Here is a 71,749-nt window from a genome sequence, read left to right on the forward strand (position 1 = left end):
CAGAGAACATTTTTTTTCTTATAAATCAAGTGATGTCAAAGTTATACTGATTTGTAATTTACTTCTATTGAAAAATCTCCAGTCTTCCAGGACTTATCAGCTGCTGTATGTCCTGCATGAATTGGAGTTTCATTTCTGCTCTCACACAGTCCTCTCTGCTGCCACCTCTGTTCATGACAGGAACTGTCCAGAGGTTTTCTATTTGCTACTGATCTGGACAGTTCCTGACACGGACAGAGGTGGCAGTAGAGGAATGTTTTAGACTGGAAAGAATACACCACCTCCTGCAGAACATACAGCAGCTGATAAGACTTGAGATTTTTAAAAAGAAGTAATGTACAAATCTGTATAACTTTCAGACCAGTTGATTTAAAGCAACTCTGTACCCACAATCTGACCCTCCCCCCCCCCCCCAAACCACTTGTACCTTCGGATAGCTGCTTTTAATCCAAGATCTGTCCTGGGGTCTGTTCGGCAGGTGATGCAGTTATTGTCCTAGAAGACAACTTTTAAACTTGCAGCCCTGTGTCCAACGGCCATGGCCTAGATTGTGTATGCATTAGGCTGCCACAACCTCTCTGTCCCTCCTCCCACCCTCTTCATCATTAGGAATGATCCAGGCAGATTGTTTCCTATTCCTCAGCTGTGTCAGCTCAGCACATGGGCTGAATCATTAAGGCACCTGTGCAATGTTCAGACAGGAGAAAATGTTCTAGGGGCTTTCCTAATGATGAAAAGGTTGGGGAGGAGGGACGGAAAGGGTGTGCCAGCCTAATGCATACACAATCTAAGCGGTTGGAAAATGGGGCAGATTGTGGGTACAGAGTCGCTTTAAAGGGGTTATCCAGGCTTAGAGAAGGAAGACTACTTTCTTCTGGAAACATCACCCCTCCTGTCCTCAGTTTGGGTGAAAGTTTTGCAGCTCAATTCCATTGAAGTAAATGAAGTTGAATTGTAATACCGCACATAGCCTGAGGATAGGGGTGGTGCTTTTGTTTACAAGAAAGTCTCTGTGCTTTCTCTAATCCAGGATAACAGCGCCATACATTGCATAGTGGCCGTGCTGGGTTACTGCAGTTCAACTTCTGTTAAATATTTCTATTTTTTAAAAGATTGCTGGGGTTAACAGCCTATTCTCTCCTACCACGCTTCCCTGGGGCCATCCTGCCTGGCTTTTGGGTCCCCCACTTAAAGAGGTTGTTCAGTAAAAAAAGATTCTTTCAAATCAACTGTTGCCAGAAAGTGCAAGAGATTTGTAATTTACTTCTATTAAAATTCTCAAGTCTTGCAGTACTTACCAGATGTGGTGTGCCCTGCAGGAAGTGGTGTATTCTTTTCCAGGGATTTGCTGCTGCTCTGGACAGTTCCTGACATGGACAGAGGTGGCAGCAGAGAGCACTGTGTGAGTCTGGAAAGAATACACCACTTCCTGTAGGACATACAGCAGCTGATAAGTACTGGAAGACTGGAGATTTTTTAATAGAAGTAAATTACAAATCTCTGACACTTTCTAGCACCAGTTGATTTGAAATAATTTTTTTCCCTGAACTACTGTTCCGGACGATAATGTTCCAGACGCTACTTTGAGGACAAACTCGTCTCTATATATGAATATTCTACGTGTATATATGTAGTTTGCCAGCATATAAACTCAAGCATACTATGTTCTTTCTGTATCTGTTCTTCCTGTGAATAAAATAAAAAAATCCAGAAAGCATAAAAATAATAGTTTTACAATTAATTTAGTTTATAATTAATTCCAAATTTGTTCAACAAACAATTCCAGCAGGTCCAGGTTGTGATTTACATGTGATTTACAGAAAGTTTTATTATCATGGGAACACCGCCCCCTGGGTGCTAATAATGGAAACACATCTTCAAATCTAACAATGGTATTGAGATACTGTACATGCCAATAACGCTTATATCATAGTAAAGCAGTTTGTAAAGCTGAAAAGCAACATAAGAGACTATGATATCATATGATATATATAAAATGAGAGCCATCATGATGATCAGCTGATACAAATAGACAAAAGAGGTAGTTCAGCAAAAAAAAAAAAAAAAAAAAAAAAAAAAAAAAAAAATATATATATATATATATATATATATATATACTTTCAAATCAACTGGTGCCATAAATTCATATAGATTTGTAATTTACTTCTATTTAACAGTCCTCCAGTACTTATCAGCTGCTGTATGTCCTTCAGAAAGTGGCAAATTATTAGTCTGGAGATCAGGAGAGGTTTTTTTTTATATATATAGGGATTTGCTACTGCTCTGGACAGTTCCTGACATGGACAGAGGTGGCAGCAGAGAGCACTGTGTCAAATTGAGAAGAATACACCACTTCCTGCAGGACATACAGCAACTGATAAGTACTGGAAGATATTATTATTTTTTTTTTTTAGAAACACTTTATGGTTCAAATAATGTCACATGATTGGGCGCCTACAATGCGAAACTGCAATACACCTACAATATTGTGACAGTTTTCCTAGAAATATTTTTTATGCAATTATGTGTATAGTCCCCCCCTTCCATGATTCCATCATATGCCCAAAGTGTGTCCCTATATGCTGAGCTTCTATCTGTCAGTATACTTCCTTTTCTTTACAGAAACACACAGGAAAAACATTTATACAGAGCAGAATATTTTATTTACAATGGCAGCCAATGGACAATGCTTAAGGCCCTATTCCACGGAACGATTATCGTTCGTATTCGGCCGATATCGGCCACTACGGACGATAATCGTCCGGTGGAATAGAGTGCAACGATCAGCCGACATCGTTCATGTCGGCTGATCGTTGCAGTCGCTTGTTTTTCAACATGTTGAAAAACAAGCGACTGATATAGCAGCGATCTGCTGCCGTCGCTCCGTTGAATAGGAGCGTCGGCAGCAGACGCTGCTATATCCTATGGGCTGCCCGGACGATCAGCGATCACCCGGGCAGCCCCCCCGCAGCTCCCCGCCGCCCCCTACCGTTCTCACCCGCTCGCTGCCGCCGCGTTGAATAGCGGCGGCAGCGAGCGGGGAACGAGGAGCAAACGAGCGCTGAGAGCGCTCGTTTGCTCCTCTAAACGACCCGTGGAATAGGGGCATTATACAGTACCATATAACAGGCATCTGTCGGAGGTATACCCCAATGTCATACAGTAAGGATTCATAGACTGCCCACAAAATATTATAACCCCCATTATCCTTTGTTGTAGGTGCCCGTCCACTATTGACTCACCTACTGGCTAAATAAAGGGACAGGCGCTGTTTTCCTCTTTATAGGGGGACGCAATGGTCGACCACAGCTTTATTATAGGAGAAACAAACAACCATATTTAAACATTAATAAGTAAGCTTCAAACCTTCTTCAACCGAAAGACCAAAGGTAGCTTCGTAACACCTGAATGAGTTGTATGGGCCCTTAGGTTATGCACTAATGGGCCCTGAATTTACCTTTATCAGCTCCTAATCCTGAATCCTAGATTTAGAGAATGATAGCACAGGTCAAGGGCTTAGCACAACAATGTAGGGTGATATATTGGGAAGGGTTACTAACCACTACGTAAGGGGATCGCCCCAAAAAGAAAACCTCTCCTGCTCTGGACAGTTCCTGTCTCAGAAAGAAATGTCAGCAGAGAGCACTGTGTCAGACTGAAAAAAATACAGCACTCCCTGCAGGATGTACAGCAGCTGATAAGTACTGGAAGAGTCTGACCCTCTGAGAAGAGTGCTGATAATACTGATCAATGCTATGCAATTGCATCGCATTGATCAGTATATGCAATCTAATGAAAAAAAAAAATTGTTTTGTTATTGTTTGTTTGTTTTAAAAAAAACCTTCCCCGAATAAAAGTTTAAATCAACAATTAAGTTACCATTACTACAAATAAAATATGTAAAACAAAAGAAACAAAAACAAAAAAATTGTTATTGTGGTTTGGTAACATGTGGAAGTGGCTGATCTATTAAAATATAACAATATTGTTCCTACATAGTGACCAGCTTAATCGAACACAGGAAAAGGAACACCAGGATTGCTGATTATTTTTTATTATATATATCAGGAAAACAAAATTAACCAAAAGGGATCTAAAATTTCCATTAACACCAATATTGGAACCAATAAAAACTATAGATCATGGCCCAAAAAAATTAGTCCCCAACCAGTCCTGTAGGTGGAAAAATAAAAGTGTTGTGACTTTTAGAAGGCGAGGAGGAGAACACTGCTTCATTGTGACCCAGACATCCAAGTATCAATGACCTTTGGTCATGAAGCTCCTCCTACTCTGCACTTTGAACCTGTATTAATTGTACCTCTCTGTACTTGTTACCTTTATAAAAGCACCTGTCCCCATGCTCAATTAATCACACTCCAACCTCTACACAATGGCCAAGACAATAGAGCTGTCTAAAGACACCAGGGACAAATTGTAGACCTGGACAAGACTTGGATGGGCTACAGCACAATAGACAAGCAGCTAGGTGAGAAGGCAGCAACTGTTGCTGCAATTATTAGAAGATGGAAGAAGCACAAGATGACCGTCAATTTTCCTCCTTCTGGAGATCCATGCATGATCTCGCCTTGTGGGGTAAGGATAAGAAGTTAAAGGAGACCTGTCACCCCCCGCGCTGGGGTGACAGGCTCCCGACCCCCAGATAGATGTCTTTATAGTTACCGCATGTCGCTGAGTCCCGCTGCCGGAGCCGGTCCCGGGACGGAGATATCCCGGTGAGAAGCCGGCGCGCGCGCTGTGGAGATGGGTCCGGCGTCCATAGAGAATGAATGGAGCCGTGCGCGCGCAGCAGAGATGAGTCCGGCTCCATTCATTCTCTATGGGCGCTGGACCCATCTCCACAGCGCGCGTGCCGGCTTCTCACCAGGATATCTCCGTCCCGGGACCGGCTCCGGCAGCGGGACTCGGCGACATGAGGTAACTATAAGGGGATCTAGCTGGGGGTCGAAAGCCTGTCACCCCGGCGAGGGGGGTGACAGGTCCTCTTTAAGAATCAACCAAGAACTACAAGGGCGGACCTGATCAATGACCTGAAGAGAGATGGGACCACATACTTAAAGATTACCATTAGTAACACACTGCGCCGTCATGGATTAAAATCCTGCAGGGCACACAGTGTGCTGTAGATAGATAGATAGATAGATAGATAGATAGATAAATAGATAATAGATAGGAGATAGATAGATAGATAGATAGATAGATAGATAGATAGATAGAAGATAGATAGATAGGAGATAGATAGATAGATAGATATATAGACAGATAGATAGATAGGAGATAGGAGATAGATAGATAGATAGATAGATAGGAGATAGATAGATAGATAGATAGATAGATAGGAGATAGATAGATAGATAGATAGATAGATAGATAGATAGATAGAAGATAGATAGATAGATAGATAGATAGATAGGAGATAGATAGATAGATAGATAGATAGATAGATAGATAGATAGATAGATAGGAGATAGATAGATAGATAGATAGATAGATAGATAGATAGATAAATAGATAGGAGATAGATAGATAGATAGATAGATAGATAGATAGATAGATAGATAGATAGATAGATACTGTAGATAGATAGAATAATGAAATATTTCAGCACTCCAGTGAATTCTAAAAAACCTGTGTGTTTATTCCATCCAATAAAGCAGGTGAGCTGTAATAAATATACAAGTTTTTTCAAAAGTCACTGGAGTGCTGCAGTTTTCTATTATTATATGGACTTATATATTTTAATAGATAGATAGGAGATAGATAGATAGATAGATAGATAGATAGATAGATAGATAGATAGATAGAAGATAGATAGATAGATAGATAGATAGATAGATAGATAGATAGATAGAAAGATAGATAGATAGGAGATTGATAGAGAGATAGATAGATAGATAGATAGATAGGAGATTGATAGAGAGATAGATAGAAGATAGATAGATAGATAATATATAGTAGATAGATAATAGATAGATAGATAAATAGATAATATATAGTAGACAGATAGATAGATAGATAGATAGATAGATAGATAGATAGATAGATAGACAGACAGACAGACAGACAGATAGATAGATAGATAGATAGATAGATAGATAGGAGATAAATAGATAGATAATATATAGTAGATAGATAATAGATAGATAGGAGATAGATAGATAATAGATAGAAGATAGATAGATAGATAGATAGACAGATAGATAATAGACAGATAGATAATAGATAGATAGATAGATAGGAGATAGATAAGATAGGAGATAAATAATATATAATAGATAGATAGATAATAGATAGTTATATAGATAATTCAGAATCATCAGCACTGACTATATACACTATGACTGTATAGTGGGTTACTATGTCTTTACCTCTATAATGTAACTAAAGCCTGGCAGCCGGCGATAACATTTGTGTCAGCGTGTTTTCAAACGTCTCAAAGATGCTGAGATACTGAAATCCATCCGACTAACAGAAAGCCTCATTCTTGTGCGGCCTGGGACAAGGGCCAATGTCATGGGACATTCTCTGACAAATGCTGCGGAGTAAGGCTGAGGCTGCCAGTGTCAGCACTCCTTGTCTGCCACATAATACAACAAAATCTTAGGCTGTGTACAGGGGATGTAAGGATCTATGGAGGCCATAGTAAAGGGGTCAAAATGTAAGGGGTACCCATTTCTACATGGCCAAGTTGATAAAATTACAGCTATAAAATGATTTACATTTCAGTATCTCCTTTACCATCTTCAGATAGGCTTGCCATTAGCAATATATTTAATACCCCATAGCAGACACTAGGGGAAGCTTATTGTATATTCATATATCTCGATGCAGCAAGCTTCCTCTAGTTGTGTCTACATCTGGACGCAGCCAGCTTCCACATCTACATCTGGGGTTCCTCACTAGCGGTGGATGTGATGGGGCTACTCGGCCAATGGTCGATACCCTCCGGGTGGTTAGGGTCACTTGGGCACTTGTCAAGGTAGCCTGGAGTGGTAGTCGACCCACACCGGACTGTTGGTACCGCCACTCACAGAAAGAGAGGATAGCCCAAGTGTTCTTAGATGTGTAGGTGCAGGTGCTTATAAAGTAGACCAGAGTCCTGTGCGTTTTGGTAAAAATAAAATACTTTACTGAATGATAACTCAATAATAATTCCACAGAGCAAATCTTTAAACTTAGTTCTGTCAGTTGAGGTAAAACCAGTGCTTGTGGTGGTAGGTGCTTTTGTAGTAGAGAGAGAGAGGAGAGGAGTTGCCAGAGAAGCCCTGCATAATATAGTAAATGTGCTCTGCTGAAACAGGTGTAGAAATAGAAGTGATAAGAAAATACTCATACTCACGGATGCCTATAATGGCTCTGAACGGACTTATGCCCCCTAGTTGCGGGGTACCCGCCCTAAGTGTGTAATACAGTCTTCCTGTACTGCGCAGTAGGTTACGTAGACCTTTTCACTGTAGCTTTGTCCTACTGGGGTCAGTTCCCCTTTCTTCAGGTAGCTTGCACGTTTTAGAGAGGTTCCTGGCGTGGGCAAGGTGTTTCCTATTTGGCTTTTCTCCCCTTAGTAGAAATTATCACTGCATAGTTGTCTTAGTCACTTGCATAGAGAAGAAAGTCTGTAGTTGCTTGCTTTTGTCTCTGTCAGGGGTCCTGGCCAAAGCCTGGCCCTGACTAAACTTCTGCAGAGACTAGTTTGTTTTGCGTCTTCTCTCACTGAAAACTATATCTAGACTGCCCACTTCCTCCCACCAAGAACTAACTCCTCCTACAGGGGCCAAACTAAACCCTCCTTTGAGTGGTGGGGCTGTGTGTGTGGGGAGAAGAGAAAAGATAGGACAGAATAGAACTAGCAACTGAGACTAGTCACCACATAACATGTCGTACAAACAATTTAACCCTTCCACTCCTTCAGCTGTGCAATAACTTAACTAGAGAAAGTAGGGACATCTAGTGGGGAAAACACAATACTACATCTCCCACTTGTGTGAACCTGAAGGAGTAACTTACTAGAACCTTAGGCAGATGATGGCAGACGGTAAATGGCACAGTAAGAGTTAACCTGGTGGAATCTAGGTATCTTGTAGTGCAGTTCATGAGATTTCGATTCCCTGAAGTCCTTGGAAACTCTGTAGGTTGGCTCTCCTGCGGTCATCTGGCCTGACTGTAGGTCCACAAAGGTCCGATTTTGGTAAAGGGGCTCAGTCAATTTCTCCCATGATTCTAGCCAAAGGCTTTCTTTGATGGGCAGTAGCTCTAGAGGGTGTTATCAAGTAGGCCAGAGGATTTACTCCTCCTTTACTAGAAGGTTCTAGGAAATTCTAGCAAGTTTAAAGGGGTACTCTGAAAAAAAAAAGCTTTTAAATCAACTAATAACAGAAAGCCCCCTAGATGCAAGTCCCACCTTTAGGACCCACATCTCTTTTCAGATCGAGGACCTGCCTAACAAGCTATGCTGTTAGCGTAAAATCCTGGCGTTACATAAACAATGTAACTTACAGGCTACACAGTTTGCGCAACTCTCATTACAGTCAATGGGAGTTACAAACATTGTGTAACCTGACGGCTTTGGCTGTTTCGGCTTCCTGTCCACCTCTGACAGCTGTGAACCTGGAGAAGCCAGGAGCTCATGATCTAAAGATAGATGCAGCCCCCGGAGGTGGGACCCATATGTGTGGACACACATCATTTCCTGTGACTATTCCATAAGTGTCCTGGATGGGTATACTCCTTTATGCAACACGACCAATATGTATTTTCAACTCTCACAGCGAAAATGAGTATGTTCTCCCACTCCAAGGGGTTATTTCAAGATTAAAAATTATCCCCCCCCCCCTTCTATCTGAATGATGGATGGTTCGACTTCTGGGACACCCATCAAGAGAATATAGGTCCCTTGTCTCCTGATGAATGGAGCAGTGGTGCTCAAGCTTGGCTACCACTCCATTCACCGTCTATGGGGCTCCTGCACATGGTCAGTGCTTAGAGGATAAATGGAGCTGCGGTGGAGCATGTGTGCTGCGTTCACTCCATTCCCTCTGGGTACAAGTAACCTCCGTTCTTGTGATCAGTAGAGGTCCCAGTAGTCAGACCCCTCAATCAGCTAGTTATACCCTATCCTATATAGGATCTTGAAATAACCCCTTTAACAACTTTTTGCTGACCCATTTTCTTCCACATTCATTTGGTATATGCCAACTATGGAGTGATAATACAGAGCTCAGATCTTCTTTGTGTATGACTGGCGGACAGGGATCTTTTTTATGTGTGTATTACAAAGAATAATATAGCTCCTTACTGTAAATGATAAAGAATATGTTAATTCCAAAGTATCTCCCACAATGAGTCTCCTCCGAATATTAATTCTGGCCTTCACCCCAGCAGGCGGCACATCAGCTCTCTGTTACTTGTACAGGATTTGGAAAGTGTGGGAAAAGATTCTTTGTGGCCGGATCCCCTTGTTGGAGCTGATGGTGAGGGTGATTGAGGGCATCGGTAGGTGGGGATCAGGCTAAAAAGAAATTCTTTCTCAGAAAGTCTAATTATTTACATAGGTCTGCCCTTACTCTGCGCCCACCCTGCACCCCTCCTCTTCTCCATATACCATGCTTGCCGGCTTCTACGCTCCACAGAGTATTCCCATCCAGACACCTGATGCACAGTAAGTTTTACAGATTCTATTCCTCTATATTGTATTCTGTATTGTCTTGCTGTATGATCTATTTGTTGTCTATTTATTATCTACTCACTGGCTTGGTATCAAATAGTCTAGAAATCAATATTCATTGTCACCTATTATGGATTGTGCTGAATAATTCATGAATCCTGAGGGAATGGAGGCCGAAATGAAAGCACATGGGGGTCTAGAAAACATCAGGAATCTCCTTTGACAATGTATGCCCTTAGTCCTTCTTCTGGACTTATTTTTGTTCAAGGCGGCAGATACCAGGTGAATTTTTTGAAGTTTAAGAAAACTGAACCAAAACGAATTTAAGAATAGATGAACGCTGATACCTTTAGAGTTAGTGACATTATCCCTGGTGGTCTAGGGTGGAAGAGGAGGTTAATGTCTGCTTCAATTATGGTTTATGGTGGTGGTTAGTAAGTTAGTTTATTTTCGTCTGGTTTAAATTGTGTATCCCTGCTGGTCTAGAATTCTGGCATCCCTGGTGGTCTAGGGTAATAAAAGGGTTTATGTCAATTTCCCCAGTGGTCTAAGGTAGTGGTGGGGTTAATGCCTGCTTTCATGACGGTCTTTGGTAGTAAATGGATTAAAACCAGCTTTCAAGGCAATTGGAGAGGTAAAATTCTGCATCCTTCACCTGGGGGTCTAGGATTATAGAATTACAGTTTTCATGGTGGTCTAGAGTAGTGGAGGATTAATACCTGGTTCAGCCATGCTCCTGAGTAGTGCAGGGATCAATGCTAGCTTTCCTGACAGTATGGAGAAGTATAGGTGTTAAAATCAAGTTTCCTGGTGGTCTAGAGTAGTGGAAAGACTAATATTAATTTCCCTGGTGGTTTGATGTAGTGGAGGAGTTGCAGAATGCCTGTTTTAATAATGGTCTAAAGTAGTCTAAATGGTAGTAAAGGGATTAATGCCGGCTTCTTAGGAACTGAAGAGGTTAATTACGACATCCCTGGTGGTCTAGGTTTGTAGAATTCCAGTTTCTCTAGTGGGCTAGGTTAGTGGAGGATTAGTAACTGGTTTACTCATGGTCCAGAGTTGTATGGGGATCAATGCTGGTTTTCCTATTGGTCTAGGGTAGTGGAAGGGTTAATATCAATTTCCCTGGTGGTCCAAGGTAGTGGAGGGTTTAAAGCCTGCTTTCATGATGATCTTTGGTAGTAAAGGGATTAATACCTGCTTCACTTTCGATCCAGGCCACTGGAAGGGTTAAATTCTGTATCCCTGGTGATTTAGGTTTTTAGATTTCCATTTCCCCTGGTGGGCTAGGGTATTGAATGAAGAATTAATATCTGGTTGACCCATGGTCCAGAGTGGCACAGGGACAAATGTCAGCTTTCCTGATGTCCTGAAGTGGCTTATATGTTAATTCCAACTTCCCTGGTGGTCTAGGGTTGTGGAGGATTTATATATTTGTTGCTATAGGCAAATTACTCTACTTATTCATACAAAAAATGCATAAAAGCAGGTATTGTATTCGAGAGGACACCAAGAGCGCTGCAGTGACAGCTGTTTCCTGCCTATCTATAGGCAGGAAACAGCTGTCGCTGCAGCGCTCTTGGCGTCCTCTCGAAAACCTGCTTTTATGCATATTTTGTATGAATAAATAAAGATACCAAGAAGACTTCTAATGGTGAGTGCCATGTCTTTATTGCTTTCTACGACATATAATACGATACCAAATAGAGTGGATGCCAACAAGTAAAGCAGAAGATATCCAGTGTCAGGTTGTGTAAAGTTTGGTACACAGAGTGTTAATTCTGTAGTTCAGAGCTGCAGGGACTCTGCATGTGGTTTTACCCCTCTTATTAAAGGGGTACTCCAGCATAAACCTTTTGTAATCAAGGCAACTGGTGTCAGAAAGTTATACAGATTTGTAATTCACTTCTATTTAAAAATCTCAAGTTTTCCGGTACTTATCAGCTGCTGTATGTCCTGCAGGAAATGTTGTTTTCTTTTCAGTCTGACAGAGTGCTCTCTGTTGTCAAACTTTTTATAGTTGTTTCTTTAACTTTTCTTCCACCAAAGAAAATATTCTGCCCTCTTTTCAGGGCCGGTTTTAGACGGAGTTTGGCCCAGGACAAAAAGGAAAATGCGACACCAAATGTTAAGATATTGTAGTGATAGCTTAGTCACATTTAGTCAGTACAGAAACGTGGCGTGCCACAAAAGGTCGTTTTTTACCCTAGTGCTCTGGTGCACGAGTGACGTCATTCATTCGCTTGTAGAGCAGGGAGGGAGAGCAGATACCAGAAGACTGCAGCGCTGTAGCCGTGTAGCAGGTAAGGCTGATGCCTACATAAGGTAGGGGGCTAACTACTAAGGAGGACATACCCAAAAGAGCATGCTATCTACTGGGGTGGGATGAGGACGCTGACTAACTGAGATTACCTACAGGGGGGTGCCTATGGGGGGGCTAACTACCAGGGGGACGCCTACTGTAAAGGGATTACCAGGGGGATGCCTACTGTGAAGGGATTACCAGGGGGGATGCCTACACGGGAGATATTACCTACTGGGGTGGGATAACCAATAGGGGGATGACTACATACTGGGGGGTGGTAGCTACATAAAAGGATACTACCTCCTTAGGAGGATACCTTCACAGAGAGGCTTAAATACCATATTGATGCATGGGGGGCCTAACTACTATATGGAAACAGAGGGACATAGCTACTATACTGGGGCACAGAATGCCTAACTACTATATGGAGGCACGGGGAACATATCTATTATGTGAGGATACAGATTGGAGCCTTTCTACTATATAGAGGTGGGTCTGAGTACTGGGCATCCAGCCCAAATTCTACATAGGAGCACAAAGTAGGCACTATGGGTCATGCTGGAGCCAAGAGCCAAAAATGTTTGACTGGCAGTTACTGCGGGGACAAGGTATCACTGGGAGAAGTCTTCATAGTGGTCGGGCTAGATGGAGAAGAAAGGGAAAACTGAGCAACTCCAATCAGACAAGATGCCCCCTGTGAGTCACTGAATGTAACTGCACTGTTATTACTCAAAGAGGGTCATCCAGAATTAGCACAAAATTACCACTTTTCAAAAACAGCATCACACTGGTTGTGTGCAGTATTAAAATCCGGCTTCATTTACTTCAGTGAAGCTGCAGTACCACAAACAAACTAAGGACAGGAGTTGTGCTTTTTTTGGAAGAGAGCAGCCATGTTTTTCTAATCCTGGAAAATCCCTTTAATTTTTACATGGTTATATATATGAAACATAGAAAGCCATTTACACTGCTCTCAATCCTTATTCACTATGAGTAATGTAGCACAATATTGCCTTGTTAATTCGGAAAGCATTGTCATCTGCTGAGGTTCCATATGGGTAATGTAATGGTTTGGGGGCCCACTTAGACTCACTCGTTCCCCCCTAGGCTGAACCCCTAGCTACCTGTTTGAAAAAACACATACACATGTACTAATTCACCACCGAGTTTGCCCCCCTAATGCTTTCCCTGCCTCTCGTACCCGATGCCAACAAAAGGGACCAGGTCAACAATTTGCTGACTGTCGCTGCTTATTACAAGCGGAGGCGAGACCTGCAGCACATTCCCAAAGAAAGGAGATTATCAGATTTGAGAAATGCATAGCAAAGTTTGAATAGTTCTTTAGTATTTTGCAGGACTGGGCTGGCATCTTAAGAGGCTTTAACCCTTTCTTTCCTGCCCCTTCTTTCATTGGTTCCCAGCAGCTAGTTGGATATCATGCGGGGAGCGGGTACATTGGAAGCTTGTGTGTAGTATCATTGTAGTCGTGGCACGGTGGATTATGTAACGTTGTGCCACGATTCTTTGCTGGTGAAGGGTTAAAATATTAGAAAGGCTTAAACGGAGGGGGAACGGCTTTTTGGAATTAATTTAGTAATACTTTCCCAGAGGAACAGATCAGCAGCATTGGCACATGGTGCGAGTAGAACGCTAAGGTAAGTGTTTCTCCTTTGAATTTATCATGTAATGATGTAAATGGGAATAATAAACAATAACCAACCATGGGGCCCTATTACAAAAGTGGGGCCCCTTTAACATGGCTCCATTCACTTCTGCATTGCGGCCTGAGTTTATAGGAGAAGTCACAACCCTCTGCTGTATTACTTGTACTGTGGCTACCAATGGTACCAAATAGACTACATTGACTAACTATGGGTTCTGTTATTTTAAAAGGAAGACTAGTCCTGCATGAATTACTATTATTCTGGTCAAATCTGGAGTTCCAGCTCAAATGTGTATGTGGTGACCCAGGAAGGTGTTACTGTAACACTGCCGCGCTTTGTCACGGGGCTCAAAGTATATGCCTTACCCAAATCCCAACACATGCTTGTTAAAGGTATAGTCCCTGTGTCCATGCGGTGTGAGGGTGCAAGGTAAAGGAATCCCCAGATAAACTTAAACAGGATGAAACATTTACTGAAGTTTTCTCAAAGGTGCAGTATAACAAAATTACCCCATACCCTGTATGCAAGTTGCAAAATACAGTAGCTTGAGAGTTGTCAGGAAATATCCTCTTAACCCAAAGGGCACTGCTTTCAGCAGGAATACTTGACATAGAGGTTTAAGTAGTTTAGGCAAAGTCCTTTTAGAGGTGACTAGTAGGAATAGGATTGTGACTTAAAATTTATGGAGGCTACCATGAGGTGGGGGTTCCATCCACATAGTACTGTGCTCAGAAGGAGGGGCTCTAATCACTGTGAAAAACCTATACTCACAGCTTGTAGAATCTGTCTTTTGCTGGTCAAGGGCACCAAGTGACACAATACAGGGATGCAGGCCCCACTTAAGGGTGAGCCAGCCAGAGAGTAAGTCAGCTTTAGTTGCTTGAACACCATTAACCCATTACACTTTCCCCTTCATCTGTGCTTTGCACTAGAAGAAAATACAGAGAGAGACTTAGTGGCCAAAATGCAGTATTACCAAACTTTATCCACAGAATACCCAATATATGTCAACCTTCAGTGCCGACCCACATATACACAGAACAAGCAGCGGCACATGGGTTATGGGACACTGCTTGTGTTCACAATATATTCAGTGTGCACATTCATCCGCTGAAAGAAGCTGCTAAATGTCTTCACAGATCCCCTATAGGTGGAGGTAAAAAGAAAAAACCTTCCTATTGTATGCACCAGTCAGGGTCAGGTATATGTCAGTATAATTTTTGTTTTTGTTGTACATGAAAGCTTTGTGCTTTGCTAACCTTTAGATGGCTCCACATGGCTCTTCCTCTATGGCTAAAGATGTCCATACACCTTTGACTAAAGTTGGTTGAATCCTTTGATGGGTTCGACTGACTGTCTAAAGTCTATGGCAACTGTCCGACTCTCCCTCATCAGATGATATTGAAAGAGACAAGAGTCGATTTTTAACCACCCAACCCTATTGTTCTGGAAGAGATAAGCTGCCAGAGTAATATGGCAACTGCTGAACATTCATGTTTATGGGGAGGTTGAGAAAGACAACTGCCTCACCAACACTTATGGGCACTTTGAGGCTACCTAAATCCCCACCTTAGGACAGGCCTTCCACTCCAGGTCTCAAACACCCTTTCTCCAGCATTGGACCGGCTCGGGTTTATTTACTCTGAACTTGCTGACTCCACATATGTGGTGAGCCCCCGGTGTGGTGTTATATTGGAGGAGCGGAGCGGCCTTGGGTTGAGACTCTCACGGCATCCTCCTCTCTACTACGCTACCTCAGTACAACCTTATCAACTCTACTACATCCTACTCAGAATTTATCGAGCAGATCTGGTGGTTTTACGTCTCAGTATTTATTGGAACTTTTGTATTACCTGTTGCACATTTGCAGATAGTAATGCAAGTTAACGTTATCAACGAAGTCTGGGATTATTCACTGCACACCTGCACAGCACTTACACCGCAACCTTGGGACATTTCCCCTCTCTGTGGGTGGAGGGTCCTACTACTATTCGGGAGGGTCATTACACCGCTCTGGTCACCTGTGACAAAATTATCCCAAGAGACCCGGCAGCAACCCGACAGGACACAGACCACAGGGGAAAAGGGTACAACCGGCCTTACACCTTAAAAGCAGGCGTGCCATCCCACCTGTGTGCCCACAGGCACTGGCGTCACTTGACAAAACCCTCCTCCAGGGGCTCTCCACATATTGACCTTGAATTATTCTTTACACCACCTTATGCCCACTAGACTCGGCTGAACCTTCCTAGAGGGTGACACAGACCCCAGACCTTGTTACCTTGAATAAGCGGAATGTTGAGGGTTCCCTGCTGACACCCGCGCTGCGAGATAGAGTTCCTTAGCTTATTGCAACTTTGCTCTATCCGGATCAGTTCCTAGTTCTTTGGCTTATGTTGTGGATACTGTACTGCTCTGTTATTTCTCCTAGTCCATGGCGGGGGTTGAGGTTGTCTCTGGCTTGTCCTTTCCTAAGAGGGGTTTAACAGTGCATAGTGCTGTGTGACGTTACTAGTAAGAAAGTTGAAAGTGGTGTACTGTCTTGCTTCCTACCCATACGAGGTTCTAGCTAAGACTGAGCTTTGAGGGTACGGGGACCTGGCAGAGGGCCAGGGCCCAGATAGGACCACTGTGGAGAGCTATCTAGCTTGCATCTTTCCTCCACAATGCCCAACACGGAAAGACCTTTTTTGCAATTCCTCCACCCATGTGACTTACTTCCCTAGCGTAACTAACATGCGCTGTGAGTGGGTGAACAGTGCAACAGGAGAAATAAGGAGAGAGGTGATAGGAGAGAAGAACAACAGATTCCTACTAGTCTGCAGAATCAGGCGACATATAAACAAACCATAACCCTATATAACATATATACAATACAGCGACATCTAGTGGCAAAACTTTAGTACTACTTTCATCACCACAATAGTACGATAAGTACAGATAAGTACAGTACTGGCCGGATGATCTTTAGGGCCGCAGAGTTCTGATGCGGGCACATCTGTGCGCGCCTGCATCAGAACTCTCCACTGCACACTATGGAGTGTGCGTCTGGAGCCGCTTGTTCCACAGTGTACACTAACAGGGTTTGCGGCGGACATGTCAGTTGCCGCTAGGGATCCCAGCCAGAGCGTATACTATGTGTATACGCTCCGGCCAGGATCCCATAGACAGAAAGGTAACATATATTTTTGTAATAACCACGGCTGTTGTTGCAATGTGCAACAACGGCAGTAGTTTTACAAAAATATACGTAGTGTGAACATAGCCTAAAGGTGTATAAGAACCTGTAGACAGTGTAAATGTTGACCACAATGCACCAGATCTATCACAGTGCCTCAGGCTATTTGACTTTTTACTCCTTATAACCAGTCTACTACAAGTTCCCCTGTCTGTTCTTATATTGTCTTGACTACCCACAAAGCATTGCTTTCAATGGGAATTTCTTACAGCAAAGGAGGAAAAGCAAAACAAAGGTTAAATATACAATTCTTCTGGAATATTGTAATGATCCATTGAAAAAGTTACTTACTTTTGGGTCACAACCTTTAGCACATATTGTAATCCCCCCTGTGTGCCCCTTGTGCATAACCTCAATGGTCTCTGCAGTCTACTTAATATTCTGCTCTGGTCCTGCAGTTGGAGAAGAAACAACAATGTTATTAGGACAGTACGCTCCTTGCTTACAAATCTAACCGATTCTATGAGAAAACACTGAAACTTTTCCATTACATGGAAAGTACTGTAAGAATATTCAAGTTCATTCAAGGACAGTGGGGCAAACAATGGTTTAAAGCTCCTGGGTCCCAGGGCCCAATAGATAGTTATGTCTCTGTAGCAGAGGGAACTAGGGTCCAGGTGTAACTGCTACCTCTGCACTTCTACAGATATATCCATTATAGCGCCAACGTTTTACAGTAGGTGGACCAAACAGCCTATGGTCTATGGCTGTATCCATGTTTTCCCAGACTCCTTACGGCTGCATCCAACTTCTTCAGCCACTGGTAATCAAATGCTGAATTATTGGACTTAAAGAGGACCTGTCACCCCCCGTGCCGGGGTGACAGGCTCCCGACCCCCGTTAGAGCCCCCTATACTCACCTAATCCCGCCGGGTCCCACTTCTGGATCCGGTCAGGTGACGAAGATCTCAGCCGCTGCAGCCCGGCGTGCGTGCTCCTCAGATGAGTCCAACACCCATAGAGAATGACAGGAGAGTCCAGCGCTCCGTCATTCTCTATGGGTCTTGGACTCATCTCTCAGCGCGCGTGCTGGGCTTAGGGATTAGGTGAGTATAGGGTGCTCTAACGGGGGGTCGGGAGCCGGTCACCCCGGCACTGGGGTTACAGGTTCCCTTTAAAGGGGTTATCCAGCGCTACAAAAACATGGCCACTTTCCCCCCCTCTCTTGTCACCGTTTGGGTGGGGTTTTGAAACTCAGTTCCATTGAAGTAAACTGAACTGGAGACAAGAGTAGGGGGAAAAGTGGCCATGTTTTTGTAGCGCTGGATAACCCCTTTAAGCACGCTCGGGTTGCGCTCATGTATAGTCCCCATACACTTTAGACTAAAGTTAGCCAAACTTACCGACTTTGATGGCTTCAAGTGACTGCCTAAAATGTTTGGGGTGCATTGTGCTTCTCCCCCTGGGGGGGGGGGGGGAATATCTTGTATTCCAAGACAAAAAGTGCTGCTAGAGGAGTTTGGCTGCTTATCCCTCCACCGGAAAGCATGCAGAGTGCAGGAGAAGACCGGTTGTGTGGACAAGTAATGTATTAACTGTTTGGGCAAGGGCTGCATGGACATTGTTAACGATGTCCATGCAGCCCTTGATAAAAGATGTTGAGCGTGTAATAGGCTCAGTAAATGAACTACTTTGGTGCTCATTTACAACATTGATTTGGCCTTCTTTGTCTTTGTCTCCGAAATGGACCAACCAAGACTGGTGCCCCTACTCCCTAAGGCCCCTATAGAAGTTACATGGTCAGCCCAGTCTTTAATACTATTTTGCTGTGTTATATTACATAGTGGAAAACTAATAGACTCCACAATGACTCACGATAAGTGGGATCCATCAGGAATCTGTAAAGGATTACAATATTAGAGGGAAAGAATAAGTTTATTGGAAAAACTATGTAAGGAGAAGGAGGCCCTGTTGGACGCCTCTAGCCCGGATACAACTTGAGATAGGGTTGGGTATGGAGGATACAGGTTCGGTACGGCATCCAGCAGCACATTTGCTCTTGGATGTTACAGCTGGACCTGTAGATCCTGCACAGTCATAGGTTACCAAAGCCAATGGCATCATGAGCTGTCCATATTATGCGTGAAAGCAGTTAGTTTGGATGACTTTTATATAATGTGTGTAGAGAGGTTTTTATGGGTTTTAGGGACCAAGGCGAAGAAGAAACCTGTGCATATAATTTTTTTCTTATACTTTTTCTTTACTCTACAAAGTCCAGAACATTATATATACAAGGCAAATAAGTTCAGTATATTATATTATAGGACGGCTTCAATGCTAATACCGCACCATCTATACCTGTTCCTTCTAGATGCCGTCCTGTGATGCTGTACATTATTTCTACCAAAGCCTAACAAGAACTAAAAAAATCAATTTGGAAGGCGCACAAGGAACTGGCCTATGCCGGTGTCTGACATCCGTGGACCTGGTGGCACTGGGAGTAGGAAGCACCTTAGGGGCCGGAGTTTACGTCCTAGCCGGAGAGGTGGCGAAGGTGGACTCGGGTCCGAGCATCATCTTATCGTTCTTGATTGCGGCTTTGGCCTCAGTGCTCGCTGGACTGTGCTACGCCGAGTTTGGTGCCCGGGTACCTCTGACTGGATCTGCCTATTTATACAGCTATGTGACTGTCGGAGAGCTCTGGGCTTTCATCACAGGGTGGAACCTGATACTTTCCTATGTCATAGGTAAGGACTATATTGTCTCCATGTGTTCTCAGCAAATAATAAATCATTGCTTATGGGTTGTACATAAATATTGCTGGGATCACTCAGAACTGCTCTTAGATAGAGATCGCTTCTCAACACTGCAGTTCTGTAATGATCACATCTCAGCACTCCTGTCGTGTACAGATCACTTCTCATCACTCCTGTTATGTAGAGATCACTTCTCAGCAGTCATGTTCTGTATAGATCAGTCCTCAGGACTGCTGTTCTGTAGAGATCATTTCTCAGCAGTCCTGTTCTGTAGCGATCACTTCTCAGCACTCCTCCTCTTCTGTACAGATCACTTCTCAGCACTCCTCCTGTTCTGTACAGATCACTTCTCAGCACTCCTCCTCTTCTGTAGAGATCACTTCTCAGCACTCCTCCTCTTCTGTAGAGATCACTTCTCAGCACTCCTCCTCTTCTGTACAGATCATTTCTCAGCACTCCTCCTCTTCTGTAGAGATCATTTCTCAGCACTCCTCCTCTTCTGTAGAGATCACTTCTCAGCACTCCTCCTCTTCTGTAGAGATCACTTCTCAGCACTCCTCCTCTTCTGTAGAGATCACTTCTCAGCACTCCTCCTGTTCTGTACAGATCACTTCTCAGCACTCCTCCTCTTCTGTAGAGATCATTTCTCAGCACTCCTCCTCTTCTGTAGAGATCACTTCTCAGCACTCCTCCTCTTCTGTACAGATCATTTCTCAGCACTCCTCCTCTTCTGTAGAGATCACTTCTCAGCACTCCTCCTCTTCTGTAGAGATCACTTCTCAGCACTCCTCCTCTTCTGTACAGATCACTTCTCAGCACTCCTCCTGTTCTGTACAGATCACTTCTCAGCACTCCTCCTCTTCTGTAGAGATCATTTCTCAGCACTCCTCCTCTTCTGTAGAGATCACTTCTCAGCACTCCTCCTGTTCTGTAGAGATCACTTCTCAGCACTCCTCCTCTTCTGTACAGATCATTTCTCAGCACTCCTCCTCTTCTGTAGAGATCACTTCTCAGCACTCCTCCTGTTCTGTAGAGATCACTTCTCAGCACTCCTCCTCTTCTGTAGAGATCACTTCTCAGCACTCCTCCTCTTCTGTAGAGATCACTTCTCAGCACTCCTCCTCTTCTGTAGAGATCACTTCTCAGCACTCCTCCTCTTCTGTAGAGATCACTTCTCAGCACTCCTCCTCTTCTGTAGAGATCACTTCTCAGCACTCCTCTTGTTCTGTAGAGATCACTTCTCAGTACTCCTCCTCTTCTGTACAGATCACTTCTCAGCACTCCTCCTCTTCTGTAGAGATCACTTCTCAGCACTCCTCCTCTTCTGTAGAGATCACTTCTCAGCACTCCTCTTGTTCTGTAGAGATCACTTCTCAGTACTCCTCCTCTTCTGTACAGATCACTTCTCAGCACTCCTCCTCTTCTGTAGAGATCACTTCTCAGCACTCCTCCTCTTCTGTAGAGATCACTTCTCAGCACTCCTCTTGTTCTGTACAGATCACTTCTCAGTACTCCTCCTCTTCTGTACAGATCACTTCTCAGCACTCCTCCTCTTCTGTACAAATCACTTCTCAGCACTCCTCCTCTTCTGTACAGATCACTTCTCAGCACTCCTCCTGTTCTGTAGAGATCACTTCTCAGCGCTCCTACTGCTCTGTAGAGATCACTTCTCAGCACTCCTCCTGCTCTGTAGAGATCACTTCTCAGCACTCCTCCTCTTCTGTACCGATCACTTCTCAGCACTCCTCCTGTTCTGTAGAGATCACTTCTCAGCACTCCTCCTCTTCTGTAGAGATCACTTCTCAGCGCTCCTACTTTTCTGTACAGATCACTTCTCAGCACTCCTACTTTTCTGTAGAGATCACTTCTCAGCACTGCTCCTGTTCTGTACAGATCACTTCTCAGCACTCCTCCTCTTCTGTACAGATAACTTCTCAGCACTCCTACTTTTCTGTAGAGATCACTTCTCAGCACTCCTACTTTTCTGTAGAGATCACTTCTCAGCACTTCTCCTGTTTCGTAGAGATCACTTCTCAGCATTGCTGTTCTGTCGAAATCACTCATCATCACAGCCAGGATTACAATGTAGGATAAGACCTCTATCATTAGGCAGATAACACAGGATTTAGTACTGAGAATAAAGCATGCCCACAACACTCCATCATAGATCTCAATGAGTCACCTCCAGGTTACAGGTTCTTATGGTCCATGTGGCTGCTGCTATGAATATCTCTGAATCCTATTAGCATTTGCAGTTTTTCCTAACCACCATGTATTGTCTTGTAGGAACTTCCAGTGTTGCCCGGGCTTGGAGCGCTACATTTGATGAGCTTGTTGGAAAGGAAATCGGAAAGTTTTTCAGCAGTACGATGCCTATGGATTTGCCAGGGCTGGCAGAATACCCTGATATTTTCGCTGTGTGTCTCATACTCATTATCTCAGGTATTAAAGGGATTCTATGACTGTACCAGTTTATTGGTGAACACCATAGATTATCTTGTGACAATGGGTCTCTTAATGGCAGGATATATTAGGGGGCATGTGAACAGTCAGTTCTTGAGGTTGATGTGTAGGAAGCATGGACAAGCATAAGGATCTGAGTGACTGTTAACACTTGCATTGATGAGCTTGTTGAGCAAAGAGTAGCCTTTCTGGTCCAACCCCGCATTACAACTATGGCAAAAAGTGGTCAAAACAGTTACAACTGGCTATGCTACCAGGGGGTCAGAACACACAGGGTATTGCAGCTTACTCTTTATGGGGTTGTGTAGCCACTATAAGAACCTATGATGGACATGTGGGCATGAGAACCTCCATATTCCCCAAATCTTGTTTCGATTGCACGAGGATGGGATGTACTAGAAAAATAGGTCATAAGGCCTCCCAATTTAGGGTCCTTTTACATGACCCTATCTACGGCCGTCAGCGGCTACAAACGAGCCAATCAGTGAGATCTGCACTTCTTTGCAGTGCCTTTAGAAGGCTTGACCAATTGCGTGACCGAGCCACACAATTGATTACTGTATCGTTCGTGCGGCCAGTTAAACGTATTGCTATTGGCCGCACATTCTCTGTTTATACAGAGATGTGCGGCTGGTAAATTTTACCGTCCTCACAAAAAATGTGATCAGCCAACAAGCAGGTGTTTTCACGCTACCTGGCTGATCGCTGACACTTTTACATGGGTTTATTGGTTTCTAGCAACACTCCTAGCCAATAATTGTCCTGTGCAAAAGGGTCTTTACAGGACGTAAAGGATCTGCTGTTACTTTCTTTGTGAAAGATAGCACGGGACACCTTTAAAGGTCCCTGGCGTCCATGTCTGATAGGTCTGGCAACATAATGGGGACCTACTAATATAACCGATAAGTGTGTACATAGTGTGTAGATAGATAGATAGAATCGGATAGCGAGTGGCACTATTGGAAATGCGAATGGGTGCCAGTGAATGTAGTCCAGACCACGAACCTTCAATGTAGATATGCAAGATGATCCACGGCACTCCGGTTAAGTGAAAAAACCTCCAAATTTATTCAAAGTGAATGGATTACATGATGCAAAACACGACGTTTCGGCGGTACACCCGCCATTTTCAAGTGTTACACAGGAGGTGGATGCTGATTGGACTTAATCACTATTATTGGACTATAGGTCCCTTACTTTGATGGGGTTTTCTTGAACCAATCACCATGGATGATGAACAATCAAACTATCCTATCACTATGCAGTAGTTACGTATTTAATGATGTCATGAAGTTCACTTGTTTGCACTTGAAAATGGCGGGTGTACCGCCGAAACGTCATGTTTTGCTGTGTTGCACCATGTAATCCATTCACTTTAAATAAATTTGGAATTTTTTTCACTTAACCGGAGTGCCGTGGATCATCTTGCATATCTAGATAGATAGATAGATAGATAGATATGCTCTAGATGTGATATATACTGTATCTTTATCCATTCCAGGTCTTCTTTCATTTGGCGTGAAGGAGTCGACCACAGTGAATAAAATTTTCACCACCATCAACATGATTGTCTTGGTGTTTGTTATAGTGAGCGGATGTGTTAAGGGTGACCTGAGAAACTGGAAGATTACACAGGACGAGCTAGATGCAGCCATTCAGAGCCTGAGGTATTTGTTATGTTGTATCTGGGCTGATATGAGCCATTCTATGTAATATCACATATATTCCGTACCGATACCAAGAGTGTTGCTATCATTAATTCTTGACATAAGTCATTGACGGGAAATTCAGCTTATACAGACAACTCTTTTGAAGGCCTTCAGATATCACACGGCACCCATACCCATGATGCAGTATGGACTCCACACTGACGAGGGGCAAATACCCCGAAACGGCTGTCTGTGGATGGAAGCCTGCCTTGGCAAGCCCTTGTCATGATCGCAATACTCATACCTTGAGTTAGACATTGACAAAAAGGGGCCACCCTGGTGTTTTCCTATTTATGTTCCAATACTCGCAACCGAGTGGGACTTAAGGGGCTTTTTATCAGGGTGGTGTGGTGCTCTCCCCATCATGGAGGCCCCCCGTGGCAACAGGCTAGAGATATCTGGCTATCCCGTGTTTTGAGACTCGCAACCGAGACTCCACGGACTCATGTTTTCCATGATGCTTTGTAATTGTTCGGCCATCTTATACTCATAGGAGGAGATTTATCAAACGTGGTGTAAAGTGAAACTGGCTCAGTTGCCCCTAGCAACCAATCAGATTCCACCTTTAATTTTCCAAAGAGTCTGTGAGGAATGAAAAGTGGAATCTGATTGGTTGCTAGGAGTCACTTTACACCATGTTTGATAAATCTCCCCCATAGTTTTTACCTATAGTAAGTAGCACTCTATAACTTCCATCTAACATGACTTTATTGAGAGATTTTTTTTAACCATCATACCAACAGTAACCATTCTGCAGGTGGCAACACAACCGGCATGTATGGAGTTGGTGGTTTCATGCCATTCGGTTTTAGTGGGACTTTGGCTGGGGCAGCTACTTGTTTCTATGCCTTTGTCGGGTTTGACTGCATTGCCACCACAGGTATGTATAAGCCAGGCCTTAAAATAAGAACCATGTAAGGAAACCATGTCTTGTATGTGAAGGACGATATTATTTAATTGAGTCTATTTTCAGGAGAGGAGGTAAAAAACCCGCAGAGAGCTATACCTCTGGGCATTGTGGTATCCCTGTCCATTTGCTTCCTGGCTTACTTTGGAGTATCTGCCTCCCTCACGCTCATGATGCCATATTACCTCCTGGATTCCCGGAGTCCACTGCCAGCTGCTTTCGAATATGTTGGATGGAACGTGGCCAAATACATTGTAGCTGTTGGTTCCTTGTGTGCGCTGACAACAAGGTAACAGTTTTTATTGGCTTTTTCAGCACTTACACATACAGCATTAGTGCAAAGTAACTACCCTGTGGGTCAATGTTCAACCCATAAAAGAGCCCCCTGACATGATTAGGGATTATCAGTCAAAGCAGAATCCAAGGGTTTCAGGGTTCTTGCTTCTCATTTGCTCAAGGAAGCTTATAGGTTTGGCTGGTGAGGGGCCTCACATATAGCTCTCAGGTAAGAACCCTGAAACAGATGCCTACACCTGGATGTCACATCATTTTAGATGATTTTGGTTTGGTTTTGTCATTTTTGAAGGATCTTTTATGGGTCAGACATTGACTTGTAAGCTCCAATAGGTGGTAGTAGAGAGGTTTTATTCCTTCTAGAATGTGGGTTATTGGCATACTCTTCTCCCTTGTTTTACTGCCTGGCCTGTAAGACTCCCTGTACATATACCCAGTCTTATCACATACAATATATTGGAATAAGATGGTTCTAAAATGTGATATGTTGAAAGAAATGTCAACTTAATGTGCTCCCTTTGTACCATGCCCTGTGTTCTACTCTTTCTAGTTTGTAAATGATACTCGTATAATAGCCTTCTAGGGTCTATTTTCCCAATGCCTCGGATTCTTTTTGCCATGGCTAGAGATGGACTAATCTTTCAGCCATTGTCTCGGGTTAGCAGCCGGCAGAGTCCAGTGATCGCCACCATGACATCTGGAGTAGTGGCAGGTATGACTTCTGTTCTATAGGAATTATTTAGGATGAAAAATTACCTCATGATGTGTCTGTGCATGATATCAATGAAACCAAGGAAAGTCTAATTCATTGTGCAATAAACAGTGGTTTTAAATACAGATCTTAAAGGGGTTATCCAGTGCTACAAAAACATTGCCACTTTTCTACCTCTTTTGTCTCCAGATTGGGTGGGGTTTTAAACTCCGTTCCATTGAAGTAAATGGAGCTTAATTGCAAACCGCACCTGAAGTGGGGACAAGATAGGGGGGAAAGTGGCCATGTTTTTGTAGCGCTGGATAACCCCTTTAAATACCATCCTTATATATCTCTAACCCAGTAATGATAAGAGGCAGAGGGGGCGGCATTCCACAGTAATTGCATAACATCTCCATAACACACCTCTCAATCTGAGGAAGGGGTCAGATGCCAAAATGCGTTGTTTGTTTCCCATAGACCACCAGGTATATAAGGATAAACCCTATAGACCACCATGGATTTAGAGATAAGCCCCTTTAATACTGCTGTCGACCACCAATATAGAGATATGAACAGGGGCATAGGTAGAAAGGATTGGGCCCCATAGCAAACTTTTGATTGGGCCACTCTCGCCCCATCCCACTGTAGGTAATCCCCCTTTGTGTTATCCCTCCACCCAGTAGATAGCATATGTTAGGCATCTCCCCTGGTATCCCCCTTGTAGATAGTTTCCCCAAAATAGGCATCTCCCCTAATATCCTACCCCCAGTACATTGTGTCTCCCATGGTAGATGTCTTTCATGGTAGGCATCTTCCTTGGCCCTATGATAACAGCTCAGGAGGCCCAGTATATTGCAGGGTTGGCAGGCCCTGTAGCAGCAGCTTTGGCTGCTATGGTGGTAGTTACACCCCTGGACATGCCCCTTTTTACTAAATTGATTAAAGGAATCTTAGTCATCATCCGAGAGATGGGTACAATCAACACCGTGATGGGTGTCCCCAAGACATGTATACAAGCTTCTTTCTTCCTTGGATCTGCCTCAGCTTTTTATACCCATAAAACAATGGCTTACACACCCTAGTGGTGCATAAACTGTGTATACACAGAAATAGTCTATTTCATCTTCTACCATAGGGTGACCAGCTCCAAGGCTTAAGAATGTAGACAAAGAAACAACCTTAAAATGATAACTAGGCTCCAATGAAGACCAACTTAAGACAATGAACAACCTTCTAACAAGATGATAAAAGGTTTCAATGACTACTAAATGTTTGTTAAAAATAACCTGTCACCCCCCCTGGTGGAGACCCTTATACTTACCCCGTGCACAAAGTCCCACTCCCGTTGCCGAGATATCACCGCCGGAAGCCCAGCGCGCGCTCATCAGAGATGAGTCCGACGCTCATAGAGAATAAATGGAGCCTTCATTCTCTATGAGTGTCGGATCTCGTATGGGCGTGCGCTGGGCTTCCGTCAGCGATATCTCGGCAATGGGAGCGGATCCAGGAGCGGGACTTTGTGCATGGGGTAAGTATAAGGGTCTCCACTGGGGGGTTGGCTGGGCTCTGCCCCGGCACGGGGGGGGACAGGTTCCCTTTTAATAAGCCACTAGCAGAGCGGGTGGTGACAGCAATCTATGCTCACTGTGGAAAGTCTGTCACACTTTTCTATAGTATCAGGCAGCCCCCCTCTGGGGACTGTAAGGATATACTGTACACTATGCAGGGCTTGCTCAGAGCAGGCTCCAAGAACTCCAAGGCTTAGGCAACCCTGCAGTTCCCAACACGAATGTTGGTGGCAGTTCAGGAGTCCATGTTGTTTCTCAACAGAAGTTGAGTAGTACAGTTAAAAGTATACATTTCTACAAAGTAGTATAACTTTATAAAAGCAACGTTTTAATTAAAAGAAAAAACTCCAGAATACTCATTACATTAATAGATATATGGTTAATGATTAAAATATTAATAAAAATGTTATATCCTACCTCACAGCTATCATGGCGTTCCTCTTTGATCTGAAAGCCTTGGTGGATATGATGTCTATTGGAACCTTGCTGGCCTATACCTTAGTGTCTTCTTGTGTCCTGTTATTGAGGTAAAGTAATAAACTATAGATATGTTTTATGGTGCGTTTACACGTAACGATTATCGTGCAAATTTTCGCGATAACGATCGAATTCGAACGATAATCGTACGTGTAAATGCAGCGAACGAGAAATCGTTCATTTTGATCTTACAACATGTTCTCAAACCGTCGTTCGCAAAAAAATTGCAGATCATTCCGTGTAAACAGTCGTTCGCCGATTTAACCAATGTGTGAGATAGGCTTAACCCTTAGGGGACACAGCCAGTTTTCATTTTTGCATTTTCGTTTTTCCCTCCTCGTGTATATAAGGCCATAGCGCCTGCATTTTTCCACCTAGAGACCCAAATGAGCCCTTATTTTTTGCGCAACTAATTGTACTTTGCTATGGCAGATGTAATTTTTGCCTAAAATGTGCCGGGAAACCAGAAAAAAATTATATGTGTGGTGAAATTGAAAAAAAAAATGTTTTTTTTTTATTTGGGGGGGGGGGGGGGGGGGGGGTGGTTTTTACTATGTTCGCCCTGAGGTAAAACTGACTCGTTATATATGTTCCTTAAGTTGTTACGATTACAACGATATGTAACATGTATAACTTTTTTTTTATTTGATGGCTTGTAAAAAATTAAAACCTTTTAAAGAAAATATATGTTCCTTAAAATCGCTCCATTCCCAGGCTTATAGCGCTTTTATCCTTTGGTCTCTGGGTCTGTGTCAGGTGTCATTTTTTGCGCCATGATGTGATCTTTCTATCGGTACCTTGATTGCGCATATATGACTTTTTGATCGCTTTTTATTACAATTATTCTGGATTTGATGCGACCAAAAATGCGCAATTTTGCACGTTGGGATTTTTTTGCGCTGACGCCGTTTACCGTGTGAGATCAGGAATGTGATTAATTAATAGTTCGGGCGATTACGCACGCGGCGATAGCAAACATGTTTGTTTATTAATTTATTTATTTATTTTTATTTATAAAATGGGGAAAGGGGGGTGATTCAGACTTTTATTAGGGGAGGGGATTTTGTGTTATTAAAAATACATTTTTGTTTTACTTTATACATATACTAGAAGCCCCCCTGGGGGACTTCTAGTATATGCACTCTGATCTCTCATAGAGATCCATGCAGTATAGTTATACTGCATGAATCCATGAGATCGGTGTTCTATTGCTTTTGGCTGCTGCAGCCAAAAGTAATAGAATGCCGAGCCGGGATCAGCGCCATTACGGAGCAGACCCCGGCCCGGTATGGATGCAGGGATCGCCCCCCCGCAATCGCGCCGCAGGGGGGCGATCCCCCCACTAGACCACCATGGATGTATAACAGCAAGTATTTAGAAGCAGCTGTCAACTTTGACAGCTGCTTCTAAGTACTTAATTAGCGGGCACGGCGATCGGACCGTGCCCGCTAATAGCCGCGAGCCCAGGCTACATGCGGCACCCGGGATCGCGGCAGTTCAGAGGGGGGTCACGCGGCGACCCCCCTCTGAACTCCCATAGCGGCACGAGGACGTTTAATAACGTCCTGGTGCAGCTATGGGTTAAACGATCGCAAAACGAATTTTCCGTACGATGTATCGTTCCATCTAAACGCTGATCGTTATGAAAAAAAAAAACGTTACTCCGACATCGTTAATCGTACGATCGGGCCAATTATCGTTTCGTGTAAACGCAGCATTATCCTATAAGCATTTACTTTGTTTATTAAAGGGGTTATCCAGCGCTACAAAAACATGGCCACATTTCCCCCTACTGTTGTCTTCAGTTCAGGTGCAGTTTGCAATTAAGCTCCATTTACTTCAATGGAACTGAGTTTCAAAACCCCACCCATACTGGAGACAACAGTAGGGGGAAAGTGGCCATTTTTTTTGTAGCGCTGGATAACCCCTTTAAGTTTTAATTCTGTAATTTCAGGTACCAAATACAAGCCGAAATTAGTCTGACGACCAATGGAAACGTCCAGGAACCTAATGGTAACACAGTTCAGACGACCAGACCAGCACGTTCTTCTATACTGGTGACAAGGAGCGTGCTAGCCCTAAGTTAGTATCTTTTCTGCCATTATTATAGATTAATATAGGTCAAAGTGACTCATGGACTAGAATGCTTAAAAAAAATTGACATGTCATAGAGAACTCTTAGACCTCAACTAATTACTAGAACAAACCAGGAGGAGTGAGAAGTCCTCTGGCTGTGTGCCCCTTGACCAAGATGGACTCATAATGCAATTCTATAGGACAGAGAGAAGCACTCAGCCACACACTTCACTCTCTGCTCCTTCTAGCAACCTGTTGAGGTGGGAACACAAAACTTTTTACTGTCTCTAGAGGCTTAATCCAAACCTTTAATTCTTAAATTAATAAATTTTGGGATCAATTCCTTACACTTGTTTTGTCTACGAGATTGAGCAGTGTAAGACCCCATTAACATAGTTATGTCATGTGAACATAAATTTGGATTGCCTCACCCATTTTCTGTGGTAAGAAACAAGTAAAATTTGGCAAAAGTTACTACAGAAACATTTTTTTTTATTTCCCCAGCAATTCTAATCTGCATAGCAAGTGTGGCGGCGACGGCGGGATCGCAGTATCTGCTGTCTGGTACAGTTTGGTATATCGTTCTGCTTGCTCTGGCTCTCTTTGGAATAGCAGCACTCACCATCTTCATCTGGAGACAGCCGCAGAGTCAGAGTAAAGCAGACTTTATGGTACGTTATAGGTCACAATGTGCATTCAAGTCTAAAGGCAAAATGCAATGTTAATTCACCATCTTGGCAAAAATAGTGGTTTTATCATAATTATAAAAACCAACACATGGAACTCCACATTTACACTCTCCAATGTAGTTGGATGCATGAAGGTACCCTCTAAATGACCCTAATATGACTGAAAGCATCATAGAGAGCTATTATAATTGGAGTCATTAGACCTACATTCAGGCCCGGTCTTAGAGCCTTATTAGACATCCTGATCTCGTAGATCATACTAGGTTCAAGCATCAGGAATCCCTTTGTTAAGATCACATCCCCATTACAGGGGTAGATGTGCGGCCAACTAGCACTATGGGGGAGATTTATTAAACTGGTGTAAAGTAGAACTGGCAAACAGATTCCATCGGTCATTTTCCAAGGAATCTATGAAGAATGAAAAGTGGAATCTGGTTGCTAGGGGTAACTGTGGCAGTTCTACTTTACACCCCTTTGATAAGTCCCCCCCCCCCCCCCTAATCTATCTACTACTCTTTCAGGGTAATGCTTTGTAACTATTGGGCTACCAAGATTTTAGCAACGATTGGTGACAAACCTACATTTCAATGTTCTATCCATGGATATCATGTACAACATGCCATTTGTTTTTCTGTAGGTTCCATGTTTGCCATTTCTACCAGTACTGAGCATCTTTGTTAATATATACCTGATGGTCCAACTAAGTGCTGACACTTGGCTTCGATACGCTGTCTGGATGGTGCTTGGTAAGCTGAAAAGCCTTTAACCCCACAATGAAAATAACTTATAGGCAGTGTTGAGCAGATCCGTCAAAATGTTTGGGTCCGGCAATGTTATCCAAACCCTTGGCATTTGATTACCTAAGCTTGCAGAAATTGGATGATGCCCTAGGGCTGCCAGAAAAATATGGATACAGCCAATACAGGCGGAAATACAGCAGTATTTTGATTACAGCTGCAAATAGCACCCATACAAAAATACAGTAGAAAAGTTGTGTGAACATAGCCTTAAAGTAAAAATGTACTGTATATCTAGTATAATTTAGACCCTCTTCAGGAAGTGTACATAGCACTTCTCTTATCCTTTCTTTGGGTGTGAGTTTTGCAGCTCGATTCCATTAACGTGAATGGAGTTAACCATATCCCACACAATAGTAATTGCCTACTATGAGTTTCTAATCTCTTTCACAGGTTTCCTTATATACTTTGGCTATGGCATCCACCACAGCGTTGAGAGGTTAAACATGCCAATTACAGTCACGCAGAGGACTGAAGCCAACATGGAAGAGATGGGATCAAAAGCTCAGTTCTTTGATGTTCGGCTTTAGTTAACCACCGTATCACCCGACAGAAGATCTTTCATAACTAGTCAAAGCTTTTTGTAATAAATATATTAACTATACTGAGAATTTTACTTGTTCACCAAAACTCAAGAATATATACACGGTGCTGCCCCATAATCTCAGGACTTGAACACATGGGTTCAGCTTGACAATGGCTTTATTTTTTTTTTTGGGGGGGGGGGGGGGGGGGGGAAATTCAAGGTTAGAGAGAGCCTGATGCCTGAACACATCGGTAAGGCTAGGTTCACACTGCGTTTTCAGCATCCGTTTAACGAATCCGTTTTTTTTAACGTCCAGAAAAATAGGGTCAGCAACGTATTTTTGTCCGTTTTGGTCCGTCAAAAAAAAAAAAAAAAAGGATCCTTTTCTTATAATGGAAGTCAATGGAAAAACGGATGTACACAAATGAATCCGTTTTTTGCAATCTGTTTTTCATGCGTTTTTTGCAAAAAACGGATGCGTTAAACAGATGCTGAAAACGCAGTGTGAACCTAGCCTAAGACAGAAGTGAAGTATTGCAAGCTGGTGGGATAGAAAGTGTTGTCATGGGAAAGGAACTACTCTAAATATAGAGAGGTTGTACAGTGTATGGAGTCCATGAGAAAAAAATATAACCTGACTGGTTAAACCAACCACCCACAGAGTAACATGAACCTAGCTCTTAGGTGGAAGATGGCATGGTGCCAGTGTAGTGGGGAACTATAGCAGACCTAGAAGTTTGTGGTTCTGTCTCATGACCAGCCATCTGCAGCAGTTGACATGGAGAGTGGGATGGCAGAAGGTGGAAGATGATTGTAGCTCCTTGAGTATCGGTCTGTTGGCAATCTTTCCACCAGACCTCTAACACTCCTTGGGCTTTCATCACAAAGTATTTGCAGGTATGACAGTAGCACTCCAGGTCACCTGGTTGATGTTGGGGACAAAAAAATAAAAAACCCACACACCTTCACACTGGATTCAGTAGTCTGATTTCTCAATGTGTGCCTTCACCCAGAATAGGATGATTCTCATGAAATTTGCAGCCTATGTGCATATGCCATTTGGTGATGTGGTCTAGAATAAAGTACTGTCTCCTGTCAAGAAGTTTACCTAGGTTTACTGCATAGGAAATCCTCTTGCATTGCCTGTTCAGAAACCAAGGCTCTCTTGCTGTAGATTGATGGACTCCCATCTCCATTGTGGCAAGCAAGAAACTAACTTCATTTCAGTGGCCTAGACAGCTTGACAATCTGAAATGTCTTGTATGGTCTATGACCAAGTGTTTTCATCTATTAGTACAAATACAGGAATTGCAGGCAGAGGGACAGAGGTGTCACCCTTCATCCACTTATAACTTAAAGTGACACTGTCACCCCTTTGTGCATTCTGACATCTCTACGCAGGTGTAAATTTAGTGTTTTTGATACATACCTTATTTTATATCATACGTTGAGGTGCTTGCGCAAGTAAAAGTCAAGTCATCTTTTATCAACTGCAGACTGTTAAGTGGGTAGGGCCTCACAGCAATAGCACCACTTAATCCCGCCCACTGCACCACCGTTGGCCAGCCTGTTCCAAGGGCTGATGAGGGGGTGGGGCCAATGGTGGCATGGTGGGTGGGGCTAAGTGGCACTAATGCCATGAGGCCCCACCCACTCGCAAAGAGGTGACAGTGTCACTTAAGAGTTCATAAGCACCATACATCCATTTGGCCAAGTAGATAACCCAAGTTTAGATGTTTACTTCCTCCTATTTCCATACCAACATACCAGTTGAAGACCACCAAACTCTAGTGGATAGAATGTTCACACAAAATGTTCTTAAGTTTTTTTTTTTTTTTATTCAAGCATTAAGTTTATGCATTTTAGTAAGAGTTCTACAGTGGAGATAGATTCCTAAAAACACAATAAATATCATTGCAACTACTCCACCCGCAGCAAGTGCTCTGACAACATCTAAAGTGGAGTATTCAGAGGTAAGGTGACCTAAAGATGGAGGGGGGAAAAAAAAAAAAAAAAAAAGAAAAGAAAAAAAAAAAGTAAAAAAGTTACACATATGGATGAGCCATTATAATATATATTATTTACACACACTCCCTCCATTACCTTCCAGTTTTAAAGCTTCTCTGTCAACAGGGAGGAACTCAACTGGTCCATTGGAGGTCACCACATTCTTTAGAGGTTCAGGGACTTCAGCCATACGTTCTGGAAAGAGATCAGTCATTAACCTGAAGGGTCAGCATTTAAGTGGGTTAATATAGCGAACTATCCTATGCTCTTGGGGGAAGCGACTTACTCTTCCTTACATCACAGGATATCATGCAGTTGTTTGTGGCAGATGGGGAACAGACTGAAGCACTACAGTGAAAGTAAACCTGGGTTGGAGAGAAGATACAGGTCAGTTGCAGAGTTCTTGGTTTTCATGGCAATGTAGCGTTTTTATGACTATTTACCAATCCTGTAAGAGCAACTTGGGTTGCTTGGTCAACAAACGTGAAGGTCTTCACAGCAAATCGCTGATAGTGACTTGGGTATGGGAGGCCTTGTGTAGTACCCTCAACTGGTATAACTTGGGAGATGTAGTTATCACCATTGAAGGGGCATCTAAAAATAAATAAAGTAAAGTTACTAATCCAGTCTAGGTGTGGAATAAGGTGGCACTATACAGACAAGATTTTAGACCGTGACAACTTTGATCTTGCATGAGCCACTGATGCCCTATCATTCAGATGCTTGCTTTACACTATCTACTGACTTTATTCTAGCATCTTGGAATGTCAAATCAACCTTTCCATAGATAGCTAGTGTTCATCTATAGAGGCCTGTGTATGAGTCTCTCCAAGCCATTCATTCTTCAATAAGAATTTTAAGAGAATTTGCAAAGTAGCATTCCTTTTAGTCAGCATATGGCTCCAATTAGAAACCCTAGAATCTTTAGTATATACAAACTTAGATGCCCATGACCCAGGCTAGTATCAATAAGTGATCGGCTACCTATTCAACAGGATAGGCCATTGAGGAATGAGAGTGGAGTCCTCGGTTGTGGTGGCCCAGCAGTCGTTTAGGATTAGAACGAGATTGGGATCAGTTCTGTGCAGGAGACGGACTTCTACGTAGACTGGATCTCTAAGCACTTTAATCACAGGGTAATCCTGATCAGCAAAGTAGGTGGAGTAGCGAGGATCTGCAAAATAAAAGCAGTTAGCGATATGCTCCACATACAAGTTTACTCAACCTTGCCCCCAGCTAGTGATAGCATAAAGGGTATGCCGAATAAACTTTAGTGGATGACTGTCACCCAATGGCAAATTGCCGTCATTTAAAAACAAGGTCGTTATTTTTTAATAATGTCCATTATTTGCAATTAAAGGTGGCAATCAACCCAATTTCAACAGTGTGTAAACATAGGGGGAGATTTAACAAACTGGTGTAAAGTAAAGTAGAATTGTATTTTTTTTTTTAGTTTCTTCTCTTTATTAATTTTCCATAGTACAAAATCATGTTAAAACCTCAATTATCCACATCCTACCCCATACAATCTCCATTTGCTAAATATACCCGGTCTAGTTCATTTCCATCCATTATAAAACATACAGTAACCAAACAGCATTATGGTCCGGAGGGGATTTCACCAGGGGGCTCAATCCATCCCTTTACCAGGTACCATGTAGGTACCATCTTCCCCTTAACTATACCATATATTAGTGCAACTATCCTATACATAAAAGTTCTCTTCATTAGAAGGACAAACAGTTACCTTGTGCAATCCTTAATTCCATCAATAGAGGTCCAGAGGTGCTAACAGGAGGTGGAGGGCGCAGAGTAGATACATCTGCTTTCAGGGTGACAGTGTCTGTTTGGGAGTAGCTGCAGCGCACTGTTACCCTAGTTTAAAAAAAAAAAATAATTTTAAGAGCAGCACGGAGATTACTTACGTTAAGGTATGGTAAAAACATATCTTACCGCATCGTGCTGTCTCTGGTGATCGTGGAGCCTTGCCATGATATCGCATTTCTTGCTGCTTCAATGGTGTTTTCATAGACTATTGAGCTGCCAGGAACCTGTAGGAGGAGGTTTATATGTTACATGCCAAGTGGGGGTCTAGTCTTATGCTGGATATTTAGAGAGTCCAAGGGTGCAGGCTACAACCTGATTCAGTTACATGGTTTGGTTATCAGGAGCACAATTCAAATCCTTGCTTGTCATGTGAAGCTTTCAAAGTTTAGCAGGTCAAGACCATGTAGTCCGTTTGCCAAACTGAAGTCTATGTTGAAGTGGACTAGTGCAAGATTATAACCTAGACATCTAGTCAGTTATAGAATACTAGAACTGGGGTTCATAGAGTCCAAAACGCAGGTGAAACGGACTTACATGACCTGGTACCTAAACCGTGAACTCACTGGTAACACCCCCCACATAGCAAACTCTGCTTGAAGTTCCACCTGTCGCATTGACTCAATGCATTTTTGCAACACATTAATGAAAAACTAGATGGAGTTGTGTGCATCCATTTTGTTTTCTTAAGGGAAGTAGAAAAAAAAGTTATTTTTTTCTGCAAAAAAAATGCAAAGAGAAACAGTGTGAACCCATTCTTAGCCAAATATTCCACTCACCTGTCTTGTGCTGCCACAGGATAGTGGAAACTGGAAGACAGCAAAGGATGGGCTCATGGCCTTAGACAGCCCGGCACAAGTAGAGGAGTCCAGACCAGACACATGAACAGAAGACAAGTTCAGCGATGGAATGGTCAGATCTTTGGAAACAGCAACCACCATGAGGTTGTCACTTGTGCACCGTGTGGTCACTGCAGGAGAGTTACAACAAGTTAAGGTGGAACAAGAAATGCTACAGTGCAAGATGAAAGCCAATCTTAATTTTTTAATTATTCATGGTGCCATAGCAAGACTGGATTATAATAGTTTGGAATATTCCACATGACTCTACCCCCTATGGTATGCAAGTTTGGAGGCAGTAAAGCAATGCATATTGCATCTAGACACAAGTTGCTCCTGGGTTATCCAGATACTTACACTTATTCCCATAGTAACAGGGCATTGTAGCGTCATTAGGTGAAAAACAGCATCCGACTTCCTCGCAGACGACCTGTGACACTGGTCTCGATAAACAAGGAAGCTTGTCCGCCTGACTCACTGCAGAGCAAACACTTGGGCTTGGTGCATCCATAGCTATAGGGTAAAGAGTCACCATTAAGGATGTACCCAGACATTACCAAAACCAGATAGATACTGCTACTATAAGGGTTGCCCCATCTGGTGAGCCACCATTTGCAGTAGTAGGGCTAGTCCGTCTAAGCAGGGCTTGGTTTCCTACTATCCCACTGGAAAGTGACGTGTAAGATTTGTGGGATCATTGGCTGCTGTTCTAACACAATAATCCAGGTGTCAAACTGGGGGCTCTCCAGCTGTCGTAAAGCCACTATTCCCATCATGCCTGGATAGCCAAAGCTTTGGCATCATGGGAATTGTTGGTAGCAAGAACCCCCTACCCAAGCTCATTCAGTATGTGACTATACACACACACATTATCTAGTCAACTTGGCCATGAGAATTAGTACTGCTATATAGGGACATATCAGTTATATGGCCCCAAACTCATTCCTCTGGGGGCTACCATCATCATTACAATCCCATTCACTTATTCTGTGATACAGCTATCTTTTGACATGGCAATATTTGGCCATGCAATCTGTATCATAACCAAAGTTGTCACAGTCCTAACCTAGAACCTACATGGCTTTGACCAGACACTTTTAGACAAGTTATTCTAGAATATGAAAGTTACCAGTTGTGACTGGACATCTCTTCTCCATCTTGTGTTGTTCAACTTCTCCATTCACAATCTCTTCCAAGAGAAAGGTCAGCACATGTTCTCCATCCTATAATGATATAGGTTGAATATAGTATATACCAGTTTCCTGACAGTTGGGGGGGGGCATAGTAGTAGCAGAGTCTCCCTTAAGAGTCGGGTTTGGTCAGGTCTGAATGTTCCTACCTCCAGTGACTAGAAGAGCGCAACTTGTTCCAATGTTCACCAAACTGCACTAGTAAGATTCCTTTACAAGCCAATGGAGCCCATGTAGTGCAACCAGGTGAAGATCATGGGATGTAAAATACCCATGTTGAAGATTAATTTATTCCACCATTATGTTCTAGCATGACACAGCTTACTATTCATTGCTCTACTCCCATAGATATTCATCTGTCTGCCACAACATATCAGACTTCCTTCATCTCTTACCATCTCAGTTACATAGCATCCGTCATAAGCCGCACTGAGGAGCATTGTGCCATCCAGTTTCTTGCTTATCCAGAATCCACATTCAGAGTTGTTAGCGAGGTTACGAGGTTCCTCCTGAAAATCTGAACAACATTACAGGAGTCAATATACCAGATGTTCCTTATGAAGGTTTCTTTTACCACTTCCCTTAGAGGAATAAATAAAATATATATTTAACCACAGTGGGTCACATGGTGCCCTGGAGGTGGGCCTAGCACCCCAAGTGCACCGATATCTGGGCACACCTCTAAACTGGCACTCAGCTTTAAAGTGACTGTACCATCAGGCCCAGGCTGAAGCACTGGAGGGGGGCCGAACCACCCCCAGTGGGAAGAAACTGCAGCCGCTCCATGACGTGACTCCATTAGAATTAATGGAACCCTATCAGAGGGGCGGGGGTTTCCTCCCACTAAGAGTGGGTCAGCCCGCCTCCAGTGCTTCAGCCTGGGCGGTACAGTCACTTTAAGACCAAGTTCACATTTTGTAGTCCTGGCTTCTGCAGTACTTCATTACCATGGGTGTAGGCTTTAGATTAGTGCATGGTGTTTTGTTTATCACTATTGAAGGGGGTCAGCTGAGAGGACCCCACCTCAAGTTACTAGACTAAAAGGTGGGCGGCAAAATACCAACAGGTTACCCAGCGCTACAAAAAACATGGCCACTTTCCCCCTACTGGTGTCTCCAGTTTGGGTGTGGTTTTGAAACTCTGTTCCATTGAAGTAAATGGAGCTCAATTGCAAACCACACCTGAACTGGAGACAACAGTAAGGGGAAATGTGGCCATGTTTTTAGAGCGCTGGATAACCCCTTTAAGTTCAGGGAGTTCTCCAGGATTAGAAAGACATGGCCGCTTTCTTGCAAAAACAGCACCTCTTTCACCCTCAGGGTATAAACCCACACACCGTATATGCAGCATATTTACTGCTGCGATACGCAGCAGATTAGAGCTAAATAACTGAACACAGCATCAAATCTGCTGCGTATTTGTTGCGTATACAGTGTGTGGGTTTGTACCCTCAGTCTGGGTTTTGAAGCTCAGTTCCATTAAATGGGTTATCCAGTGCTACAAAAACATGGCCCCCTTTTTTTCAGAGACAGCCCCACTCTTGTCTCCAGCTTGGGCAGGGTTTTGCTGCTCAGTTTCATTGAAGTGAATGGAGCTTAAAGGGGTTATCCAGTGCTACAAAAACATGGCCACTTTCCCCCCTACTGTCGTCTCCAGTTTGGGTGGAGTTTTGAAACTTAGTTCCATTGAAGTAAACGGAGCTTAATTGCAAACCGCACCTGAACTGGAGACAACAGTAGGAGGAAAAGTGGCCATGTTCTTGTAGCACTAGATAACCCCTTTAATTGCAAACCAAACCAGAGACAAGAGTCATGTTGTCTCTGAAAGAAAGTGACCAGGTTTTTATAGCACTGGTTAACCCCTTTAAATAGAATGGATCTGAAGTGTAACACCACACAACCTGGGGACAGGTGCTGTTGTGCTAGAAAGTATCTGTATTTAAGTCCAAGATAATCCCTTTATTGGTTTGGGCATAATACTCTGCAGCCTAGAACTACTAGGCCCAGTACACTCAGTATAGGGGAGTTGCTTCACAACATATAGGTACTGCCACTGGAAGATCAGGCAACTATGGATAGGACTAGACAAGTTCAGTGCCCAATCCCTACTCTGACTCCATAGGACTCATGCACAGAGCTCACCTGATGTGGTCATATCTGTAAGTGAGTAACTGCCCACTGATCAAGTTGAGATTCCCTATGACCACCAGTGAACACACAGCTATACTTTACTTTTAAAAGAAGGGGACCAGATCTATACCAAAACTGAAGCAGCTAAAGCTGGCACTTTTTATTCCATATTTCTACAGCCTCAAAAAGATTTTCCAGGTGACCAGTCATTGCAAACACATTAAGATATAGAAAAATTATTGCTAACTTTTTTGGTCCACTTAGAAGATAGCCACTCACCTAGAACAGTCAGTAAAGACGCAGCATTCTCAATAGCCATAGTAAAGGTCAGCTTCATGTCTTCCAAGCCACACTGGAGATGGGAAGCCTCATCCCACAAATAATTCCCATCACTCCAGAGCACACACCAGAACACCAGGACTAACCCTAGGACTCCACTGCTGCTCCCCATGTTCCCTGTGATGGTGAATGCTGCCAGGAACCATAGGCCGAGCACTTATATCCTGAAGAGGGGAGGGTGAGACATGTGATAGGGCGGCTACTAATGTGAACCCAGGTGATGTGATGCTGTTCAGTCATCATTCACCTCCAATATTTAACCCCCTCATGGACCCAGCAATTTCTTTTTTTATTGTTGTATCCTGAGGTTCATTCTTCCTGCAGACACGTTTATTAAGGGTATAAACACACACACCGTATATGCAGCGTATTTACTGCTGCAATACGCAGCAAATACGCAGCAGATACGCAGCAGATTAGATCTAAATAACTGAACACAGCATCAAGTCTTCACCATCAAATCTGCTGCGTATCTGCTGCATATACGGTGTGTGTGTTTGTACCCTAAGGCTGGGTTCACACTACTTTTTTTTCATCAGTTTTTTTTTTCCAGCCGTTTTTGCAAAACACAAAAATAAGGTTAGCTATGTTTTAGTGAATTGTTTAAAAAAAAAAAAAAAGAATGTTTTTTTATGTTTTTTTTCTTTTCTTTTTAAATAATGAAAGTCAATGGAAAATGCATCCGTTTATCCGTTTTTCATCAGTTTTTTTTTTTTTTTGCAAAAACGTAGTGTGTTCCCAGCCTCAGGCTGAAAAATTTTTTTGCCAGTTTTTTTTTCTGGCTTTTTCATAATTTTTATTTTAGAGTATATTAGTATAGGTGTTTTTTTTTTTCCATCACAAGTCATGTGATTCTTTCATCGTGAGATTCCAGGATTTCTTTTGAAGAATTGGGGGCTGAGTTGTGTGCAACAGCTATTGTGTGTACCTTTGTTATCTATATACTGGTGTCACCTGAGACTGAACTCCTGTCCATTATCTATATACTGGTGTCACCTGTCTCTGTACTCCTGTCTGTTATCTTTATACTGGTGTCACCTCTTACTGTATTCCTGTCTGTGTTATCTATATACTGGTGTCACCTCTTACTGTACTCCTGTCTGTTATCTTTATACTGGTGTCACCTCTTACTGTACTCCTGTCTGTGGTATCTATATACTGGTGTCACCTGTCACTGTACCCCTGTCTGTGTTATCAATATACTGGTGTCACCTGTCACTGTACACCTGTCTGTGTTATCTATATACTAGTGTCACCTGTCACTGCATTCCTGTCTGTGTTATTTATATACTAGTGTCACCTGTCACTGCATTCCTGTCTGTGTTATCTATATACTAGGGTCACTGGTCACTGTACACCTGTCTGTGTTATCTTTATACTGGTGTCACCTGTCACTGTACACCTGTCTGTGTTATCTATATACTAGTGTCACCTGTCACTGCATTCCTGTCTGTGTTATTTATATACTAGTGTCACCTGTCACTGCATTCCTGTCTGTGTTATCTATATACTAGGGTCACTGGTCACTGTACACCTGTCTGTGTTATCTTTATACTGGTGTCACCTGTCACTGTACTCCTGTCTGTGTTATCTATATACTGGTGTCACCTGTCACTGTACACCTGTCTGTGCTATCTATATACTAGTGTCACCTGTCACTGCATTCCTGTCTGTGTTATCTATATACTGGTGTCACCGGTCACTGTACTCCTGTCAATTATCTATACACTGTGTCACCTATCAGTGTACTCCTGTCTATTATCTATATACTGGTGTCACCTGTCACTGTACTCCTGTCTATTATCTATATACTGGTGTCACCTGTCACTGTACTCCTGTCTTTGTTATCTATATACTGGTGTCACCTGTCACTGATGTCACCTGTAACTGAACGCTATGTACACATATTATATTAGGAAACTTACCTGTACCAAGATGGTTGTTTCAGCTGCGGGATCGGGCTACCAGCAGTGCAGAGCTTGCTCAGGAATGGCAGCAGGCAGGTGTAAGTGCATCTGCATGCACCGTGAGGCGGAGACTCTTGGAGCAAGGCCTGGTCTCAAGGAGGGCAGCAAAGAAGCCCCTTCTCTCCAGAAAAAACATCAGGGACAGACTGATATTCTGCAAAAGGTACAGGGAGTGGACTGCTAAGGACTGGGGTAAAGTCATTTTCTCTGATGAATCCCCTTTCCGATTGTTTAGGACATCTGGAAAACAGCTTATTCGGAGAAGACGAGGTGAGTGCTACCACCAGTCTTGTCTCATGCCAACTGTAAAGCATCGTGAAACCATTCATATGTGGGGTTGCTTCTCAGCCAAGGGAATCGGCTCTCTCACAGTCTTGCCTAGAAACACAGCCATGAATAAAGAATGGTACCAGAATGTCCTCCAAGAGCAACTTCTCCCAACCGTCCAAGAGCAGTTTGGTGATCAACAATGCCTTTTCCAGCATGATGGAGCACCTTGCCATAAAGCAAAGGTGATAACGAAATGGCTAAGGGAACAAAACATAGAGATTTTGGGTCCATGGCCTGGAAACTCCCCAGATCTTAATTCCATTGAGAACTTGTGGTCAATCATCAAGAGACGGGTGGACAAACTAAAACCAACAAATTCTGACAAAATGCAAGCATTGATTGTGCAAGAATGGACTGCTATCAGTCAGGATTTGGTCCAGAAGTTGATTGAGAGCAGCCAGAGAGAATTGCAGAGGTCCTGAAGAAGAAGGGTCAACACTGCAAATATTGACTTGCTGCAGTAACTCATTCTAACTGTCAATATAAGCTTTTGTTACTCATAATATGATTGCAATTATATTTCTGTATGTGATAAAAACATCTGACAAACACACATAAAAACCAGAGGGCAGCAGATCATGTGAAAATATAATATTTGTGTCATTCTCAAAACTTTTGGCCATGACTGTAGCTGTCTCCCCAATGTTTCCCCCTTATAGATGCCCCCTTGTGTTGTCACCCAGATAGATGGCCCCCATGTTATCCCTCTTATAATGGTTCATGTTATCCCCCTTATAGATGCCCCCCATGTATCCCCCTTATAGATGCCCCCTTGTGTTGTCCCCCTGATAGATGGCCCCCATGTCATCCCCCTTATAGATGCCCCCTCATAGATGCCCCCCCCATGTATCCTACTTATAGATGGTCCCCATGTATCCCCCTTATAGATGCCCCCCTGTATCCCCCTTAAAGATGGTCCCCCTGTATCCCCCTTATAGATGGTCCCCCCTGTATCCCCCTTATAGATGGTCCCCCATGTATCCCTCTTATAGATGGTCCCCCATGTATCCCCCTTATAGATGCCCCCCCATTTATCCCCCTTATAGATGGTCCCCCCTGTATCCCCCTTATAGATGGTCCCCCCTGTATCCCCCTTATAGATGGTCCCCCCTGTATCCCCCTTATAGATGGTCCCCCCTGTATCCCCCTTATAGATGCCCCGTCATGTATCCCCCTCATAGATGCCCCCCCCATGTATCCTACTTATAGATGGTCCCCATGTATCCCCCTTGTTGATGGTCCCCATGTATCCCCCTTATAGATTGCCCCCCATGTATCCCCCTTATAGATGGTCCCCTCTGTATCCCCCTTATAGATCCCTCTTATAGATGGTCCCCCATGTATCCCTCTTATAGATGGTCCCCCATGTATCCCCCTTATAGATGCCCCCCATGTATCCCCCTTATAGATGGTCCCCCCCCTGTATCCCCCTTATAGATGGTCCCCCCTGTATCCCCCTTATAGATGGTCCCCCCTGTATCCCCCTTATAGATGCCCCCTAATGTATCCCCCTTATAGATGGTCCACCCTGTATCCCCCTTATAGATGGTCCCCCCTGTATCCCCCTTATAGATGGTCCCCTGTATCCCCCTTATAGATGGTCCCCCATGTATCCCCCTTATAGATGGTCCCCCATGTATCCCCTTTATAGATGGTCCCCCATGTATCCCCTTTATAGATGGTCCCCTATGTATCCACCTTATAGATGGTCCCCCATGTATCCACCTTATAATGGCCCCCCCATGTATCCCCCTTATAGATGGTCTCCCATGTATCCCCCTTATAGATGCCCCCCCATGTATCCCCCTTATAGATGCCCCCCCCCTGTATCCCCCTTATAGATGGTCCCCCCTGTATCCCCCTTATAGATGGTCCCCCCTGTATCCCCCTTATAGATGGTCCCCCCTGTATCCCCCTTATAGATGCCCCCTCATGTATCCCCCTCATAGATGCCCCCCCATGTATCCTACTTATAGATGGTCCCCATGTATCCCCCTTGTTGATGGTCCCCATGTATCCCCCTTATAGATGGTCCCCTCTGTATCCCCCTTATAGATGGTCCCCCCTGTATCCCCCTTATAGATGGTCCCCCATGTATTCCTCTTATAGATGGTCCCCCATGTATCCCCCTTATAGATGCCCCCATGTATCCCCCTTATAGATGGTCCCCCCCCCTGTATCCCCCTTATAGATGGTCCCCCCTGTATCCCCCTTATAGATGGTCCCCCCTGTATCCCCCTTATAGATGGTCCCCCCTGTATCCCCCTTATAGATGGCCCTATGTTATCCCCTTTATAGATGGTCCCCCATGTATCCCCTTTATAGATGGTCCCCCATGTATCCCCTTTATAGATGGTCCCCCATGTATCCCCTTTATAGATGGTCCCCCATGTATCCACCTTATAGATGGTCCCCCCTGTATCCCCCTTATAGATGGTCCCCCATGTATCCACCTTATAATGGCCCCCCCATGTATCCCCCTTATAGATGGTCCCCCATGTATCCACCTTATAATGGCCCCCAGTCTGTGCAAAAAAAAAAACAACACAACTCACCTGACACCTCGCTCCCCCGCCATGGCTCTTCTCTCCTCCTGTCCTCTGGTGTGCGCCGGGGATGTTACTTGGGGCACAGGGAGCGCATGTTATAAACGCTGTCTGTGCGGGGGATGGGACCGTGCAGAGCCGGATAGCCACGCGTCAGAGGGGGGCCCATCCTAGCCTCCCTCTTGTGATCGCAAGCAAAACTGCTTGTGGTCACAAGGGGGAATGGGAGGGGGCAGTGCAGTGGCAAGGGGGGGCCTCGTGGGCCCCCCGGTAGCGGCCCAGTCACGGCGGCGACCGCTGCGACCGCGATAGCTACGCCACTGGCTATAGTGTGAAATAGGACACTTCCTTATGGATCCAGGGTGGCGTGTCATGTACCTTCTCTGCTGCAAGGTTGTTGGGCGGTGTTGTTACGCTGTGATTTCTCATGTACATTACCATAAAGTGTTACCTATATTTTACTATAGAATTTTGTGCAATGAAGGTTTTACACAGAAACCAAGAGGCGGATATGAACAGAGACTGTTATGCCCGCCCTATCTCTAGTGTCTTCTGATGAGCATACAGTACATGAAGTTTAAGGTGATTTTTCAAGATAAGTCGTCATATGTGGAGCAGCACTGTTTCTGGCCATTATATAACTTTATATGATTCTTTTTACTAGCTTTCCCTCCTATAGGCTCTAGTTCTCTAGTTACCCTAGTGGGTAAATAATAAGTGGGTAAAATAATGGCTAGGATGGCTCCAGTTTTTACAGTCAGGAGACTTAAAGGGAATCTGTCAGCACCTATGAAGGGGGAGTGGTGATGGCTTTGTGCCGCACTTTGGCCCGCCTCACCACTACCTCCTCCCAGCTTGTATTGAATATTCATGGTGCCCGTCCCCCGGCCTCCTAGCGACGGCATCTGTAGCTTCCTGGTTCATTGTAGTGCGTGCACACTCCCGCGGCGTGATTCGCACATGCGCCATAGTGCTTCGGAGCGGCACTGAGTGAAGCCATTGAGGGCACAGGCTTTGGCTGGCGGCATGAATATTTAATACAAGCTGGGAGGAGGTAAAGGTGAGGCGGGCCAAAATGCGGCACAAAGCCATCCCCACTCCCCCTCCATAGGTGCTGATAGATTCCCTTTAAGTAGAAAAAAAAAAAAACAATACTCACCTGCTGCACGGCTACAGTGGTGTCCTCCTCCGGCTTCTTCTTCTTCTCCCTTCCTACTCTGTGAGCGTATGAGTGACATCACTCATATGCCGCATCACTGGGGGGTGGCTGGTTGTTGCAGTCTCTTGTGGCCAGAGGCATAACGCTGACTGGCCAATGGCACCTTACCCTATGAAACCCAGCGCAAAAACTGCAACTGCACCACAGAAACTGAATAGAAGCCCATACAGTTAAATAACCAGGTGCAGCACCCAGCTGATCCTCTGATCCTTAGAGGAGGTGACAGGATCGGACTAGGAGTCCACGCACAGGGAGTAGGGACTAAGCATGGCTTTGTGTAAATATTTGGCAGAGCATACTATGCATACATTGTCGCCCTATCCAATCATTAAAATGCAAACACGCTCCCCTGCTGTACGCCCCTTCTTGCCAGCCGTATCACCCGCTCGCTTGATGGGGGGATCAAGGCGGGAGGAGGCATGGCCTCCTCCCGCACCTGATTTATTAAGGTTTACTGGAAAGAGGCGTAAACCATGCAAAAATCTATACCTGCTCTGAGCAGGTGTAGGTATATGCTGCAAGGCCTGTGCCCGGTTCAAGGGTGGGCAGCTGTACTAAGGGGCGTATACCTCTTAGTAAGTCTGGCCAGGAAAAGGGGCGGGGCATTATTTAAGATTGGTGTACAAGTACACCAGTCTTGATAGATCTCCCCCTATGTCTTTATTCCCATTGGGCGCATCTCTGCCAAGTATGGCTTCCTGTGACTCACTATACGGATAGTAGAAAAGACCCGGCACTCACCAATGTAGTACTGCTATTTCATTACAGTGCAGGTGACATCAGGTACAAACAGGACGAGTTTCGGCCAAGCATGGCCAATGTCACCTGCACTGTAATAAAATAGCAGAACTACACTGGTGAGTGCCGGGTCATTTCTACTATCCGTCTCGCTACTACCACCTCGAGCATCACGGACCCACGGAAGTGCCGTCGTCTGTTACTTTAAAAAGAAGTCTGTTCATAATGTGTGACAAAAACTGTACAAACAAGTGTTCACGGTCAGTAAATATCCCTAATTCTACTTGTTTGTTATCTGGGGGATACGATCCTGTGTACAGACACCTAAGACTTTGAGCTCTAAATACACTGTACCTGGGAATTTCCTTTGAATCACCGTAGTATTCGGTGCAATCCACGGCTCCTGATGAAATCTCCAAATCTCCCCTAATAGTGACTGCAAATGAATTCATCGCCCGTATAACAATAGTGTCAATCGGCTTATTCCACCTCTTCCTAGCTGGAATAGGGTGAAATGTTGATTAGGAGTTGAACCGTCTCTGAAAATTAGATGTATCCATTGTGCGGCACTTGCTTAAAGGGCCACTACACCTGGTTTGGACATCTTATAACAAATAAAATAGCAGCTACAGCATTGCTCAAGTTGGAGTTTTTTGGTAGGAAACTAAACATCACCCGACATGTGCCATTCATACTGTTGTTATTTTACAATGGATCAGACATATTGACATCTGAGGCCCTGTCTGCAACCCCAATAGTTACCTTCCTGGTGCCCAGATAATATTGCCGTAAAGTTCCCACATTACATTGCCAGACAGCTGACTAAATGGCACTGTAAGGCCACCTGTACACGTGGTGTCCCAGCACAGGGTGCTGTTTATGGCACCTTAGTAAGTCACTCCCTCAGGTTCACACAAGTGGCAGATAAAAGAGTCTCAGGAGATGTTAAGCCAGGGCCTGGCTTTGGCCAGGTCCCCTGTCAGAGAGTTAGTGGCTGTAGGTTGAAGTGAGTGGATGTGTGAGAATCCACTCAGTTACAAAGTTCTCCTACTGAACCCTAAGGCAGCTATGTAGTGCCTAAGTTCTATGTAAGTTCTATGTAAGTTCTACAAAGGGAAGAGAAGCCAAAGAGGGAACACCTTGCCCATGCCAGGAACCTCTCTAAAACATGCAGGGCAGTTACCTGAAGCAATAGGAACTGACCCCCAGTGGGGCAAAGATACCGTGAGAAAGGTCTATGTATCATACTGCGCAGTGCAGGACAACTGGGTAATCCTGGTAGTCATCCTGATCTGATTATAGATGCGATGGGCGGGACCTGGGGCAGCGAGAGCTCAGTAACTTCTATTACATGTTGCCGTCCTGATATTCTACCAAAGAAACCAGAAAAAAAATACAGCTGTAAAGTGACTGCAGCCTGCAGGATGAACGCTGACAAATCATTTTAGTCATTTTTTTGCCTATTTTGCATAATTTTTTCCCGGATTCTAAGATGCCCTGTGACAATGGATGTAGCTATAGGTATTCGGACACTATATATATATAGCTGCATGGCTGATTGATTCCCTTTAAGCACCGAGTTTTATAGTACCTCCTACCCTCCTACCTATAAGCTCCCCATCAAAAATGGTAATAATATCCCCTTCTGCCCAATGCGGTATTGGTTGCCCTAATACAACCACCTAATACTGCCCCATAAAGTAGTTACCCACACAGCAGTTACCCCATTATTTCCATTGGTAATCCCATAATAGTGCCCCATACAGTAGTTCATTCCCAATAGTTCCACAACCCCCCCTCAATCTGAATATTATTGGGGTGTAGGAGGAAAGTCAATGCCTTGTCTGGTCCTTCGGGTTACAGTGGGGTAGTGGTAGTATCATCCGACCCAGTATGGGGTAAATATGGCAGTGGCCCCTGTACTGCTCCGCATTGGCCTGTATGTATAGACCTACATTCCTCCATACTATGATAGACCCCAATATACAGTATACACTGGGATGGAGAGAACATCAAACCAGTAACTATTACATAGGGGAGAGTTATCAGCCGTCTGACAGTAACAATTTCCTCTGTTGCCCATAGCAACCAACCACAGCTCCGCTTTTAATTTACTAGAACTTGTTAATATTTGACAGCTGAGCTGTGATTGGTTGTTATGGGCAACAAGGAATATTCTTAATGTAAGGTTATGTGTCTGGTACTGAGCTCAGTCAGGTGTCCATCACTGAGCTGCAATACCAGACACAACCAACAGACAAGAGGGGCGCTGCTTCTGTAAATAAATAAATATATATAATTATAATAATGCATGAAAATTAAGATTTTAATGAAAAATAAATTGTAAAATGACCCCTACTATTAGATACAGTAGTAAGGGATCCATGTCCATCCCCTAGATGGGCCTTAGCTATACAGATATAATATGTGTTGTCCATAACATTGTGTATAAATAAAGAAGAAAAAAAAACCCGCAGCATGTCAGTCACATGACCCAGCAGCATCATTAGATTTGAAAATAAACAAACAACAACAACAACAACAACAACAACACGTTGCTAGGCAACTCAGTCTGTTGGATCTCCTCGTCGAGTGAAGACAGACTTCCTGCGATAGACAGCCCCCGCTGATCTATAGCGATTTTTGGATTGCGATTTTTTTGGATTTTTTCGGATTTTGACCCTTTGGCTTTGGATTTTACGGATTTCGATTTTTGGACTGCGATTTTTTGACTATGGATTTCCTGGATCTACATCTTCAGAACATGGATGCCACACCGGAGGAGTACTGGAGAATGGCCGGCGCCCGCGCCCTTCTGCCGGTCAGTGAATTTATGGCTCTTACTAAGCCCCTAATGTCCCAGTATGGGGGAGGGACACCGAAACCAGAGGTCCCAGTACAGCTGCTAATGGGAGGAGAGCAGAAACCAGTCATAGGGAACCCCCATCATCACCAGGGCCCCAATCCTCCAGTTACTGAGCGCCATGGTGTCATTACCACCATGTACTGCCATATGTAGGGGGATAATACTGGTTTTCTTTAGATGATGGTTGCCCCCCTGCCCATAGGACCCCTATATAGCCGCACAGGTTACACATATGATACATCCCCCCTAATTCCTGCTATAGGACAGTTTACATTCACTGTATTGTCTTCTCTTTAGATCTTCTATCAACGCCTTCCCGTGCTTTATGGAGACATCGCTGCCGGTAAGATATTTCAGGGCTGTAGCTGGGAAGGGGGAGGCTGGTGGGACATGTGCCCTGGGTACTAGGTGCCAGGATGGCATCAACAAGCCCCTGTTGGCCAGGAGACTTGGTGTGTCAGGGGGGCCAGGAGCCCTTCTTCCACATGTGGCCTTGTTGTGGGGATTGCCTGTATACTGTATATTGTTGTATATTTATAATTGTTCCCATTATCTCCTTCTGTGTTTAGTCGACCCCAAGACTTCGGATTTGAGGACCCTTCAGCTTTTGGCCTACTCTGCGAAGTTCCTGCCGTCTCCCATCTTCAAGCCGGACGTAAGTCACCGCACTGTCTACTATGATCCCTGTTACTAAATATCTTCTCTCCATACTTCTAGAAGGGTCATAAGAATTTCTATCACTGACTTTACTTTTTTTGTTTTAGCGCTTCATGATGACCAACGAAGACGCCCAGAAGAAGTACAGACCAGCGCCCAAGACCGAGGAGAGGCCCCAGCCCACAAGATCTCAGCGAGCAAGACAGCTGTTCGACGGCTTGGACAAAGACCTCATCATTCGTCCCTCTCCAAAGAGATTCAGCATGAAGGAGATCGCCAGGGCTAAGGAGAAGAGACAACAGGCTGAAGAAACAAGATGAGAAGGAGGACCACCATCATCCAGACCGGTAATGTATGACACCTGCACCGGCATCTACACTACACTACATGACACCCGCCCCTACACCGCATGTCACCCAAGCCTACACCGCATAACACCCGCCCCTACACCACATGACACCCACCCCTACTTTGCCTGACATTCGCCCCTACACCACATGACCCCCGCCCCTACACCGCATGACACCCTCCCCTACATCACATGACACCCGCCCCTACACCGCATTACACCTGCCCCTACTATAAGCCCCCCAGTTAGTTACACACATTAGCAGCTTTGATCCAGGGTCTTCGGACCGATTGCCGCTATTTGGGGTCAAGAAGGAATTTTCCCCCTGTGACACAAATTGACCCCGGTGTCCAGAGGTTTTCGCCTTCTTCTGGATCAACAGCTTAGGGATCCCATAACAACAACATAATAAATTCAGAAATAAAATTCTAAATTATACCCATATATTATGTGTCGTCTCTTTTTTCTAAAGGAACAAAAATTATTTCATTTGCACACACTGAGGTATTTCCTATAGAGAGATGGGAATTATTAAAGGGGCAGTACAGGATTAGAAAAAATGGCAGCTTTCTCCCAAAAAAGACACCGCACCTGTCTGTAGATTGTGTATTTCACTTTGGCCTCATTCACTTTAATACCGCTCACAACCCATAGACAGGGGTGGTGTTATTTCTGGAAGAAAGCCGCCATGTCTTATAATCCTGTACAGCCCCTTTAACAATTCACATTTGTGTCTATGGGATCCATTGGAGTTTCTAATATTTTTGATGGTAACATCAGTACAATGTGCGGCTCTGTTCTTTCCATCAATACTAAAACCCCAAATATTCGCCATGATTCTTCCTGTAGGGTATGAGCCACTTGTTCTCTGGACCCTACTGAAATAATCATGGATGTATATGGTGGAGCTGGGGGAAGTATCAGGTGAATGAGCGGTGACCGACATTTACATGAAGTGTGCGGCTTAAAGGGGTATTCCCATCTCAGCTTGTTGTCCTTTATCCATAGGATCGGGGATAACAAGCTGATCACTGGGGACCCCAAGAATGGGGACACAATCATCCCTGCAATGAATGGAGCGCTCACCATATCTGCGCTGCCACCGCGGCTTGTGCTCCATCCAGTCTCTATGGGGTCACTGAACACCTCCAAATGCTGAACTCAGAAGCGTCCAGTGTCTCCATAGAGAATAAATGGAGTGTAAAGGCCCTATTACACGAAACTATTATCGGCCGTATTTTCGTCCTGTGCCCAGCACTGTCCCTATAGAGCACAGGGGGCCGAGGATGAAGGTTAATTTCTTACCTTTATCCTTGGCCCCATTTTAGGGATATTAATTTATTTCACATGTTAATGTGGCGCATTAGTGCGCTGGTGGTGGGGCAGATCTGCTCTGATCTGCCCCAATCCGCTCTGGCCAACTCGTGTCTCCTAACAATTATTAGCAGAGCAAAGTACTGACCCAATATTAACTAGGTGGATAGGGACGGCCGGGGATGGATCAGTGCACAGAGGGTGATAGCCCCCCCACAGGGCACCCAAACTCCTCACCAGCATATGAAATAAACTACTAATATATGGAAAACAGCATTAAGGATGAAGGTTAGAAACTTACCTTCATCCCCAGTTCCCCATGGCTATAAGGACATATCAGCAGGTAAGATGCTTAGATGTTTCCCTTTAAAGGTGATAAAAAAAAAACACAGCTACTTACTTGCAAAAACAGCACTACCCCTGTTCTCAGGCTGTGTATGGTATTACATTTCAGCCCCATTCACTTCAATGGAACTGAGCTACAAAACCCCCACTGGGACGGAGAACAAGAGCGGTTCTGTATCTGGAGGGACGTAGTCATGTTTTTCTAAGCCTGGATATCCCTTTAATAGCTGAGGTAACTGGTTATAGGGCCGAGCGCTAGTAACACCCACCTACCTAGATGTGTAGGGTCTGTGTGTACAGCCCACTCTCCGTGCAGGAAATGATGCCAGAACCGCACTGCAGCCTCTCATACAGCGTCCTATGTCATCAATCATGTCCTGATGGGAAACTTCTGATTGGCTGATTCATATGAATGTGGCTGAGCTGTAATACCAGATATGGCCTCTGGATAGACGTGGCGCTGTTTCTGGGAAGTAAAAAAAAAAAAAAAGGATAACCTGTGACAGACAGACATTGATCACTGGGATGGGGACAATGGGGACAGTGCTGGACTTCTTGGCTGATGTCAGGTTACAAGAAGTCAGTACAATTGTCCAGATCTATAACCAGATTCCAGGACTATTTCTGAGGATCAAGGTACCAAGAAAGATTCTCACACTTCTTGCAGCTCAAACAACTTTATTTAGATTTCAGACATCACAGATGACTGGGTATAGGGGGCGCTCTGCTGTCTGGACCGTGACCAATGGATTACAGATCTAGTGACATCAATGGCCAATGGACATTTAAATGGTTGTGTCGGCCAGGATTTCAGAATTAGCTTACAGAGCGTGGTAGAACATAGAGGGGTCTAGTACCCAGAAGAACCCCTGAGCAGATCAGGAGAAACCCTGACCAATAGGTAACACCAATTGCATACTGATTCACTTGCATACAAATCTCTCTACTGTGAGATTTCGTTTAGATTTACTTTAGTTAGTAAGTTTAGATTTAGTTATCAAATTATTATTATTAGTTGTTATTAAACCATGAGTTTAAATTTAGTTATCAATGTATAATCAGCAGAAAGAAAATTCAGCGGCGCCCCTACTTAATACTGTATGAGGTATACATGCACACTACACCCACAGCTATAGACCCCCACACTACACACAGCCATAGCCCCACACTACACACAGCTATCGGCTCCCACACTGCACACAGCTATAGACCCCCACACTACACACAGCTATAGACCCCCACACTACACACAGCTAAACTACCACAACAGTGACAGCCATTACAGTAACAGCTATAACCTCTCTATAGTGCGTCTCCTATAGCCCCCCCCCCATACATAGAGAGTGACAGGACCCCCAGTAGTGTAGCAGGATCCCATAAATTGGCAGCAGCAGGGAGCACATACTGTATCTCACCACTTGTACATGTACTAGGTGTGTGTGTGATAGTGCCCCCTGCTGGCTGCCCCTGTCATACCTCCACCAGCCTGGACCTACACACAGCTGGGGAATGGTGTCTGTTTCCCACAGGAATCCCAGCTGGGTGAGTCTCCCCCAGTCTCCTGCAGTCAGTGACTTTCCCTCCTTCTCCTGAGGAGCTGGGGGCCTGAGCTTACAGTATGTGCCCTATATTACTAGGCTGCACAGGGGATTTGTCACATGATTGGCTTAGATACCATTGTCACATGATTGGCTTAGATACCATTGTCACATGATTGGCTTAGATACACTATATTCTCAAATGACACTATATTCTCAAATGACAGGATTACACTGAGTAGTTTTAAATCCCATGTATCACATGTCATCGGCTTAGGGTGGTATTACACGGGATGATTTTTAAGCGATTAACGGTCTCAAACGACCGCTATGACGAACGATCTTAATCGTTCACCCTATTACACAGGACGATGAATGTTACTTGCGCTCGTCCTTTCCTGGCTGATAGACTAGGGAACAAGCGAACAACACGTTATTACACTGAACTATGTTGGAACAATTTGTGAACGATTAACGATAAAAATACGTCCAGATTCTATCAAACGATCAACGATTTCTTGTTGGTCGTTTAATCGTTGACTGCTATTACACGTAATGATTCTTGCTTAAATCTGAATGATCTAACGATTTTTTGATCGATAATTGTGCTGTGTAATTTTTTTTTTTGTATAGCACCAACATATTCCACAGCGTCGTACAAAGTTTCTAATTATTCACACACACACATATATATATATTAGTCAAAGTCCCAATATGGAAAGACATTATTTACTATGTTTAATGTGCAACATAATATTGATACCGCCACGTGGTTACCCTTTAAAAGAAGACCAATAGAATCCAAACAGGCTGAATTTACTTGACAGTGTCACTACAGTCTTGATAGTTACAGTTTTCAGATGAAGCACAGAAGCTTAATGGTTACCATAACACTAGGTGGCGCTGTTGCCTAAACATTTCTAAGGAGAAGAATGTTCAGTTGTTTCAGGTTCCTATTTTCTCCATAGAAGCCTCATCCAGGCCGATGTTACATCACATAGTTTTATACTTTCACTGACAATCTGCGGACGTTCTTGGAATTTTTTGGAATTCTCTGAATTATCTTTAAGATAAAAAAAAAAAAAACAATCCTCCGCTGGGGCCAGTGCTGCTTCTTTCCGCCACTTGTGTTCAATGCTCTGCGAAGATGATGTGCTCGTATACCATGTAGTCAACCACAGACCTCAGCAGTAGATGGCACAAGACCCCTGAAGACACTAACTGGGCAGGTAAAGGTGGCATGGAGGACCAGGGTGGGAGCACTGCACATGGAGGGGATAAACCAGGTGAGAATAGTGACTAAAGAAACTGATTGTACCACTGTAGCCCTCACATCACTTCATTGTGCCACTGTACCTACTTCATAAAAAAAAAAAAAAAAATCTTTCAAATAAACTGGTGCCAAAAAGATTTGTAATTTGTTTCTGTTAAAAAAAATAAATCTCAAGTCTTCCAGTACTTACCATCTGCTGTATGTCCTGCGGGAAGCAGTGCATTCTTTCCAGTCTGACACAATTCTCTCTACTGCCACCTCTGCCCATGTCAGGAACTGTCCAGAGCAGCAGCAAATCCCCATAGAATATTTTTTGATGGAAATAAATCTGGCACTCTCTGGCACCAGATGAATTAAAAGATTATTACTACATTTTTTTTTTTGCTGAACTACTTTAAGTAATTTAAAATAATACTACTTCCCCTTTAAGCTCACAAGTAAAATACTATAATAAATACTGTGTCAGGCTGGGTTCACACTACGTATATTTCAGTCAGTATTGTGGTCCTCATATTGCAACCAAAACCAGGAGTGGATCAAAAGCACAGAAAGGCTCTGTTCACACAATGTTGAAATTGAGTGGATGGCCGCCATTTAATGGCAAATATTTGCTGTTATTTTAAAACAACGGTTGTTATATTAAAATAATGGCAGTTAATTGAGTGGATGGCCGCCATATAACGGTAAATAACTGCCATTATTTTAATATAACAACCGTTGTTTTAAAATAACAGCAAATATTTGCCATTAAATGGCGGCCATCCACTCAATTTCAACATTGTGTGAACAGAGCCTTTCTGTGCTTTTGATCCACTCCTGGTTTTGGTTGCAATATGAGGACCACAATACTGACTGAAATATACGTAGTGTGAACCCAGCCTGACAGTATTTATTATAGTATTTTACTTGTGAGCTTAAAGGGAAACTTCTGCAGAAGCATATAGCATTACTTATCTCAGTTTTGAAACTATAACAAATCCATTTGTTTTTTTGGGGGGTTATTCTGTATTGTGCTTCTGTACTTCCTGGTTAAGCAGTTGTACTCCGAACTACAGGTTCCAGAATGCATTGCTTTCCCTCAGCTGTTCATCACAGTCGCCCACCCTGCACATTCCCTGCCCAAATCTGTTGCAGAACATCTAGGCTGTGTTTACACATTGTTGTTTCATTGTGTTACTGAATTATTCGCAATACTTTACCATTTCATTGTGGTCCCACCGACACAACACACTGTATTCTCTACCTGTAACACCACACTGTATTCTCTACCTGTAACACCACACTGTATTCTCTACCTGTAACACCACACAGCACACTGTATTCTCTACCTGTAATGCCGATATTGGACTAAGTTAAGAACTTTTAATTTTTTTTTCATCTCCACACACATATAATCGAGCATCTTTTATCTTTGAGGTTGAGCCCCACAGTACTATCTTACATGGGATATACGGTTTATGCCTTGTTTTTTTCTCCAGGTGGGATTGGCAGTGCCGGCTCTGATCCTCTCTCCCGTTTAGCATCATTTACTTGTGTTACTGCATCATTTTTGTGAAGACTCTGCAGTACTGCAATGAATCAACAAGCCTAAACCCAGAACACTGCTCTACGGATGTCCTGGTTGCTGTAGTTCCCCTCCCCAGTGGTGTCCTGGCTGCTGTAGTTCACCATCCCCCCCCCCCCCCCCCCCCCCCCCCCTCCCTCTTCCTCACTGACATCATCGCGTGTGGCCCGCCAGAGTGGAGCTGACAGGCACAGCACTCTCCTGTGTCTTGTGGCTGCTGAACACAGGAGACCGCTGTGCACACAGGCCGCATCAGGAGATGTTCAGGGGCTTGATGCAGCTCGTGTAACAAGAGTTCCCCACGCCTGCCATAGATCCACCAGCCTGAACCCAGAACACTGCTTCCGGGTTCAGGCTGGTGGAGGCCCTGGGTCACATGCCACGGGTGCCCTCCCTTTAATCTGTTCCTGGCTGTAAGGGAGGGAACAGCCTCTTGTGGCCACAACAGTGATTGGCAGGGGGGAGAACAAATGCTCTCCTCGCCATGTCAATCACCCTGCTCAGACACAACATTCGGTAGCGGTGTGGGCCGGCCGGCCGGCCACCCCCCCCCCCCCCCCCGGACTTTACTACCTAGCCATGGGGATTAGTGTAGGGGGTGCACAAAGAAAAGAAGCCACCAACTCACCCCTCCAACACAAGGGTCTACCAGCCATGTCCCCCCCACCCCAGTACTAGGCAAAACTACTAAGACAGGCTGTTCATGGTGGAGGTCACTTTATTTACACTCTTACAGAGTAAATTGTTGGCCTCCGCCTTCTGTGACATCTCCAGACTCCAAACACTGCAACAGTTACGGCAAGAACTCCTCCTCCTACGGCAGATGATTTTAGCCACGTCACGGTGGGCGATAATGGATCAGAACCTAGTAAAGAAAGGATAGTAAGAGACAGGACACCACACAGAGTTAGATTAGTTCCATATTGACGCCAATACCTTTGACTCCTTTAGGAAAGTTTTTTTCCACATCTATTAAATTCCCATCCACTGGATCTTTCTTTTCAGCACCAACAAAACCAGTATCACATGTTTCATTCTGCATATCATCCCAGAAGTCTCCTGATGCTAGAAGACAAGACGTTAGACACATTAGGAGGAAAAAAAAACCAAACATGTTTTTTCCGTAAAATAAAACCTGGTAGAAGAGTGCGATTTGTACCTTGTGTGCCAAGATGCAGGTCACCGTTTGTCTGTGATGGTGTTTTAGGGACAATAAAGTTAATAGGGCCCTTGCTTACTGTGATCTGCTCATTGCTTTGCTTAGTGGCTCGTTCTGAAGTTAGATAACATGGAGAACAGTTAAACCTTTAACATTGAGGTTATGTTGACGATTAGCTTTGAGAGGACTTTCCGAACTGGTCAGATTCGGCAAAGTTCTCTGAACCCTCGGCCATAGACTATTTTCCTGGCAGCCCTAGGGTGGCATCTAACTTCTTCAGCAGCTGGGAGTCAAATGGTGAGGGCTCAGAGAACATTGCAGAACCCAAACCGTTTGGCAACTCCGCTTAACACTATTGAGGACTTAACATTGAAGCTCTTACTTTTTCTTTGGGCACATGAGGTTCTGCAGGACTCTGTTGCAGATGGGACACATACAGAAGCACTGCAGTGAAAGTATACCTGCAAAATAAGAGAGAGCGCGCATCATTGATCAAGTCATGGTAATGCTCACCAGTGGACCAAATACTTTGCCAAAACTTACGATAGCAGCCTAGGCCTAATAAAAGGGGTATTCCAGGGAAAATTAACTTTTCCCCTATCCACAGTTGGCACATGACCCGCAGCTCTAGTCATTCCTATAGAGCATCTGAAAAAGCAGAGTACGCCAGAAGAGCGTTGTACTCAGCTCTTTCCAACACTCCATAGGAATGACTAGAGCCGCGAGTCACGTGGTACTACTGTACTACTTCTAGTGAAACTTGTGCAATAAATATTGAAGGCATTTTACCAGTCCACCAAGAGAATTATGGTCATTTGGATCCACAAATGTGAAGGTGCTGACAACGAGATACTGCTGGTGACTTCTGAATGACTCAAGCGGTGAGGGAGTTCCAACTACGAGTTGCCTAGTCACATAGTTGTCTCCTGCAAAGGGGCATCTGAAATTGATAAAAGTTTGTACTCCATGCATATCCAACAGTTCCGAAGGCTAATAGCTTATATTTTCCCAACCTTACCCATTCAACAGTATGGGCCACTGAACCTGTTGAGTGGGATCTGAACTAGGAGTGGCCCAACAGTTATCCAACATTAGGATCAAGCCTTGATCTGTTCTTCTCAGTATTTGGACCTCCAAGTAGAGGGGATCTTGGAGAAATTTAGTCACAGGATACTCATTGTCCATGTAGTACGACATGTAGTCCTCATCTAGGAGTAGAGTATTTTGTATACTTTTATAAAATAAAAATTAAGACAAAATAAGTCACGTCCAGATGGCAACTTTCTGCTGCACAGGTCAGCAGTTTGCGCTATAGTCATGCACTACTGCAACATAGATCTTCGGTTAAAGGGAATCTGTATCCTGCTCAGTGCTGCCAACATGGGCAGCAAAATATACCCATCTTCGGAGGAAAACATGATTCTATAATGTGCCAAGACAGGTATATTTGTTGCCAATGTCATCAACTCTAAGCATGATACAGAGTCGAGATATTCCCTTGAATATTTACAATTTTATTTTATACAATATTAGAATAGATCTTAACGGCAGCAATAAGTATTAAGTTGGGCATTGTGTACACAATGGCAATCCACCATATGGACAGTTACCACACTGGGTTATGATGATCGGTCAGACGTTACCTCTAGCTATTCTCATCTCCAGAGTCAGAGGTCCAGAAGCTGATACGGAAAGAGGGGGTGGTAAGGTAAGCACCTCAACTTGTAATGGTACATTATCAGTCTGAGAAAAGCTACAGCGGACAGTCAGCCTAGGAGAAAGGGAAATATTTTCATGTACTCTTTATCTCAACCAGGACCGGTGAGATACAGAGTACGAGGCCCCAATAGAGAAAAATAAGACCTTTAGGGATTGTGTGATCCCATAAAGTACCTGATCTAGAAACTTGTGGTGCCGCCTCCCATTTGTTACTCTACTAGAGTTTCCACTTCCTTGTGTAATATAACGGTGGCATAAGTGCAGACCAAAATCCCCGAAGTAGGTGGATATAAGTCTAGAATAGGTGCCTCCACCCCAGGGACCCAAAAACAACCACCTTCCCAACAGTGTTAAAGAGCTTACCTCATTGTACGGTCTCTTGTGCTGGATGACCCAACATCCATAGCGGCTTGAATAGTATTTTCATACACTATAGCATCATCAGAAGCCTGCCAATGGATGCAACGTTATTTTAAAGAGAGACATGGCAATTATCCCAATATTTACTAAAAGTCTATAGGCCATGTCTACAACACGTGACTGATAAATATTTTGCAGCTACTAGGATGGTGGAAGTGATTCAAGGTGGCAAATCTTAAGTGGGCAATGTCATTTTTTATTTATTTTTTGTTAATTGGTTGCGACACCTGGTGGGGGCCCATCATTGGATCCAGCCATGAGAATTGAGTGCCAAGAACCTTCTCTCCCCGCTGTGTCTATGCCACCAAGAGACGATATTAGATTGCCTATACAGACCAAGGAAAGGCAACTTTTGGCCATACCCCTAACCCCTCCTTATTCTAGCAATCAGTGGAATCTCCACCCACAAACTTTTGACAAGACAGGCTCACTTTAACCAAGACTGTAAATGGAATACCAACTTTGTTGTTCCACTATGACTATATATACTGTATCACTGGCGCCTATTAGTTTATCAGACACCAACTCGCATAGAGTTGCCCAGCTAGGGTAATAAATAGCCCAAGTGATTACATTCTTACCAGACTCCCACCACATGAAAGAGGAAATTGAAACTTGATAAAAGCCGGACTCTTAGAGGTTGTCATCGCCAGGCATGAGGAGGAATCCACACCAAGAACAGAGGCAGATTCCAGAATCAAAGATGGTCTAGTCAGATCTTTTGAGAGAGTGATCAGAACCTGCCCATCCGTGCACTGTGTAGTCACTGGAATAGAAAACAGTTGACTCAACAGCCTACATAGTGGTCACACAATTCTTTTAATTGGTAGCACAATAAGAATTAACCAAAACTAGGGAAAAGTGTAAAAAAAAAAAAAAAAAAAAAAAAAAAAAAGCCATTCTCTTCCCAACCCCAAAAGAATGCAACATTTATACCAGACCACAGTGGACAGATATAGCACTGTCTCTTGAAGAAAAACAGTCATGCTCTTCTAAATCCAGACATCCCCTTTAACTTACATTTGTTTCCATAGTAACATTGGGAAAGGTCTCCAGGAGAGAAGCAGCATCCTAGTTGCTCACAGACATCACGAGGCACGGAGGAGTTGGCACAAAGCAACCGATCAGATCTTTGGATAGCAGCACAGTCCCTTGGGTTTGGGACATCCAAAGCTGGGACAAGATTGGGAGATTATGAATGTTCCTGTAGATGTCAGTGATATGCCTTAAAGACTTGAGGCCAGCCCCTCCATCCAAGACACTCCGAAAGAAGAGGTCTACCCCATGAGGATAGCAATTCTACTCTACCCTTAAGCTGTGTATACAGGATCACTAGCCATCAGCCAGACATTTGGATGACCATTCTTCCCATACATATATAATATATATATATATAAAAAAAAAAATTAGCATGGCCCAATGTTTGCTATGGAGGGGGAAGGGACCGCGAAAGCAAAACAATCTAATCTTGCCGGGATGATCTTCTTTGACACCGGCCAGGTCACAGAATGGCCAGACTCATACGCCACGTGAACATAGCCTTACCTTGTAAGGATGGGCACTTGAGGTCCTTTTTGTGGTGTTCTACTAGCCCATCCTTAATACCTTCCATGATCAGAGTCATAACATAGTCTCCATGCTAGATAGAAAATGCACAAAGGTATTATATGGAGATCACACTCATAGCACAGACAACACTAACCGCTGGCAAAAAAAAAAAAAAAAAAAAAACCAAAAGGTGCTGCTTACTACCACAGAAACTATGTACTAGGGTATTGGATTAAAGTGCTTGCCGTATTGTAACATCTCTTAAAATTATACATGCATAAAAAAACAAAAATGTAATGGAAAATTACGAACAAAGGGATTATTGTGCACTGGATGGGGCAGACAAAATAGATAAAATCACCCTCAACCCCCTTGGGTGGATATGACCCATCAGAAATTTATCTTATTAAGTGTATAAGTCGTGTGGGAGAACCAGTAGATTAGACCCAATAAGCATATGACATGGGCTACCCCACTTGACTTTCTCATGCTCCACTGCCAGGCACATATCAGGGGATATTTAGACAGGGCATTGCTAGGTGACTACTAGGGCGAGACCAATACCGATCATCAGACGACCCATCCGCAAAAGGGTCTAGTCTTGGATTTCATTACGAAATTAACACCCCTCAGCCAGTTACTGATGCGGAAGACAACAAGCAGAAGGATTTCTGGGGACTGTTCTGCCATGGGTAGCACATGCCAACTTGTTTCTCAACTCACCTCTTCTCTGACATAGCATCCACTATAAGCAGCACCGATGGTCATTGAGCCATCTAGGTTGTGTCCTACCCAAAGTCCACAAGAAGAGTTATCACGCAGATCTTGGGCTGCTCCCTCAAAGTCTGAAAACCCAACAAGAGAAGGTTCAACAATAAGTGGAGCCAGATTATAAGTATCTAGACAATGAAAGTTATTAGCCATTGGGTGATCCAACCCTCTATACTATAAACCATCACTACGTGCAATTATAACTGCAAGTAATCCACACGCAGTTAAAATGCAAAAAGATAATAGCATGTAAAGTATTAAAAAAAAAAATTATATATATTTTGTTACTAAGATATATACAGTCCTACATATATACCTACAGTCTATATCTGGTACTGCAGTATGTGTGAATAGGGCTGAGGTGCTATACCATTCATTACCTAGTTCTTATGGAGAATAGAGCTTCTTAATGTAAAGAGATAGAATGAAAGAATGAATGTTAGTAAGGCCATAGTACTAGATAGGACATACTATTAGGCCATGTTCACACGTTCCATACGGAACACGGACGTGGGAGGCCTGTACTAGACTCCGTCCCCCGCACAGCAGCATCTCTGATATGTTTCTGGGAGCGGGGGAACTGAACAGATATGCGCGGCACATATCTGTATAGTTCCCCCGCTGCCAGCAGCAAATCAGAGATGCTGCCGTATGGGGGACAGAGTCCAATACAGGCCTTCCATTGCCATGTTCCGTGCGGAACACGGAATGTGTGAATGCGGCCTTACACAAAGCAATCATCAAGCGTACTTGGCCAATTACCATTAATCATTTCATGTAATAGCTGATCGTCAATTAAAAACATAACCTAAAATCTGCTGGCCATTGCTCTGTGTAAAAGGTGCGGCAGCAGCGGACCACCGCTCTCTCCAATGGACCACCCAGACTATCTCAACATACAACTTTGCATGCTTCAGTTCCCCACCATTTATAAAATTGTACTCACTAGCGGACTATGGTCTCATAAGTAAAATAACTAGGCCCAATATACTATACAGCAGCCTACTAATTCAATGTCTCAGCCGACCTCATCTTCACCTTGAGAATGGATGGGTTGTACTCACCCAACACCCTTAACGCATATGCGAAGTCATTATGTATAGAAGGAAGAGAGAACTTCAGGTCACTGGAGCGACAATGCAGATCGGAGACTTCATCTAAAAACCCCTCAATGCCATATACTAAACACTGGATGCTACAGCAGCAGAGGAATACCAGCAGCTCCAGAACCCTACTACAAGCCATCATAGCTACAACTCCCAATACACCCAGCAACCACAGATCAGCCCTTTAAACTGTGCGGAGGAAGGGTCTCATTGGGAAGAGAGTAGCTACAGGTGGATATTATCAGGGTATAATCCACCGCCATTCAGCCTGGTGTAGGCTGTGTTCACACATTGCAGTACTGTTGTGCTATGGCATCATTTCAATGAAAACGCTTCAGTAATGCGATGTGTGTGAGCACAGCCATGTAACATCAGGTCTGCTGACCTGATCTCTGCTTATACTCTTTTTTTTTTTTTTTTTTTGGCTTTGGCTTCAAATCTTTGGCAGATAATTTTTCTGTGTAAATGTACCCTTACACCATGTTTGATAAACCTCCCACCATGTTCAAGAAATCTCCGCCTAAGTTTTCATTACGTAAACATGACGACTGTCATTTTAGCACTAAATACCAACACTCATCATTTACATTGAACATCTGGTGTGGAACTACAACCCTCATCGTACATACTCCACATGAAATGTAGTAGTGATGAGCGGACTTCAGAAAAGTGTCCGGGTTTGGCCATGTGGCTTGCCATTCAATTTTCGGCGTCTCAAGAAATTCGATGCCTAAGGCTGCTAGGAAGACACGGATACAGCGCATGGCTTTATCCATGTTTTCCAAGACTCCCTATGGTGGCATACTTCTTCTCCAGATGCCAGGAGTTGAATGCCGAGTCATGTGGCTGTCACTAATCTACCGCCCTTACCATGCTTATGCCAAGTTTGATATGGACTACTATGATATGGATATGGACTACAAGTCTTAGCATGACTACTGTGTAATCCCCATCTCATACAATTCTTCTGTATCATACCGTATACCATCCAAATACTATATATTCTGAGTAAATTTATTATTCAAAGGGAGCTGGGGTGGTATCCATGGTTGTGTGCACAGGCCCATAGACTACAGTCAATGGGTCGGCATTCTGTCCCCATTTTCAAATATAATAAAAGTGTGTAAGGAGCCATATAGTCCTTATAGTCATTCATTGCAATTAAAAACGTAACACTCCTTTAGAGGAGGGGTTCCTTCACCTTGTCGTGGTGAGGGAAATTGCGTGCGTTGAGGATCTAATGTGTTAAGGTGGCAGGAGCCAATACTCCTGGAGGGGTCATCCAAGCCATCAGTCATCAGACTAAGCAAGTCACCCACTAGTAAGGGCTGCTAGTCCATCTATGTACCCTGCCACAAAGTCTCAATGGACACCAAGTGTAGTGCTATAAATTTTAATCCCATTACGGGAAGGGGGAAGTTGCTATTCCGTAATGTGCACTGTGCATATTGAACCACTGGAGCATTTGTAGTTTTTTTAATTATTTTTAACCCAATTTTAAGTGGGTACTCCGGGGGGGGGGGGGGGGGGTATATTTTTCATGACACCGGGGAGGAGGTGGCTGAGGGAAACGACGTCCACTCACCTCCCCGGTTCCAGCGACGGGCCCCGCATCGCAGCGCTCTGGTCCCCGGCCGCTTCCTGGTGTCTGACACGGGCCCGAGACAATACGTCTCAAGTCCACTCAGCCAGTCAGTGACAGAGGCGGGATCTGAGCGGACTTGAAACGGATCCCGCCTCAGTCACTGACTGGCTGAGCGTACCTGAGACTTCACGTCTCGGGCCCACGTCAGACACCAGGACGCGTCCGGGGACCGGAGCGCCGCCATGCAGGACCCGCCACTGGAACCGGGGAGGTGAGTGGACGTCGTTTCCCTCAGCCACCTCCTCCCCGGTGTCAGGAAAAAAATGCCCCCCCTGCCGCACACTGCTGCTTACTGTGCAGGAGCCCACACTGCAGTCTGAATAATGGAAATCCCTGTTTTGAATGCTCCAGCCCAGTTTGCCAGGAAGGAGTTGCGATTCTGCACATTGACAATTAAAGCGATACTGTACCCCCCAAATCGCCGTTACTATCCATATGATGAGTGTAAGTCCTTCCCAGCCATGTCTTTTAAAATGTGCTTTGTGTCCTTGGTTAGGACCAAGATCTTTTTATCTGCAGGAGATGAGTCAATGAGGCCTGGCCTAGAGCCTCCGAGCCTAATGTTGATTTTACACAGACAGATTTATCTGACAGATTATTGAAGCCAAAGCCAGGAATTGAAAAGGAGAAATCTCAGTCTTTCCTTTATAACCCGTTCTCAGTTTATAGTCTGCTCCTGGCTTTGGCTTCAAAGATCTGTAAGATAAATCTGTCTGCGTAAATGCACCATTAGGCCTGCGACATCTCTCCTTTCTTCCTCCCCACCCTCCTTGTCATTAGGAATACTCCTAATGTGAATTTCTCCTATTCATCGCTTGTCTAAATGCCACACCCTATTGACTCAGCTGCTGCAGAGTAAAAGATCATTTTTTACTGTAACCAAGACATGGCTGGGAATTACTTCCTATCAAATGGACAGTACCAGTGTTTTTTTGGCAGGGGGTGGATACAGTATCAATTTAACTGCTCCAGGCTAGAGAGGAAAAGGTTAAGTGGAGATGCACAGCAACATCCCTTAACACCCTAAGAATTAGACAATAAGCAGCAATTTATACAGATTGTTGCTTACTGTAGACAAGAACACCTCAAAATGACAGGTGCTCTGCTCTTCGGTGGAGATTTACCTTTCCCAGCTTCCGGCTTAGTCCTAGCAGGTCCGAGCTGCACTTAGGTCTCTAGTGGCCGTCACATGATAACTAGATGCTGCAGTGAAGAGAACGATGCCAGGTCATGCAGTAAGGAACAGAGCGGAGCAAGTGTCAGTCTGTGTTCTTACCTTGCATTTATGTTAGCACAATATGGGAACATAGCCTTAGGCCCCGTTCCCACTGAGCAAAGCTAGCGGAATTCCGCGACGGAATTGTCCGCCGCGGAATGCCGTTAGCCTCCCGCTCATAATGGGACTCTATGGGAGGCGCGCGCTGCTGCTCTATACGCGCTGAAGAATGAACATGTTCATTCTTCAGCGCGGACAGGGCAGGAGCGCGCGCCTCCCATAGAGTCCCATTATGAGCGGGAGGCTAACGGCATTCCGCGGCGGACAATTCCGTCGCGGAATTCCGCTAGCTTTGCTCAGTGGGAACGGGGCCTTATAACAAGTTTGGCTCCTGTGGTTACCCCAGTTTTGACTCCCCTGGTTAAAGCCAGAACTAGCTAATGCCTACTAAGCTGCAAAGCTGACAGACTTCTCTTGTCAAAGCCAGACTGACAATTTCATGTCTCTAGGGGGATGGTTAGACTTGGGTTTGCAGAGGATTGGTTCTCACCGAAAAAAGGGTTGAACTTGGGAAACTTCAACTTCGACCACACCTCAGATTGAAATTACTAGAGATAATGTCATGTGAGCAAAATTCTCCATCTATTTTTAGGACTTGTAAAGAGTATCAGATTAAAAAAAAAAACTAAAAGTGAAACCCTTCACTCATGTTGTATTTGTGGCATGTATGATATCACGCTAGTTATGGGAATTGCACTAAAGTGTTGTCAGTGGCGGGGATACATTTTTAACAAACAGCAATGCACCAGTCTGAGGCAAATTATTGATTAAAAATCAAAAGTACCATTATGCAGATTAAGTCCACATCAATTGTACAGTGATCTACTGCAGATTTTCCTCATTGAACTTTGCTGGATGGCTGCCAGTTTGACATACCTGATGTTATGCAGTAGCTGGTCACATTATGTGATCACTACGGGTAATAACCTGTAGGCCAAGCCAGATTGCTCTGGCACTATGTGAAACCCCATCAGACCTGACTATTTTCTCCAGCCATTAAGAGGTGCTCCTGACAGGTGAAGGATTCAGCAACCTTTAATCTGAGTAAAGGGTTTACCTTTAGGGTGCCTTCACACCTACCGGATCCACAGCGGATCTCACTTCTGCGGATTCGAAGCGAGAACCGCTGCGGATCCGGTATCAATTCACCCCTATGATAGAACATATTCGCAGCGGGATTAACATCACGCTGTGAATATTTGCTTTAGCCCCTCACTGTCTGCAGCCCCGCCGCCGCATTAGCCCATCCTCGGCCGCATCCCCCCATCCAGCAGCCTCTATCCCCGGCCGCATCCTGCAGCCCACCGCATAGAGTACCTGCTCGGCTGCAGTGAGGCTCCCGGCTCCGGTCCTGGTAATGAGCGGGACCGGAGCCTCACTGCAGCCACCGAGCAGGTACTCTATACTCTCGGCGGCGGGCTGCAGGATGCGGCAGAGGATGGGCTAATGGGGCTGCGGACAGTGAGGGGTTAAAGCACATTATCACAGCGAGATGTTAATCCCGCTGCGAATATGTGCTATCATAGGGGTGAATTTACCGGATCCGCAGCAGTTCTCGCTTCGAATCCGCAGAAGTGAGATCCGCTATGGATCAGGTAGGTGTGAAGGCACCCTTAGGCTGCATTCAGATTTATCTGCCAGATTTTTGAAGCCAGGAACAGACTATAAACAGAATATGTCATGAGACTGAGATTTCTCCTCTTTCACATCCAAATCTGTGTTAGGCACACTTAGAAGACCAGATCATGTATTACTTGGTAATTACTCGACGTGGCTAGCTATTACTTGACCTGCATTACATAGTGTGCCTGATAGTTGAGCAATGCAGTCTCCTACTTCTAGGAGGATTTAGAATAAAAAGCCACTTTCTTCTGGAGATACCACTTGTCTCCAGTTCAGGTTTTGGTTTACTATTAAGCTCCATTCACTTCAGTGGAACTGACTTCAAGAATCCCACCTAACCTGGAGACTAAGAGTGGTGCTGACTCTGGAAGCCAGTGGCCATTTTTTGTAGCGCTGGATACCCCTTTAAACCACTAGTGCACATTAACTAATAAGTCCTATGCCAGCTCATCGCTGTACATAAAGTTGCGCCATTTGAATTGACGTACTTCAGATTTGCCAAATGTTTTGGCCAATATCCTTTACACCTCAAGTGAAGTAAACATATATAATGCAATCAGATGCAAATGTGCCGATCCCTCGCCTAGTTCTCATTACCCTTATGGTGTTTTCACACAGAATTGATTTTTTTCTTTTAAAGCTAGGAACAGACAAAAAAAGTCAGCTAAATCTGTGTAACCACCATTAGAGCTCAAGACCCATTAAAGATATGTAGAGGACCTACACCATTTGGAGCCACGATTAGTATCAAGTCTCAACACGCATAAGTATAACAGTGAAGACTAACAGTGAAGACCAAACATGTTTTTGAAATTGTTGTTTTATTCAGGCATTTACAGTGGGCACTGGACATTTCCTTTGTCTTCTATACAAGCAGATACCAAGAAGAGACACCATCAACACAAAGCCGGCAGCACCTGCTCCTTGTAGCCAAGCCAGGGCCAGATCAGAACCAAGAGGACCTGTGTATAAAAGGGCAGACTTAATATTCAAGAATAAACCCAACATGCAAACATTGTAATGTGGTTTATTATACATTTTAACAATAAGCAACCCAATTGCCTTCAGAAGCCAGTTTCACTAGCACCTTCAATAGGGATTCCGGAGGGGAGGCCAACTGTACAAGACCGTTATCAGTACCTCACGTCTTGGTCAGGAGACTCCAAAAATATGCATATGCAAGATGTCAAGGAGTTGAGCAGATCTTACTGGATTCAGTAAATCTTTGGTCAGATTCACATGTCGCGTATGTGGTCCATGCTAAGTCATTAACCATTTCACAGCATCATAATGAATGGAACGGTGTATGGACTGCTATGGAACGTGTGAACCTGGAGGTATTCTATTTGACCTTCAGCTTAATCTTGAAAGTGTTATGATTTCCTGATAACAATCTGGTAGACTGTTTAGAGTCCTCCCATATCTGCAAGGAATCAGAACAGTACTAAAGCAATGGCCAGTAGGCCAAGTTTTGGTTTAGGTGATACTGTAGACTCAATTCTGACCAAAAACTAGAGACTTCTGTAATATAATTTTAAAATTATATATATATATATATACATATACACACACACTGAGTCTGCTGAGCACCTTACCTTCCTCCTCATGGAAAACCTTGTATGTTTCAATCTCTTTAGAATAAAATATAACAGGTCCATGAGAAGAGACCATGGCAAGAGCATCTTCTGGTTCCAACAGTTCAGCTGTTCTCTCTGCAGGACAAAGTCAAACATCTTGTAGGCTTTTATTTTGGGGAATAAGGTTCCCAAAAAAGGTATATTGCAGGAGAATACTCAAGAAAGTAGTCAAAAAGGTTAAGACAAGATTAAGCATTTTACTGATACATACTTTGCCTTTGGGGACAGTTCACAGCACAGGACTCTGTGGCAGATGGGACACATACAGAAGCGCTGCAGTGGAGAAACACCTGTAGGACAATACAAGTCATTGGACACCAGAAGTTGAGTTGTGTTTGTTACTATTAAGTGTTATATGGAACATTACCAATCCTTTAAGAGCGGTCTGGGTGGCAGAATCCACAAAGGTGAAGGCGCTAACAATGAAGCGCTTGTAGTGTGTTGGGAAAAGCATGTTCTGTGAGGAAGGTCCAACAGGAGCCAGCTGGGTGAGGTAAGAGTCTCCATCAAAAGGGCAGCTGGAAAGGGAACACAGAATGATGTTACACCATGGCAGCCCCAAGAGCATCTACTATTCATGGTCCATTCAGTCCTCACCTGTTGACCAGGATGGGCCATTGTGGAGCCTCAGTAGGCACAGGAGAATTGGTGGCCCAACAGTTGTTCAAGACCAGAATCAGGCTGGGGTCAGTCCTCTGCAGAATCCGGACTTCAGCATGTACAGGATCTCTTAGTATTCTCTCAATAGGATAATCCTGGTCAGCATAGTATGAGGCATACCGCTCATCTGCAAGACATACACATCAGTTTCTATACCCATGTAATAGAACTGACCAAGAGGAATTATATGCATATACTACATATGATCTAGATGCCAAGGCCACAACAAGTGCAAGTGTTGGCCAATAGTCAAATTTGTCATCACAGTAGTTGCTTAAGGAAACTTCTACAGTAAGGTCTATTAGCTAGACTAGTTGCATTTTGTACCAATATCCATTGATTGATCTGTAGCCATTAACTGCAAGGCATCTTCAACCTTTTAAGCTATAACCTTTAGATTTGCCCAGAAAGTATTAGTGTAATTTTACCATCCTAGCCACTGTTAGACACATCCAGTATGAAACAGCCACTGGACAACTTTGCCCAAGAAAAATTCTAATGGCACCAGCTACTTGCCAGTCTGACAAGTTACCTTGAGCTATTCTCATCTCCAGGAGCAGAGGTCCAGATGTAGATACAGGAAGAGGTGGAGGAAGGGTCAGAACCTCAACTTGTAGGGGGGCAGCTCCAATCTGGGTAAAGGTGCAGCGTACAGTCACCCTGTAGTAAAAGAAACCTTAGTAATCTGATCACAAGTAGTGTCTCCATCAGTCTGGATTACTCCTTACCTTATTGTACTGTCTCTAGTGATTGATCCCGTCTGCCAGGTCCTTACGGTTTTGGTTGCCTCAAGATTGCGTTCATACACCATGGATGTGCCATCCACCTGTGAAACAGTGTAAATGGTTAAGTTTAGGAGCATGCGATATGTCCTGGTATCAACTGCAGCCTGGACCTGGGTTTGACTGTACTTTCTGCTCACCTGTTTGGGACCCCCACAGGACAGGGGGAACTGGTACCCAATAAATGATGCAGTTGCTGCTACTCTCAGGTTGGGGCACGAGCTGGAATCCACATCCACTATCCGTACAGAGTCCAAGATCAGGGATGGTACAGTCAGGTCTTTGGAGATGGCAACCACCATGTTGTTATCAACAGAGCAATAGGCAGTCACTGTATGAGGAAGACAATTTTACAGCGTCTGGCCATAAAAATCCCATGTAAGGTTCATTCAGATCCAAGAATACAGGTTGCCTCATCTTCAAATAGTAATACACAAAAAGTTGGCAATATGTTGCAAGACAATGCAGGCTATTTAGCTAGGCTCCATAAAGCCCAGTAAGGTGTATAGTACATGAATTGGGACCAAAAGGCCCATAGACTAGTTTATATCAGTGGTTAGAGCAAAATCTTACATTTCTTCCCATAG

General features: G+C 44.0%; 4 protein-coding genes across 4 annotated transcripts in view; 1 reads left to right on the forward strand and 3 right to left on the reverse strand.

Annotated features, from left to right (window-relative positions):
• The first annotated feature begins 9,623 nt into the window (after nt 1–9,623).
• LOC138775279 (cationic amino acid transporter 2-like) lies at nt 9,624–31,786 on the forward strand. Its single transcript, XM_069955901.1, has 12 exons — nt 9,624–9,673; nt 19,198–19,573; nt 21,869–22,024; nt 23,547–23,712; nt 24,498–24,634; nt 24,728–24,950; nt 25,531–25,667; nt 27,642–27,744; nt 29,649–29,776; nt 30,275–30,441; nt 31,097–31,205; nt 31,650–31,786. The coding sequence occupies exons 2-12, from the start codon at nt 19,198–19,200 to the stop codon at nt 31,784–31,786; spliced, it is 1,839 nt and encodes a 612-aa protein (XP_069812002.1). The 5' UTR covers nt 9,624–9,673.
• A 1,836-nt stretch (nt 31,787–33,622) lies between these two features.
• LOC138775386 (zona pellucida sperm-binding protein 4-like) lies at nt 33,623–40,176 on the reverse strand. The gene is made up of 12 exons (XM_069955935.1): nt 40,051–40,176; nt 38,038–38,159; nt 37,582–37,675; nt 36,810–36,965; nt 36,393–36,583; nt 35,743–35,840; nt 35,537–35,664; nt 34,774–34,963; nt 34,233–34,383; nt 34,076–34,154; nt 33,886–33,984; nt 33,623–33,765 (listed from the first exon to the last, which is right to left on the reverse strand). The coding sequence occupies exons 1-12, from the start codon at nt 40,106–40,108 to the stop codon at nt 33,623–33,625; spliced, it is 1,509 nt and encodes a 502-aa protein (XP_069812036.1). The 5' UTR covers nt 40,109–40,176.
• A 14,806-nt stretch (nt 40,177–54,982) lies between these two features.
• LOC138775520 (zona pellucida sperm-binding protein 4-like) lies at nt 54,983–62,586 on the reverse strand. Its single transcript, XM_069955963.1, has 13 exons — nt 62,386–62,586; nt 61,660–61,753; nt 61,135–61,287; nt 60,696–60,880; nt 60,058–60,143; nt 59,619–59,746; nt 58,994–59,183; nt 58,765–58,915; nt 58,358–58,436; nt 57,976–58,089; nt 57,753–57,881; nt 57,551–57,681; nt 54,983–55,042 (listed from the first exon to the last, which is right to left on the reverse strand). The coding sequence occupies exons 1-13, from the start codon at nt 62,584–62,586 to the stop codon at nt 54,983–54,985; spliced, it is 1,701 nt and encodes a 566-aa protein (XP_069812064.1).
• Nucleotides 62,587–68,908: 6,322 nt separating this feature from the next.
• LOC138772928 (zona pellucida sperm-binding protein 4-like) overlaps nt 68,909–71,749 on the reverse strand; it is a 4,991-nt gene continuing 2,150 nt past the window's right edge. The window contains exons 4-12 of the mRNA XM_069953716.1: nt 71,736–71,749; nt 71,303–71,493; nt 71,109–71,206; nt 70,913–71,040; nt 70,318–70,507; nt 70,088–70,238; nt 69,932–70,010; nt 69,679–69,795; nt 68,909–69,045 (exon numbers count right to left, since the gene is read on the reverse strand). The exon at nt 71,736–71,749 is cut by the window's right edge and continues 139 nt beyond it. Of these exons, the coding sequence (XP_069809817.1) occupies nt 68,909–69,045; nt 69,679–69,795; nt 69,932–70,010; nt 70,088–70,238; nt 70,318–70,507; nt 70,913–71,040; nt 71,109–71,206; nt 71,303–71,493; nt 71,736–71,749 (1,105 nt within the window). The remainder of the gene's footprint in view (nt 69,046–69,678; nt 69,796–69,931; nt 70,011–70,087; nt 70,239–70,317; nt 70,508–70,912; nt 71,041–71,108; nt 71,207–71,302; nt 71,494–71,735) is intronic.

This window comes from Dendropsophus ebraccatus, chromosome 1, assembly GCF_027789765.1.
Source record: "Dendropsophus ebraccatus isolate aDenEbr1 chromosome 1, aDenEbr1.pat, whole genome shotgun sequence".
NCBI classification, from domain to species: domain Eukaryota; kingdom Metazoa; phylum Chordata; class Amphibia; order Anura; family Hylidae; genus Dendropsophus; species Dendropsophus ebraccatus.

Bases quoted from the DNA above. Each gene is read 5' to 3' on its own strand.
- LOC138775279 (XM_069955901.1), top strand. From the start codon at position 19,198: ATGCCGTCCTGTGATGCTGTACATTATTTCTACCAAAGCCTAACAAGA. The intron at 25,668-27,641 runs GTATGACTTCTG...CCTACCTCACAG, and splicing joins GACATCTGGAGTAGTGGCAG to CTATCATGGCGTTCCTCTTT. The intron at 31,206-31,649 runs GTAAGCTGAAAA...TCTCTTTCACAG, and splicing joins CGCTGTCTGGATGGTGCTTG to GTTTCCTTATATACTTTGGC.
- LOC138775520 (XM_069955963.1), bottom strand. From the start codon at position 62,586: ATGGCTAATAACTTTCATTGTCTAGATACTTATAATCTGGCTCCACTT. The intron at 58,916-58,993 runs GTAAGGTTGGGA...TATCAATTTCAG, and splicing joins TGGCCCATACTGTTGAATGG to ATGCCCCTTTGCAGGAGACA. The intron at 58,090-58,357 runs GTAAGAGCTTCA...ATCTAACTTCAG, and splicing joins CTCATGTGCCCAAAGAAAAA to AACGAGCCACTAAGCAAAGC.
- LOC138775386 (XM_069955935.1), bottom strand. From the start codon at position 40,108: ATGAAGCTGACCTTTACTATGGCTATTGAGAATGCTGCGTCTTTACTG. The intron at 38,160-40,050 runs GTGAGTGGCTAT...AATGTTGTTCAG, and splicing joins GTCTTTACTGACTGTTCTAG to ATTTTCAGGAGGAACCTCGT. The intron at 34,964-35,536 runs GTAACTGTTTGT...TTTATTTTGCAG, and splicing joins GGAATTAAGGATTGCACAAG to ATCCTCGCTACTCCACCTAC.